Source organism: Salvia hispanica, chromosome 1, assembly GCF_023119035.1.
Source record: "Salvia hispanica cultivar TCC Black 2014 chromosome 1, UniMelb_Shisp_WGS_1.0, whole genome shotgun sequence".
Taxonomy (NCBI): Eukaryota; Viridiplantae; Streptophyta; class Magnoliopsida; order Lamiales; family Lamiaceae; genus Salvia; species Salvia hispanica.
Window position 1 is genome coordinate 4,988,976 of NC_062965.1, and position 68,352 is coordinate 5,057,327.

General features: G+C 35.9%; 12 protein-coding genes across 16 annotated transcripts; 7 read left to right on the forward strand and 5 right to left on the reverse strand.

Annotated features, from left to right (window-relative positions):
• Positions 1-55: 55 nt before the first annotated feature.
• Positions 56-691, reverse strand: LOC125200921. Its single transcript, XM_048098754.1, has one exon. The coding sequence runs from the start codon at positions 689-691 to the stop codon at positions 311-313; it is 381 nt and encodes a 126-aa protein (XP_047954711.1). The 3' UTR covers positions 56-310.
• On the forward strand, positions 654-7,873 carry LOC125200920 (dol-P-Man:Man(7)GlcNAc(2)-PP-Dol alpha-1,6-mannosyltransferase-like). The gene is made up of 21 exons (XM_048098753.1): positions 654-786; positions 920-985; positions 1,057-1,142; positions 1,300-1,341; positions 1,414-1,459; positions 1,654-1,740; positions 1,876-1,931; positions 2,300-2,417; positions 3,122-3,180; positions 3,607-3,678; positions 4,162-4,225; positions 4,321-4,424; positions 4,554-4,625; positions 4,857-4,943; positions 5,026-5,093; positions 5,213-5,281; positions 5,348-5,430; positions 5,760-5,859; positions 6,272-6,337; positions 6,490-6,583; positions 6,654-7,873. The coding sequence occupies exons 2-21, from the start codon at positions 952-954 to the stop codon at positions 6,729-6,731; spliced, it is 1,485 nt and encodes a 494-aa protein (XP_047954710.1). The 5' UTR covers positions 654-786; positions 920-951; the 3' UTR covers positions 6,732-7,873.
• A 9,353-nt stretch (positions 7,874-17,226) lies between these two features.
• On the forward strand, positions 17,227-19,777 carry LOC125201847 (pentatricopeptide repeat-containing protein At1g02150-like). The gene is made up of 2 exons (XM_048100112.1): positions 17,227-17,732; positions 18,332-19,777. The coding sequence occupies exons 1-2, from the start codon at positions 17,316-17,318 to the stop codon at positions 19,574-19,576; spliced, it is 1,662 nt and encodes a 553-aa protein (XP_047956069.1). The 5' UTR covers positions 17,227-17,315; the 3' UTR covers positions 19,577-19,777.
• Positions 19,778-22,256: 2,479 nt separating this feature from the next.
• On the reverse strand, positions 22,257-23,568 carry LOC125215285 (cyclin-U4-1-like). The gene is made up of 2 exons (XM_048116662.1): positions 23,210-23,568; positions 22,257-22,735 (listed from the first exon to the last, which is right to left on the reverse strand). The coding sequence occupies exons 1-2, from the start codon at positions 23,533-23,535 to the stop codon at positions 22,444-22,446; spliced, it is 618 nt and encodes a 205-aa protein (XP_047972619.1). The 5' UTR covers positions 23,536-23,568; the 3' UTR covers positions 22,257-22,443.
• A 7,086-nt stretch (positions 23,569-30,654) lies between these two features.
• On the forward strand, positions 30,655-31,861 carry LOC125214193 (trihelix transcription factor ASIL1-like). Its single transcript, XM_048115108.1, has one exon. It carries the CDS (start codon positions 30,944-30,946, stop codon positions 31,772-31,774), a length of 831 nt encoding a protein of 276 aa, XP_047971065.1. The 5' UTR covers positions 30,655-30,943; the 3' UTR covers positions 31,775-31,861.
• Positions 31,862-31,973: 112 nt separating this feature from the next.
• Positions 31,974-37,055, reverse strand: LOC125214179 (nucleolin-like). Of its 2 annotated transcripts, none has more exons than XM_048115095.1 (12): positions 36,668-37,055; positions 35,022-35,572; positions 34,850-34,939; positions 34,520-34,759; positions 33,966-34,187; positions 33,597-33,888; positions 33,199-33,518; positions 32,985-33,094; positions 32,812-32,897; positions 32,612-32,688; positions 32,423-32,516; positions 31,974-32,220 (listed from the first exon to the last, which is right to left on the reverse strand). In XM_048115095.1, the coding sequence occupies exons 1-11, from the start codon at positions 36,888-36,890 to the stop codon at positions 32,424-32,426; spliced, it is 2,304 nt and encodes a 767-aa protein (XP_047971052.1). In that variant the 5' UTR covers positions 36,891-37,055; the 3' UTR covers positions 31,974-32,220; position 32,423. The 2 variants fall into 2 exon arrangements, with proteins under 2 accessions (XP_047971052.1, XP_047971043.1); XM_048115086.1 differs by having other exon boundaries at positions 32,794-32,897; positions 36,668-37,054.
• A 1,444-nt stretch (positions 37,056-38,499) lies between these two features.
• Positions 38,500-41,427, forward strand: LOC125215836 (putative nuclease HARBI1). Its single transcript, XM_048117407.1, has 5 exons — positions 38,500-38,649; positions 39,059-39,602; positions 39,723-39,948; positions 40,624-41,076; positions 41,165-41,427. The coding sequence occupies exons 2-5, from the start codon at positions 39,387-39,389 to the stop codon at positions 41,167-41,169; spliced, it is 900 nt and encodes a 299-aa protein (XP_047973364.1). The 5' UTR covers positions 38,500-38,649; positions 39,059-39,386; the 3' UTR covers positions 41,170-41,427.
• A 1,398-nt stretch (positions 41,428-42,825) lies between these two features.
• Positions 42,826-43,842, forward strand: LOC125197032. The gene is made up of 2 exons (XM_048095759.1): positions 42,826-43,172; positions 43,251-43,842. Exons 1-2 carry the CDS (start codon positions 43,002-43,004, stop codon positions 43,461-43,463), a joined length of 384 nt encoding a protein of 127 aa, XP_047951716.1. The 5' UTR covers positions 42,826-43,001; the 3' UTR covers positions 43,464-43,842.
• A 952-nt stretch (positions 43,843-44,794) lies between these two features.
• On the reverse strand, positions 44,795-46,027 carry LOC125185456. Its single transcript, XM_048081990.1, has 4 exons — positions 45,973-46,027; positions 45,522-45,874; positions 45,129-45,393; positions 44,795-45,039 (listed from the first exon to the last, which is right to left on the reverse strand). The coding sequence occupies exons 1-4, from the start codon at positions 46,025-46,027 to the stop codon at positions 44,795-44,797; spliced, it is 918 nt and encodes a 305-aa protein (XP_047937947.1).
• Positions 46,028-52,311: 6,284 nt separating this feature from the next.
• LOC125201357 (casein kinase II subunit beta-1-like) lies at positions 52,312-56,453 on the forward strand. Of its 4 annotated transcripts, none has more exons than XR_007172882.1 (6): positions 52,313-52,718; positions 53,760-53,978; positions 54,732-54,841; positions 54,930-55,095; positions 55,722-55,972; positions 56,349-56,453. XR_007172882.1 is itself a non-coding variant. In XM_048099432.1 (6 exons), exons 2-6 carry the CDS (start codon positions 52,478-52,480, stop codon positions 55,850-55,852), a joined length of 867 nt encoding a protein of 288 aa, XP_047955389.1. In that variant the 5' UTR covers positions 52,315-52,382; positions 52,471-52,477; the 3' UTR covers positions 55,853-56,232. The 4 variants fall into 4 exon arrangements, 2 of the variants coding, with proteins under 2 accessions (XP_047955390.1, XP_047955389.1); XR_007172881.1 differs by lacking the exon at positions 56,349-56,453 and adding an exon at positions 56,151-56,232; XM_048099432.1 differs by lacking the exon at positions 56,349-56,453 and having other exon boundaries at positions 52,315-52,382; positions 52,471-52,718; positions 55,722-56,232.
• Positions 56,454-61,842: 5,389 nt separating this feature from the next.
• Positions 61,843-65,245, forward strand: LOC125200965. The gene is made up of 3 exons (XM_048098819.1): positions 61,843-63,203; positions 64,236-64,497; positions 64,642-65,245. Exons 1-3 carry the CDS (start codon positions 62,158-62,160, stop codon positions 64,819-64,821), a joined length of 1,488 nt encoding a protein of 495 aa, XP_047954776.1. The 5' UTR covers positions 61,843-62,157; the 3' UTR covers positions 64,822-65,245.
• A 668-nt stretch (positions 65,246-65,913) lies between these two features.
• On the reverse strand, positions 65,914-67,287 carry LOC125213484 (60S ribosomal protein L37a-1). The gene is made up of 5 exons (XM_048114060.1): positions 67,165-67,287; positions 66,765-66,804; positions 66,408-66,496; positions 66,225-66,307; positions 65,914-66,141 (listed from the first exon to the last, which is right to left on the reverse strand). Exons 1-5 carry the CDS (start codon positions 67,165-67,167, stop codon positions 66,078-66,080), a joined length of 279 nt encoding a protein of 92 aa, XP_047970017.1. The 5' UTR covers positions 67,168-67,287; the 3' UTR covers positions 65,914-66,077.
• Positions 67,288-68,352: the final 1,065 nt, after the last annotated feature.

The window sequence follows — 68,352 nt, forward strand, 5'->3', positions numbered from 1 at the left end:
TTATCAAATATAGCAAAAATGATAGTATGTGACTACATTCTGAAATACTAGCTAATTGAGACATTTCAATCGAGTTGTGGATTCATTGATAAACCGAAATGCAAAACATATGCAATTGATTTCTGAATTCTGATGATGATTTCTATCAACGTAGTTAGCATCACTATTTGCTCAATCCATCAATCTGAATTTGAGCAGTTATTAAACACCAGCTCAAAATTGCAATTGCAACTGTATGAACAAACAATACTATCTCTCAAATCCAACACTGAATCAAACAAATTCGTCTGCGTAGATGATCCAATCGCAATCATCGGCCGAGGAAAACCAAATCCTCGGCGCCGTTGACGGTGATTCCATTCCGCTTCACCGATTCGAAGAAGGGCCCCAGCAGCCTGCGGTAGTGGATAGGCCTTGAGAGCTCCTCGCCTACGTCGATTCCGACGCTCGACACGCCCTTCTCTTGGAGGCGGATCCCGATCTTATCACCGATTCGCGATGCGGTCTTCGAGTCCCAGTAGATGCTCGACCGTGGGAACCGGTTCAATTTCGCTCTGTAGGCTTTGATGAACTCTTCCTCGCTCGATGAGGCCATGGCTACGATCGACTTCGAGCTGCTGCACGTCACCTGCGCCGTGATTTTCCGGCAGGACAGAACTAATTGGAGGAGGTGCGTGCCCTGGGCCGCCATTTCCGCCGGCACGGCGGTGCCAATTTGGGGTTTCGAGAATTAGGAAATTCGTTGCTCAAAAAAACCTTCTCTCTCAAAAAAAAAGAGAAAAAAATGTTGGTAGTTTTTTTATGAAATGAAATTAAAATTGATGGAATATTACAATTCAATGCAAAATTAGAGTTTGAATTGGAATATTATCAAACTTTTGGGGCAAAATTGAAAATTGCGTCTCTACTTCTTCTTCAGGTCTCTGGGTTTTGCGCTCTACAGAAGACGAAATGGCGCAAAGTTCCAATTCAATGCAAGTTTATGGTAAATTCGGTAAATTTTCAGCTGTACGTTTCAGTTTAACCGATCAGCTCACCCAAACTCTTTGCAATAAGGTTACGATCTGTTGCTGGGGCTAATTGCTGCGTTTTACGTGTTCATGGCGCCTTACACTAAGGTTGAAGAAAGCTTCAACGTTCAGGTATGTCGTAATTCTCCAATAATTGCTTGATTTTCGGTTTTTTTTTTGCATCAGTTTTTTTGTTATTGGGAAAAATATTGTAGTAATTCGCCTTGACAAAATCTGCCTTGATGAACAATAAGAAAAACCGATGAATTGACTTGTGCTGTGTTGTTAGGCAATGCACGACATTCTGTACCACCAGCATCATATAGAAAAGGTAAAAATTAGATATTTTGACCAGTTAGGAATTTTTGGGCTACTTTTTCATTTTATCTGTGTTCTATCTCAGTATGATCATTTGGAATTTCCTGGAGTAGTCCCTCGTACATTTATTGGTAAGTTTTTTTATGCTATTGCTTGCTATGACAATTGGTTTAGATATAGTTTTGCACAATATTTTGTCACAATTTATAACGGATCATATCATAGGTTATGTGTGAAGCCTAATTGTTGTACTTTGATAGTATTACAGGATCTTAGGAACCACTAAATTGGTCAGAATTTTCCAACATTATTTCTTTTCTTGCAGGCTCCATTCTCGTATCAACTCTAGCTTCTCCATTTGTGCTAGCTGCTAGTTTATTGCAGTTTCCAAAGCTATACAGTCTTTATGCAGGTGATACTTGAACCATGGAACCTTTATTATTTTTATGCTTTCTATTAGTCTTCAGTTCCTCTGCCAAGATACTTTGTTTATATGCTATTATATGGTGTTTATCCAATTTCATATGCCTTACATTGTTCTGTCCAGTTCGTTTGGTGTTAGGCTTCATCATATTGTCTTCGTTGCGTTTCTTTCGTATTCAGGTATTTATACTTTAAAGTATCTTCCATTCACTCTTTTACTTTTTTTGCTTGTTCTCTTATGTAGAGGTCTGAGTAAATCATGTATTTAGGACATTATGGGTTTGCTAATATAACACCCTTGTAAAATGATTACCAAACAAGGTTTCTAACATCAAAACTCGTAATGCTGGAAAAAAAATCTTTAACAACTGATTATATTTGTCTCTTTCTGGTTGTGAAAAGCTTTTGCTCATTTTCTTTTAGAGAGCTGCATCTTTTTTTCATTCCCTTCCTTCTACGGTCTCTGAATCTTTGAAATCATGTTTGAGATGGAATCCTTGGGTGTCAATTTATAATGAGCAATGCAAACCTACTACATACTTGTGCAGATCAGGAAGAACTTTGGATCTCAAGTGGAAGCTTTTTTTGTAATATTGACTGCAATTCAGTTTCACATGCTGTTCTACTGCTCACGCCCCCTTCCTAACATCTTGGCATTTGGCTTAGGTATTGTCACCTGCACTAGGTCTATTTTGATTTACTCTATTTTCTTGCTCTTGCTAACATCACTGTCCAACGTTCTATGTCTAGACTAACCAAAAATGAGATTTTATGTTGTTGAAGAGGGTCGCACTTCACTGTGTTATATTTTGGTTTATGGCAGCAGAGTCATTCATACTTAGATATTTAGATAAATAGCTGAGATGGTTGAAGGATGTGAATATGGTGATATCTTTGATCTTTGTTTGAATTACGATCAATATGGCATTAATTTTTTTAAGGAATTCTTGTTATAAGCAACTAACAGCATTCAAAAAAGATTTGTGCAAATCTCGTCTCGAACTGCAAGTTTATGTTTCCAAGAGCTCACAGCCAAACAAACTCTACAGATTTCTCATTAAATGCAAAATGCGTTCGCAATAGACATTCACTGTTGTTTAAGTAAACAGAATGTGCTCCGTACAATTTCATGAATTAAATGCATTTCAAATCTAAATCAGGACATCAGCTGCTAATACAGATTATTGTGAATTTCTCATTTTTTCTCCATGTCATATGTTCTTTTCACACACCAACATGTAGGTCTTCCATTATATTGTGCTCTTTCAGATAAGGTGTTTCAACATTGTTTTGTAACTTAGCATGTATTGGTTATAAATATTTCATTGTGTGTGCTGATTTAGCCCTAATTTGTTGTTTGTACTTTGTAGTAAACTTGGCATATGGGTATTGGTTTCAGAAAAGGTTTTATGCAGCATTGAATTCTTTGGTATGTTTTCCCAACTGCTAATTAAAATCTTTGCTGAGATTGTAATACTGGATTTTATTTAATTTATAGTATGTCGAACTAATGTATTGTTGTTATGGACCATGGTAGTAGCTCCAAGTTTTTATTTATATGATTTCCTTGTCCTTCAGTTCTTGTTTCTGGTTAATCAATCAAATCAGACTTCATGTTGCATCCCTTTGATTAGTTCCATTTACTATATTTTTCTGGCATCAATATAATTAGTTGCCTCAATTCCAAATATATTAAGTGGTTAAACCAATTTAATTTGATTTTTTTATAATCATTTAGGCAACAATCTCTGAAGCCTTAAGCCTACAATCACGATTTTTTTGGTTTTGTGAGCGATAAAAGATGTGTCAACTTTTATCATATTCTGATTCATGAAGGTATGTTTTCCATGGTCAGGTTTTTGCCACCATCGTTTTTAGATGTGACATCCTGCTACTTGTTTCACCACTGGGGCTTGAACTTTTGCTGGTATGTGGTATGGCTATGATTAATAATAACGATTTTAGTTGTTCGTTTTCTCTATTTTGCTTCTTCCGTTTCCTGATCTCTATCTCTCTCCCCCACATAAAGTAAATGCAAGCATGCTGTAGAATTTTTTCCACTATATGTTCCATTTTTGTCATCAATATGAATCTTCATATTGATCAGGTGTATATTCTGCCTTATTAAGTTAAAACTTACATTATGTGAAGATTCTATTGTTTCCATCGCAAAAACTAAATTACTTCATACTTCAGTGATTCTGAGACTTTATCTTGGAATTGTACTATATTTTTATGACTTCAGGTTTTATTAGGAGTTTGTTTAGATAGCATAATGCGTTATTTTTTAATCACAAGAAGAATGTGATACCTTAGTGTCTTTGCCTATTTGCTCGGGATGCTATGTGCTAGCCAGATGATCTTTTCATGTTTCCAGCCTCTAACTATGCCTTGAATTAATCAACTACAGTCTAGATCTATTTCATTGCGGAAAGCTGTAATATCGTGCTTGATAGCTGCTTGCTCTTTCATAGGTTTGTTAGCTAACCCCGTCTATTGTCTCTACATAATTCATGTCTTTACTTATCTGTATGTCAACAATGTCAACTTTTATAATATTGGGTTGCAGGATTGACAGTGATGGTTGATTCAGTCATGTGGAGGAGGATATTATGGCCTGAGCTGGAAGTTTTTTGGTTTAATTCAGTGTTGAATCGAAGTTCTGAATGGGGTGTATCCTTTTATTAAAGGCAACCATTCCTTATGTTTGTTGCTTGACTTCTTAATTTTTTGATAACTTCCTATAGACAAACGTTCTTAATGTCTGTTTGGCTTCTATTTTTTTCCCATAACTTCCTCTAGACTCATGCGTTTCACTGGTACTTCACATCTGCTCTTCCCCGCTCGTTGCTGGTGGCGTATCCACTGTCTGTGGTGAGCATTAAGTATTTATTTATCAAAAAATCTAAATCCTCTGTGATGTCTCATGTGATTGGTATCATCTGAAGTTGACCAAGGCGGCAGTTGAGGAATTTTGATTCTGTCAAAAAATTGAGCTCTAGTGTATAAGCTGCTAGAAAGAGGCGACAGTCCTGCCCAACTTTATAAATCCTAATCTTATAAGTATTTTCTTTTGCCTGATTTGATGGACACATTTTGCTGCAGCTAGGTTTATTTCTTGACAGAAGGATTCGGATGTATGTTATTCCTGTTTTATCTTTTGTTACGCTCTACTCGAAACTTCCACACAAGGTAATGCCTCCTTTGAATCAGCTTTATTTGACTTCATGTCAGCCTGTTGTACAGTTTCTGTTATTTGGATTTCCTGTTACAGGAACTCCGATTCATTATTAGCTCTCTTCCTATCTTCAACCTATCTGCTGCAATTGCTGCTAGCAGAATGTATGCAACTATTCCCACAAATTACTTCTGTTAAATAAATATCACAATTGTCAATTGTTGACTAGTTGATCCAGTCAAGTTTTTCTTCTTCGTTTTTTCCTAATAATAAATTTCTCCAGCTACAACAATCGGAAAAAGAGTTTATGGAAATATCTTAACATTGCCATGCTGGGTCTGTTCCTGATCAGGTTAAGCCAAGTAACTTTTTCAACTGTTGATAACTTTCATGTCTCTGCTGACATCTTATTATGTAGTCTAGGGTGTACGACCTTAATGTTTATGGCATCATATGAGAACTATCCTAGCGGCCATGCCCTAAAAGTTTTGCATAAGATGGGTAAGCTCTTTCTTCTCCCCTCGCGTGCACACACCACCCAGCTCATAGAAATTGACTACATTTAACTTTAATCTTACAAGAATTATTTGAAGTGTGATTAATTATTTTGACCATTTGCATTGTTAGCTTAAATTAGCATTTGTTTTCTCTCACGTTCAATGTGTAGTTTTGTGTGTTGGTGCCCTGTTATTTTGATTTCTTGCATGCGTGTGTTGAAACTGAAAATGTGTTTGATTTTCTTGTTAGCTATTTCAGTAACTTTAGACATCAAATACAAGTATTCACTCTAAACTGCAATAAGTCATGAGGATCATGTATTGGTTTAACAGGGCATTTGGAACACAATTCAAATGAACTCTGGGTTCACATCGACACGTTCTCAGCAATGAATGGAATCTCACGCTTCTGTGAAAATCATGCTCCGTGGCGGTATGATTGAGGATCTCTTTTCCAAATATTATTGAGGATCTCTTTTCCAAATATTTATATCTTAGTGAAATTGTTGCGGCAGAAATTTTGAAGATGAGTTTCTATACAAACTTCCTCTTTCTCTCTCACCCATAAACAACCCTGGCACCACACAGAAAATCATCTTTTTTTTTAATTTTCTGCTTTCAGATGCAAGTTAATTTGCTAGCTTGCTTTTCCTTTCCCATAAAACCATTACATGACATGGTTGTCATCGTGTATGTTCTATATGTTTGTTCATCTTACATAATGGTCTTATGGAGAGAATCTAGAGCCGAAACTATGTTCGTCACAGAGATTTCTCCTTTTAACTCCTTTCACATTTTTTTTATGGTCTTCTCCCATTTCATCATACAACTGTTCTTTGGTTTAGGTACTCTAAAGAAGAAGGGATTCCTCTTCAAGAATTTCAGCGAAGAAATTTTACCTACCTTTTAAGGTGACTTTCGTATTTGTCAATATGGTTTAGCAGCATTGAAATCTTTTATCCTGAGATAATAGATAACATCAGACAAAGGATTTTTATTATACTTAGAGCTTAACACAGTGTTCTCTTCGATTTTTCATCAAATAATCCCGAGCATTTTGCAGCGAGCATGCTCAGAGAAATGGTTACAAGTGTCTACTTAGCACAACTGGGTTTTCTGGGACTCGTCTTCATGCTGGATTTCCTCCCATATTGCTGGTAGGTGTAGAAGATCTATTTCTTTCTTTTGTTTGAATACATCTACCTATGGTTTCTCTATCTTCTCCAGGTTAAAAAACCGAAGGTTTTTGTACATGGAAACACGAATAACAACGAAATAATTCACAGAAGCTGGCCAGGATGCTGATTTTCAGATCCTTGAGGTAAATTCTCAGGTTGTTGTAAGAAAGATAGACAAATTGACTGGGAAACTTCCGCTGCTACACTACCTTAAAACGACGAAAAATCGTCACAATTTTTTTAGAAATTCATACATGTCTTCATTTCTGTAATTTAGAGATAGAAGTCCTTATTGCTTATTGCTACACTTTAATGCGACCTCTTCCTTTCATGATGTAGCTAATTGTGTGTGCTTGATATTCAACCATGTTAGTTTAATACTCATTTTTTGTGGAAATTTTTTCATATTCCATTAATGAGTAATGACAAGTCTATCGTTGACTTGGACTAAGACATACGTTGCCTAAAAAGTCTCCTATACTCCTCAGTCCTCACCGCATATGAAAGCCTAATCCCATCCACCTTCACACCCCAATTCAATTTCCTTTTCTATTTCTACTTTATTTCCTCTTAAACATGGCTAATTATGGCGCCACCACACAGAGGCCATCCACCACTCCTCCACCTCCGCCTGCCGAGAACGACGATGTATCAAAAGATTCGTCGAAAAAGAAGATCTATACCATAGCCTTTTCGTGCCCTTTCGACATACCTTCAAGCCCAGAATCAGCTGCGATTAGGGTAGCGAGAAACCTCGAAAGCTTCAGCTTGTACTACGTGACGTTCATGTGGACGGTGCTCTTCATCGCCCTCATCCCACGTCGTAATGTCTCGATCGTGTTTCTTGTTGCCACCACCGAAGTGGAGTTCATCTACTCCCTTCTGTTGCGGGCTCTCCCTGGTTCCGTCCTCCTGCACCGGATCATCGACAAGCGGATCGTGTTTTTTATTCTCTTCGTGCTCGTGCTTACCGACGCTGCTCTTCATCTCTTGATTGTCCTCGCTTCCACCGTCCCCCTCGTAATACTTCATGCAGCGTTGAGCAATAGAGATGCTCCGATCGAGGAGGAGGACGGAGAGATGGCGCGCCTAGTCGAAGAAAAGCTCGGCGGCAGCGGCGGTGCTGATGCTCAGCCGGATATTTTGGTCTGAAATATTGTGCTTCTTTGGTTGAGTTTTCCTACTAGTTGAGTCGTTGACTGTAACGGTGGCGCATGTTGCGCATGTACTACTATTAAGTTATGAGTATTGGAGTATAAATTTCTTGAATTAATGAATTATAAATTTATCAAATTACGTCTTTCGTCGAATTACTAAACCTATATCACCCTTAAAGGATGACTATCAATTATGATACACTCCATTAAAATGCCAATAAACACAATTATGATTGTAGTAGCAGTACTATTCTATCTTTGTAGACTTGTTTTTAAATTTGTAAATAATTTTATCAAATTGATCTTCAACAGAAAGAGATGGGGTTATTCTTTCTTGTTTTAGAGGTGTGGATGAGGGTTATACTTTAGAAAAAGTTTGACGTCTCTTATTGGATAGCTTTATGCTACAAATGTTTTAAGGATAAAAAAAATCTTTATTTTAATTAAAGAACTAAAATGAGCAAAATGTGTATAATTTTTAAATTCAGCGGACGAAGTCTTTGCAGATAATTTTTATAGAAAAATGTTTTGGGGACATAATGTCTAAGACATAATGAGGTTAAAGTAGTAATTTTATTTTACATTTAATTTTAAATTAAATTTAAATTTTGTATATGTACTTTGTTGCCCCAGCATTCATATATGGAAGTAGTATTAATTAAGATCTTGATAAGGTTAATTTGATTATTTGTAAAATATAGAGTTCTTAACTAAATTTAGTGTATCAAGAAAAATTAAATTATATTTCAAAATATAAATAACTTTAAATTATTTTTTTTTACATAATTGTTAATGCTAGTATTGACCATAATTAATATTTACTTTTCTTTATTAAATATTGAAATTTTACTATATCATGTAGCAACAAATTTGGAGTATGCAATTTTGATTTTAATACTAATTGAGTATGTAATTTTGATGTAAAATTTTTTAAAATTTTAATATTAATTCTTTACATTTCATTTTTACTATTATTTCTAGAATTACAACTCAACAAAAAAAAAATCGCATGTTCTTAACTAATACTCCTATATTTAACATTTTAAAGCTATATATTTAAAATCTTCTCATTTTCTTATATTAAAATTACTAACTAAAAAGGGATATTATTAATGGAGCTTACGATTCTTAATTTTCTTAATTCTTAATATAATTAGTTGATGTACGATATATTAAATAATCTAAAATGAGAAAAGTTGATTCATCCAATTATTTTCGTATTAAAAAATATAATAATTTTTTTATTTTTGAAACATTATAAAGTTAATTTTCTAAGCATAATTTTATAGAGTCGAAGTCTAACTAGTACTTGTCAATCAAAATATAAAAAGAATATGTAACACCCACCCTTTTTGAACCATAGTCCAGCAATATCACCTTGTAATGGTTGTTATTTCTTGTTTGTTCGAGTTTTAAAATGTGTACGATCTCGATAATCATAAAGAAGACGTTTAATAGTTTTGCTAAATAAAAGAAAATCTATGAGTTCGGTCAAGTAGAATTTTGCAAAGTCCTAAGCTATTACAATTTAAATATCGAGAATATAGCAAAAGAGGAGACGCGCCCCGAGCCTCGGTGGTTGTGCACATCCCGGACCCCCACCTTCATTTCGTACTCCTATCGCTTGTTACATCGCACACTTCCGGAACCTACAAAAGATAGATAAATATTAGTCGCATCACCATCACATCTGTCAAATCAAGACAAGACTTTTGACGAAATCACATCACATCAAACACGATTACCAAACGACGGCACACGTTTTCCAAATGACGGTTGTACTTGTTAGCCGTCATTTTGGATGACGAGACATAAGATTCTTTCCAAAAATGGTAGTGTAAATGATAGATGTGATAACTTACCCCAAATGATAAAAAGTCCCTACACTTTGGACAATACTTTTCCTTCATGAATCAAGCTATTAACCATGCATTTCCATGCACCTATTTTCTCTATAAATACTACGCCCACTCCACTCTTTAATCTTTGGATCCACCACAAAATCTCCAAATAAATTATCTCAATGTGAGGTTTAACGAGAGTGCTAGAGGAAGATCCAAATTTCATCTCCACCTTTCTTTCCTCTTTTCTCCAAGTTAATTATCTTTCCAAAACTTCTTTTACTTTGTAGCTTTTGTCATTCCACATTCAAAGCATGGACATCTAGAGTTTAACATGCCCAACACCATCACATTGTTGAATGCCATCAACTTAGGAAACACCAATGCTTATGATCAATTAGTTTATGAACAAAACTTTCTTATCTTAGTAACCAAGAATCCAACATCTTTCTCTTTTTAGCTTAATCAATCAAGAAAAGCATGAAAGTATGGACTTTTGATAACCACGAATATAATGTTGAGCTTGAGAACGAAGACTTAGCTTTTAAGGGTACAAAGAAATGCATCGGGCTGGCCAAACGGCGCCGCTGCTGCCTCTGTCGGTGCAGCCACCGCTGCTGTTGCTGTCACTCGGCTCCCGTCTCCGGCAGCCACCCACACCCGCGCAGCTGCTGCGCTCGGCAGCCACACGCGACTGGGCACCGCTGCAAGCCGGCGGTTGAGATCGAGAGAGAAGAAGAGTTGAAATCATGGGAGAGAGAGAGCTCAACCAGAGCAGGCGTTGGTCGCGCCGGCGGCTAGTGTGTAGACGGATAGAAGAGTGTCCGAGAACTTCGGCATATAGAGAGGGAGAGCGTGAGACCGAGAGAGAGAGAGAATGACAAGGGTGGCGGTCAGGAAGAGAGATTGAAGGAGATGAGACAGAGAGAAAGATATGAATTGGGCCTTTGTTCTATTTAATCTACTGGGTCATAAGAATAATTTAAGTAATTAGGATTAGTTTTGGGTCTAACAATTGTTTAAATAGATTGGGCCCGTAGAAGAGGTGGGCCACTCTAATCTTACTAAGAATGAGACTTAAAAAATTTTCGGGGACACAAAAGATCGAAGGAAGATAGAGACGACGTCCAACGTTCACGGAATTTAATTAAGACTTCCCGAAATAATTAATTTCAAAGAAATGCTATTAATTAAATTTTCCGATTTAATTAATATGCAAGTTTTCGGAATTTTTTTCTAAGAGTGAACAAAGGATAAAAGGATTAATTAGGGGCATGCATTCATATTAAAGTATAAGAATTTCTTAAGTCTCATTAGTACGTTATTTGTTTTCAAAAGGCTTTTTTTTTCGCAAGTTAATGGCGGTGTGAGAAAAACTCAAGTTAAGGAACTTTAAGCGGACGAGGTGGGCTTTCAACCTATGTATTAATATGGCTTTGTGAATTATGTTTCAAGTCTATTTTAAAGTGATAATGATGTTATGTGTGAGCTTTACTATCCTACATTTTTTTTATGCGGATGAATTTGTCAAAAGCTACGAAGGATTTATGAAATGATGTTTATTTAAATCGCACTTTCTTTTCTTTCAAAAGATTGTCCATGCCATAAATGTTTTTGTTTTGTCGAGATGCCTATCTGTTTGGCTATGCCAAAATGAATGAATGAATGGAATGATTACGAACTCCAATAGGATTGGAAATTCCTATTCGAGTAGTGTGCACAAAAGGAATGGACCGTGAGTCATCGAGAGGGTTGGCCGGTCAATGTGTCGGGGAAGGTGACATCCTTCCCGTCACTTAAGGAATGTACATATATGGCAGATTGATGGAAAGAACTTAGACTATGGTCGAACTTTAAGCTTACAAATAACTTAGTAAGATCGGGCCTTTTAAGACAAAACCGAGTGTTACTGTGATGACATGGCAATAAATCTTTTATGTATATGTGTATCTTTTGGAAAAGTGTTCACTGAGTACTCTCGTACTCAGCCCTGCATGTATTTCTAAATGTGCAGGTTGAGCCGTGGATGATGTGGTGCTGAGTGAGATTGGTGATTTCAGTATCTTTGTAGGACCCTCGAAGACATGTCTCCATGCATATTGTCGCGTTCAAACCTTCTTCCGTTGTGCATTTTATTCTTGTCTTGTGATAGACTTATCAATGCGAACTATGATAGGAACGTGAAGTACAAGTTGATGAACTTTTTTTTTAGTTTGTATGACCATGTAAATCCCTTTTGAAATCCTAATATCTTTTGAAATAAAATGGTTGTTTGGTTCACGATTTGTTTTCCCTTTTTATATCCCTCTTATTTTCCCTTTATTCTCATAATTTCCGATCTTTGCTACTCTTAGCAAAGTGCGGTCATCACAGAGTGGTATCAGAGCCAGGTTCTTTTCTGTTCTTAACTCGAGAGTCATTCTTCGAAAATAATCTAGACTTGTTTCGCTAGACTAACTAATTGGCCGACCAAAAACTCAGCATCCCAACTTCATCACGCTCGACAAGGAAAAGGTAACTTGTTCTTTTCAAAATAGAAAGTGGAAAGTGTGAGTTGTTTTGAGAAAACAATGAATGTAGATTGTGTAAGTTGTTTTACGAAAAATGAAATGAAGGCTAAAAAGTGTGAGTTGTTTCGAGATTTTATGTGACGTATTTCTTGTTGAGGAAAGTATAACTCTTCTTAGAAACAAATGTTGTGACTTGTCTTTCGGAAAATAATTTCAAAAGTTAAGTAGAGTATAAATCTTGTTTTTGGGAATGCCTTGTTTATTTTTCAACGTTTCTTTAGACCTGCCTCCGAGAGATGCTCAATTAAGAGAAAACTAGACTTTCTCTCAAAGAACGTAGAATGATTTAAGGTGGACTTCCCTTTTTGAACATAGTTCGAACTTAAAAAGACATGTATGATTTTATCATTGTTTTCCGGAGCGATGGAAACAATGAGAATAACATAACAATGAGTGGTTTGACTCATAGAAGAAACAAACAAGATAAAAGAAGAATGTTTTTATTGCGTTTAGCTTGAAATAATCTTTTCCTCTCAAATGTTCTACACAATATGGACAATTAAGTCGCTATTGTTTTAACTCTATAAATGAATGAGACCAAATAATACACCGTATCAGTCAAGCATATCCGATGCTTGACCGCGACAGAAGTTTATGAGAAATATCAACATAACTTTGGACATAGCGCCACACAAGTACTAAACTAAGGTTGTTATGAATCTAAGACCTCTTAGATTTCTAATTACACGTAGAATGTCATGAGAATCCGATTGGTGAACAATGATGGACTTGAGACGAGTTTGAGGCGGGACTATCTCATCTGCCTGTCGAGGATTGACGTAGACCATCAGCCGAAGGTATATAATAATAACCGCACGTACGACCCCAAAGATCTCTTTTATATTCTACGATTTCCAACTTTTTGCCCGGGAATGATTGATGGGACGTACCAAGAACACTATGAAGATATGGTTATCAACCGAAGTTATCAGACACGACTATAATATGAACTCAGTCTGGGGACCTAAAAAGACGAATGAGTGGCATCCCCCTCCCAAAAAAAAAAAGAAAAACCTTTTGTATTACTCTACCAAAAAGACGAATGAGTGGCATCGCCTTGTAAATGGCAAAGACTACTTTCCTCACCAGTACTTACTTGGAGCCCATAAAATTTTCCTCTTTCTCACTAAAATCATGATTGACTCACACCTTGAAAATAGTGTGCTGCCAAATTTCTTCATTACTACGTCAAGAAATTGCTTACTTTCAGTACGCATAAGTGCATGCCTTCTACTCATATTTTCAAGGATCGTGGATTGACTATAGTCTTCACTGATTCTTCGCCTATAAGGACAATATCATTACTTCTTGAGTTTCTGTCACCGAATCTCTTCCCAAAACTACAAAAATTTATGATGTTTGGAGCAAGCATGTCCCTTATTCAAATGACTTTCAAAATGGTATATTGTCCGAGAATCTCTCATTAACATATTTGTTTCTCAACATGAGATTTGACCTGCTCTTTTTCTGGAAATGAGCATTTTGTTTGGCAAGTTCATTTCACGTGTTGCCCTGTTCAAATTATTCCGCAAAATAAAGTCTAGCATGGATTATGCTTTCTCCCTTGACGACTTGAATAGCTTTTAAACCTTGAGAATTTATCAACATGATTTCTTGATTTCATATCATGGTACTATTGACGAATGATCATCGTTGTTCATGGCAGTTGCCTACTTCAAATTTTTTTTATGTGATTGAGCATCACAAGCCTTATCATATTTGAGTCGTCATTTAGTGATGCAGCGATTCTTTCCTATCCTGCTTTCCAAATTTATTCCATTTGGCAATCTCTCCGAGAAGAAGTTTTGAGCTCTATAAGTATAACTTAAACCATTGATATTATGTTTTTCTCTTAGAGTGGAAATGATGAGTCCAATTGAACCGAATAACAGCGAAATAATTCACAGAAGCTGGCCAGGATGCTGATTTACAGATCCTTGAGGTAAATTCTCAGGTTGTTGTAAGAAACATAGACCAAGTGACTGGGAAGCTTCCGCTGCTACAATACTTTAATGAGACCTCTTCCTTTCATGATGTAGCTAATTGTGTGTGCTTGATATTCAACCATGTTAGTTTAATACTCATTTTTTGTGGAAATTTTTTCATATTCCATTAATGAGTAATGACAAGTCTATCGTTGACTTGGACTAAGACATACGTTGCCTAAAAAGTCTCCTATACTCCTCACTATATATGAAAGCCTAATCCACCTTCACTCCCCAATTCAATTTCATTTTCTGTTTCTGCTTTATTTCCTCTCAAACATGGCTAACTATGGCGCCACAGCACAGAGGCCATCCACCAATCCTCCACCTCCGCCTGCCGAGAACGACGACGGATCAAAAGATCCGTCGAAAAAGAAGATCTATACCATAGCCTTTTCGTGCCCTTTCGACATACCTTCAAGCCCAGAATCAGCTGCGATTAGGGTAGCGAGAAACCTCGAAAGCTTCAGTTTGTACTACGTGACATTCATCTGGACCGTGCTCTTCATCGCCCTCATCCCACGTCGTAATGTCTCGATCGTGTTTCTTGTCGCCGCCACCGAAGTGGCGTTTCTCTACTCCCTTCTGTTGCGGGCTCTCCCTGGTTCCGTCCTCCTGCACCGGATCATCGACAAGCGGATTGTGTTTTTTTTTCTCTTCGTGGCGGCAGCGGTGGCGCTCGTGCTTACCGACGCTGCTCTTCATCTCTTGATTGTCCTCGCTTCCACCGTCCCCCTCGTAATACTTCATGCAGCGTTGAGCAAGAGAGATGCTCCGGTCGAGGAGGAGGACGGAGAGATGGCGCGCCTAGTTGAAGAAAAGCTCGGTGGCGGCGGCAGCGGCGGTGCTGATGCTCAACCGGATAATATGGTCTGAAATATTTGTGCTTCTTTGGTTGAGTTTTCCTACTAGTTGAGTCGTTGACTGTAACAGTGGCGCATGTACTAAATTTCTTGAATTAATGAATTATAATTTTATCAAATTACGTCTTTCGTCGAATTACTAAACAATCGTCTTTAAAGGATGAGCATCAAATATGATACACACTCCATTAAAAGGCCAATAAACACAATTATGATTGTAGTACTATTCTATCTTTGTAGACTTGTTTTTAAATTTGTAACTAATTTATCAAATTGATCATCAACAGAAAGAGATGGGGTTATTCTTTTTTGTTTTTGAGGTGTGGATGGGGGTTATTCTTTCGAAAAAGTTTGACGTCTCTTATTGGATAGCTTTATGCTACAAATTTAAAGTGGAGTTATAAGGATAAAAAAATATTTATTTTAATTAAGGAACTAAAATGAGCAAAATGTGTATAATTTTTAAATTCAGCAGACCAAGTCTTTGCAGCTAATTTTTGCATTGAGTTAAATTCATGTATTCACTTGACTCGGTCCACTCATCTTGGTCGTGTCACACTCAATTTATCTCGTGATATCAATGCAAGGATATATTTAGACAAAAGATATTCCTAAAGAAAATAACTATAATATGATAAGAAAATAATAATATGATAAGTTACTGCAACATATGACCAATTAAATAGTTGGACCAGTTGTCTCATCCATCGACGTGCCTATAAATCAACACGAGAATAGTCACTGGACCTACCGTCCTTGGTAATTATTAAAAGAAAGAAGAAGATAAGTTTGAGTTATAGTACAACTTATATTTGCCTGATTAATTTAAAAAATCCTTATTCTATAAAATTTGGTGGGTTTGTATTGAAATAAAGTACTTTTGTGGCAAATTTCGAAATAAAGAATAGTAACGAGGTCAAGAAAAAAAAATAGGAAAGATAAAGAGATAATAAAGTAGATGATTGAGATAAAGTAAGAACAATTAGATTTTTTTTTTAGTATAAAAGGGAAATGACTTAACTTTGTTGAGTCGTCCCAAAAAGAAATACGACTCAACTTAGTTAAGACGGAGTTCATCAATAATAATTATGTTCATCAAATACGTTTTTCGTCGAATTACTAAACCTTTATCACCTTTATAGGATGGCCATCAAATATGATACACATCATTAAAAGGCCAATAAACATAATTACACAATTATGATTGTAGTCCTATTCTATCTTTGTAGACTTGTTTTTAAATTTGTAATTAATTTTATCAAATTGATCTTCAACAGAAAGAGATGGGGTTATTCTTTTTTGTTTTTGAGGTGTGGATGGGGGTTATTCTTTAGAAAGAGTTTGACGTCTCATATATGCTACAAGCCTACAAATGTGCTAGTGGAGTTATAAGGATAAAAAAATCTTTATTTTAATTAAGGAACTAAAATGAGCAAAATGTATTAATTTTTAAATTCAGCAGACCAAGTCTTTGCAGCTAATTTTTAAATTGAGTTAAATTCCTGAATTCACTTGACTCGGTCGAGGATATATTTAGACAAAAGATATTCCAAAACAAATATAATATGATTATAGTTTTGGAAAAAAATTTCTAGAGAAAATGATTATAATATGATAATTTCCTATGAAGTGACTCCAACTTATGACCAATAAAATCATTGGATTAGTTGTCTCATTCATTTATGTGCCTATAAATTAGCGCGGGAATAGTCACTGGACTCGTTGCTGAATACTCTTGTTAATTGAAAAAAAAACAAAGATAAGTTTGAGTTATAGTACCGTTTCATGTTAATAGAGTCATTTTTCTATTTTGGAAAGTTCCAAGTTAATTCAGTCATTTCTATTTTTGGTAAAAAAGTAATTCTCTCTTTTACTTTATTCTTTCTTAATCTCTTTTATTTTATTATCTCTTACTTTTTCACCATACATTTAACACAATATTTTTAAACTTTGTGCCAAAAAGAAATGCACCTATTAACAAGTAACGGAGTGAGTACGACTTATATTGCTTGATTAATTGAAAAAAAATCCTTTTATGGTTATAAAATTTGGTGGGTTCATATTGAAATATACACTTTTGTCAGTTTGTGGCAAATTTGGAAATAAAGGAAAGTAACGAGGTCAAGGAAGAAAAAACCACTTTATGATCTTATCTTAAAAAACAACTTAAAAAGGACAAAAAACGAAAAATCTGTAAAATCCCAAAATCCCAAATTACAGAGGCGCGCCATTTCCACTCTCACACTCTCACCATAAACCCTAAATTCCAAAATCCTAACTTTCCACTGCAGAATCATGCTACTCCAACCCACTGCCCAAATTCTTCCCCCAAATTATCACCACAAGAATTCTAATCATTTGCAGATTTCGAGCTCGCTCTCATTGTCGTCTGGCCTTCAAAATTCTGCTTTTTTTCATAAACAGCCTAATTTATCCATCGCTTTTAAAACCCTCAACAATCCAGCGTTTGTCACGTGCTCGTCGGCACCGCAGCCTTACAGCTATGGAACTGTTGATTACGAAAACAGGCCGATGGTGAAATGGAACGCTGTATTCAAGAAGATATCGTTGTTGGACAACTCGGTTTTGGATGTGGGCGCTGCTTCCGTGTTGAATCAGACGGAAAATGAGGGGAAGAATCTATCCAAATGGGAGCTCTCCAGAGTGGTGAAGGAGCTCAGGAAGTTCAGGCGCTTCAGATTGGCTCTTCAGGTAGAGATTCAGCTCAATCGTTTGGTTGTTCATTATCTGTATTGGAGTTTTTGTTGCATAAATTAGTGAGTTTTTTAATTGGATTAACCTCTCTATTGCTGTTAAAATTGATGGATTGTTGTATTCATGTTTGATTTGCAACTGTTGGCAACCTATTGGAGTTTAATTTAAAGAATTAAGTGGTTTAGCTGAAAGTTTGTTATTGTGAAATTGTTAGGACTTTGTTGATGTGAATCTTTGGGAGCTTTGAGGATAATAAGCTTGATGATAATTGATAAGATAGGGCTGCAAATGTGCTTAACGATATCATCGTTTTTGTGATATTTCAGTATGCTCACGTTTTATTCTCTTCCATGTTGCAAGATTAGGGATAGTTGGACCTAGGTGACATATTATGAGGACTGAGATCAAGTAATTAGTGGGCTTATTCAAAAATGAAAAACTAATCCGGGATGATGACTTTGACTTCACTTCCGTTTTAAATTCTTATTTACTCGTATTGTTTTGATGGGTGTTAGATATTAATATAACTTTGGCTTGTGTAGCTGTATCATTAATGTGTCTGCTATTCTTTAATTGTAATGTTGTGTACGTTGCAGGTTTATGAATGGATGAATAATAGAGCAGAAAGATTCCGAATAACCACAAGTGATACAGCTATTCAGCTAGATTTGATTGCTAAAGTGCATGGGATTTCAAGGGCTGAGCAATATTTTCAGAAGCTCCCGGATGATTTGAAAGATAAGAGAATATACGGGTCCCTTTTGAATGCTTATGTCCGTGCTAGAATGAGAGAACAAGCTGAATCTCTGATGGCTGAAATCAAGAATAGAGGATATGCTAGTCATCCACTTCCATATAATGTGATGATGACTCTCTATATGAGTTTTAAAGAATACGAAAAGATTGAGCCTCTGATATCCGAAATGAAGGAGAAGGGAATAGCATTAGATTTGTACACGTACAACATTTGGATTTCATCCTGTGGTTCTTTGGGATCCCTGGAGAAAATGGAACAAGTTTTTAATCGTATGCAGCTGGATACCACCATCAATCCCAATTGGACTACTTATAGCACAATGGCCACAATGTATATCAAGTATGGGCAGTTCGAGAAGGCTGTAGACTGTTTGAAGAAGATTGAAAGTAGAATGACTGGTCGGGATCGTATGCCATATCACTATCTCATGAGTCTGTATGGAAGCACTGGAAATAAAGAGGATGTCTACCGAGTTTGGAACGGCTACAAGGCTTCATTTGTCAATATTCCAAATGTGGGCTACCATACTATGATCTCTGCTCTAATCAGAATGGACGACATTGTGGGTGCTGAGGAGTTATACGATGAATGGCTTGGAGTGAAATCAGTATATGACCCTAGAGTGGGAAATCTTCTCTTGAGTTCATATGTCAGAAAAGGGCTTTTCCAGAAGGCAGAGACCCTTTTCGACCAGATAATTGAGGCGGGAGGAAAGCCTAATTCTATGACTTGGGAGATCGTCTCAGAAATCCACATCCAAAATTCAAGGATTCCTGAGGCTTTATCTTGCTTTCAGAATGCTGCTTCAACTGAAGGCTCGAAAAACTGGAGGCCAAAACTGACCAATGTCTCTGCCATTCTTGATTATTCCGAGAAAAATGGTGACAATGCAACAAAGAATGCCTTGATAGAGGTCCTGAGACAAGTAGGCTCCCTTGAAGATGAAGCCTATATGTCGAGTTTAGCATCACTGCGTGATCCATCGACTAATGACAGAGATTCATCAACAGAGGATAGAGCGGATAGTCATGATGACGAAGATGCAGATTTTGCACTTCTAAACCAACTCCAAGGAAGCTTGTGAGGGCCTCTCTCTCATCTCTTTCGGAATAGTTTAGCATGCGCAAGGGAGTTACGCCGCATTTCAATTATGGTGTTGGTAAATTTATAAGTAGTAAATATTGGGATTTAATTATGTAATAGCTACTGCTTCTTTCAGTATCAAGAGTGAATTTTGAACTTCCTCACAGCAATTGAACTTAGTAATTGAAGTTGTGGTTAAACATGTCTTGCTTGCTTGTTGAATGTTATCAATTGGGGACCAGCTGGATTATTAGATTTTTTAATCTTCTCAATTAGTATAGTAGTATTATATTAACAAAATTATTTTCTTTATTTACTTAAGGGGAAGAGTTTTTCTTTGTGTTCTCAGTACCATTTGAGAAATCAATGAATTTGTGTAATACTACTATCAAACCATTTATTTATAACGTGCTATATAATATTATTTATCATAAAGAATTTCATATTTTAGTGATATAATTATAATTCTATATTCATTGTGGAGTATAATACACTTAGACAAGAAACCAGAAAATATCAAATGCAAAGTGACGAACGTGCTAAGCAACATTCTTCACGAAAAGGTTATGTTTGTAAATATCAATCTAGCATGCATAAATTGTCAAAATCAAGAAAAAGTACAGACCAGGACCAAGAGAAATTGTAATCTCTGTATATTTTTATTTATATAATAAGTGCCTACCTACAACTTGCCTAACCATAATTGGACTCCCATGATTTAGGAGCTTTGACATTTTTTAGCCCAAAAGGCCATATAACAACAATACTACTATAATCTATTAAACAGTTTAATAAAATCAGAGATTAATAAAATCCTAGCTACTTTACATGTATAAGAAATGAGCGAAATTATTTTTACTGTTTAATTGGTAAAATATTTCACCCTCAACTAATAGATCGATGATTCGAGTTATTATGGCCAATATTAATACTGTAGGCTACCACCTCCATCTTCTAAAGCTACCAACATTTAAAATCATAAAATGAATCACATATGAAGAAGTAGAATATAGGTGCCTTAGCTTCTCTCTTGTCACAATCCATCTTTCAAGTTGGCACATGCCCTTGCAAATATATATGTCTATATGACTATATGTAATACTATAATTTAATACATGTACTTGTATGATTGCACATGTATTATGTTCCCTTCCCACATTCACATACAACTGTCAACTTCACATATCCTCTTATCAAATTCCATCACTTTTTCACCATTTTGCCCCCTCTCCATTACCAACTTTTTCACATCTCATATTCTTCTTCAACAAACTACTAGTAGTACATAATTATTTTTCTTTGATGTAAATAGAATTGAAATCAAACAAGTACTGTGTACATTTTTTCGTAGGACAAAATCATACATTAAAATCAAACAAACACATACTTTTGCCAATAGTACATGGAACTAGGACATCATATTAATGCAAGGAAGAACATTGTACAAATTCAATTTTATTGCGCAAATTTCTTCATCCGAATACATCAATTGAGATTTTGTTAGAGTCTTCATAAAATTACATTTATTTTGATATGTGAAAAAAAATTAAAATCAAGAGAGTTATGGTAAAATTTAAATTTTTTAATATAGTTAGAGATATTTAAAGATTGTCATATGTCATTGAAAATGGCATGTGTCATTATAAATTCAAAAAATCTACACTATTATAATGATGCATCGAGTTCATATAAAGCTTTAAAAATATTAATTTCGTAATTTACCCTTACTACATAAAATATATCTTATAAATCTTCTATATGATGTAATCTAGATAGTTGATCACCATAATCTAAGGGTCTCTAGTTTGGCATTAGTTTTGATATGAGATTAGATTATATATTTGTTTTATACTTTTATTCCCTATATATAATAACTCTATATTTATCATAATCAAATCTAATAAGCCTAACTGAGCCAACTGGAAATAATAAACGGTTAATAATAATTTGAGAATTGTATTTTAATAGTAATTAGCACACTGGAATCAGATTTCAAGTTCTTTTAAACCAGGCCTACGTGACTCGTGATGAAATTACGTGATATTTTTTCATGAAATAATTTATCCTTGTTGGACGTTTTTCCTTAATTTTTTTTCCTCACTATACCAAATCATAGTAGTACTTCCTTAATTAATAATGATTAGTCAAAGTTTTACCAAAATATTATCTTTTCTTAATTAATTTGAATTAAGTCAAATATGTTAGTTAGCTTATCTCCATCACAACAACAATCGTATTCAATTATTTCCATCACCCAAACAAAATATTTCAATCTTGCATACAACAAAAGTTTCATCATATACATAGCAAAACATCAAAATCGGCAAAAAATCACAATCCTCCAAAGAAAACATCAAAATCAAAATCGGCAAAATCATAATCCTCCAAAGATACCATCAAAATCTCAAACAAAACACTTCACAAAATAATTTTGTAGCAATGAAATGTAAATAGCATTTAAAATTGGTCAATAAGTACAAACAAATTGAAATATTTTATACAAAGATGGTAAAGTTTCACCATTTAAATGAGTTTCAAAAGATATAGTAAATTATTTGGAAAAGAATATAAAATTGGTGAACTCTAGCCCATCACCCTTTGGAGTGTCAAAGTTTGTTGGGAAAATTGAAGTACACAAGAAACATCAATTGAGCTAAATTAGCAACAATGTGAACAAGAAAGAAGAAACAACCCAACTGTACATTCCAATGGACTAATAACCAAAATATTCCCAAAAACATCCACTTTCACAACAAGATAACAGTGACAACATAACCAAATACAGTGAAATGGGCATTCAATGGCAGCACAAAAATGACTTGATTAAAACTATAACTAATCTCTACCCTAAGCTACAGTAATTAAACCTTAAACAGCAAGCTGCTGTTGTTGCTGTTGATGGGATGCTTCATCTTCATTAAAACACAAATGGAGTAGCTTTGATGACCTTGCGGTATACAGAGACGATTCGTCGGCAATGCTGAGCTGAGGCTGAGGCTGCATCATCATCTCCCTCTGGAGGTAGGAGCAATATGTGTGGAAAGTTGATGGAGTTACATTCAAATGGAACCCCAATCCAAACAGGAAATCCAGTTCTAGGAAGTTCATCTCTGTTGTGCTGATCCCTCCCACTTTAGCATAATATGCATTGTTGTAATACCTGAAAAGCCCCATGAAATGTGAGAGATCAGAGTTGGATTGGATCATCAATTAATCACATCAGTTTATTAGCTTTCAGTTATGAATGTTGGATTTAGACACCTCACCACTCTGTATTTTTGTGGCTCCCAATCTTTCAAGATCACCAAAAATAGGAGTAATTAATTGGATTGGTTTTTAAATTAGGAAATTATGATGATGGATGTGGTAGCTGGACCTAAGTTGTTATCACACGGATTAAGGCCACAGGTTGTTGAGAATTGAGATAATCAACAAATCAAGTAATTAATTAGAAAGCAAAAGCTTAACCACAAGCAATCATAATTCATAAACAATCCCCTCATGATTAACAGAACACAGATTTCAATTTCCAATTCAAAATTCCACAATTCTAAATCGTTTCCACTTTCAACGAAAATTAGAAGAAAAACAGGAGATGATGATCCAAAATTAGGGCAAAAGAGGAATTACTGACATGTCGTCCATGAATTTGGCGGAGAGCATGACGCTGGTGATGAGCAATCGGTGGACGTTGAAGGAATTGAGGGGGAGGCGCTGCGTGAAGCGATCGAGGTAGACGTAGGCGACAATGTAGCAGGAGGAGCTGCAGTTGGCGTACTTGAAGATCCTGTGGAGATAGGTCTCGATCGAAATCGTCGGCCGCGTGAGGCCGTGGAAGACCGAGATCTTCTGCGCGTCGAGCGAAGGATTGAGATCGTTCGACTCCGCCGCGCGCTGAAGGAGAGATGAGAGGAAACTGATCAGCTTCGGCATCACATTGGAGCTCTCTAGCTCCGCCATCTCCTCTCTCTCTCTCTCTTCTCTCTTCTCTGTTTGAGATGGTGATGTTACAGAGATACACACACATTATAACTATATACCTTTTTTTTATTTGTTTTTATATATTTTTATATTAAAAAATTAAATAAAAAGATCAGCACCAACAACCTGTAGCCTGGTCGTTATTTGGCTGGTAACGTGCAATTACCGAATTACCCTTTGGGATGTTTGTTTTCATAATGATAAAGTGTAGTGTGATTCTTCGACTTTTAAAATTTTCAAGATTTAATTAAATTTAGTTAAACAAAGAAGATATTCAGAATCTTTGAAAAAATAATTTATTCATCAACTTTTCTTAGGTAATTTTTCCAAATTTAAAGATTCTTATAAGTTATAAGTGTTTGATAATACAATTGTTAATGTAATATTAGTAATTTAGTATGCTATAATTTAATAAATTATTAAAATCTCAATGTAATTTTAAATCTATGAATCATATTCTATAATGATATAATAAATATCTGTTTGTTTTCATATGTGATAATTCTTTGACTCTTAAAAATTTCAAGATTTAATTTAGTTTAGTTATATACAAAGAATTTATTCAGAATCTTTGAAAAAAATTAGTCAACAATTTTTCTTAGGTGTATTTTTTCCAAACTTAAAGATTCTTATATAAGTATTTAATACAATTGTTAATGTTAATATTAGTATGCTATAAATTAATAAATTATTAATAAAATCTTAATGTAATTTTAAAATTATGCATCATACTGAATAATGGTAGTTATAAATATATGTAATATGATAGTAATCAGATTTACTATTGCATTGTTTAGTATGGTTAGTATTATATTATTAATAATATATTAAGAAAATCTTATTGTAATCATTCAAATTATAGATTCATAATAATAAAGTTAATAATATAAGACTATTATTATGGTCTCGATTAATAACTTATTAGCATATTCTAATACTATAATTTTAATTTTATTTATTTATTGTAACAGTAATTATAATTTTATCAATTAAAAATAATTGAAAGATATTTACTTCAATTATTATGGCCATTGTTTAATTTAGTTATTTGAATCTAATCGATTGATACTCCGTACAAGTTCGAATCTTATCGACTTTCTTTAATATTTTCTAAGACATAATGAATAATATATTGGAATCATAATCTTTAATGATAGTATTACTTTCTTAAAAACAAAAGGGTCCTTAGATTTTCTATTATGCTGCATAGATGCACCATTTCTCTACGATTATATAGCAAGGTTAGGCGTAGTTGTTATTGGATTTTTTGTTTTATATGTGTAGTTTAATTCTAGATTATTTTTGTTCACAATCAATGGCAAACTATATATCTTTTAATCAAAATCAGAAAAAAAAAATGTGAGAAAATCATTGAAAAATGACCAAAAATTGAAACCACCTAAGGTCTTGATGGTTCGATAACGGTTCCAACTTTATTAGAAATCGAGTTCTTAAATTGGCAGCATCCCTGAGCAAGCCCGACGAAGAAGATGATCTCTGTTTGAAATTTGAATAAATATGACAATTTTTTTTTCTATATGGCATCTATTACTACTATTTTGGGATGGCATTTCTATATCAAGTTGTACTACTATACTTATATACACTTCTCACAAAATTTCTTTCTTTTCATTAGATTGGGCGTTTTCCAAATTACTATGAATTTCGTTTAGAACACGAATATGGGAGGGTTAAATTTTGAACCTAACTTGTGGATACTATGGGTGTTCCACCACTTTTTGTTCATAGAAAAATAAAGAAAAAAGATTAATATTTAAAAAATGAAAGAATATTATAGTATTTTGAAAAGAAAAAAAGAGGGAAAATGGGATAACATGCAAACAGATCTTAATCATATGGTGAGCAAAAAAGTGGAATATACAGCAATATAAGCATATAGTAATCCATGTGATTAATTTGATTTTTGAATGAATGGGACAATGGGAGCTGGGTCCCACCACATCTCTTCATGTGTGATTATTCTTATTGATAAGAAGGTATTTAAATTACTTTTCACACTATTTATTCATTTACTCATCTCTTAGTTGGAGTAGTATTTTACAAGGAAATTGCTGGAAAAATATACTAGTAAATATACTAGTAAATTTTAGTTAAAATATCGATCTGTCTTGTAATTTTATAAGTTGGTCGATAAATCATAAATATAATAAAGTTTTGATTGGTTCGCAATTATTCCATTATAAATTTATTTGATGAAATTATAAATGATATGAAGCCAGTAAATTATATGTGGACTTCATCACCGACGAATTTGATTGAAAAATACCGACAATATATTACATATAAGCGACCGACAACTTATGGAATAATTGAGAATGTTTCATTTCAGTTTTACTATTTTTAATAATTGGACTCCACATTAATCTATTAAGTCATTAATCTAATCTCAAGTTACTTGATATATAAAAATAAGATTCATAATTTACTATTTTTCTCATTTTTTCTTACTTTTCTTTGTAAAAGTAAACAATTTCTTTTTAACACTTACATCAAAGATATGTGATCATTAATGAGGCTTGTATTAAGAACAATTTAAGAAAACTATTACTTGCTTTTAACCATAAACGTTGTAATTTAATAACATTAGTTTAGAAGGATGAGAGACATGAATATCGACTAATTGTCCCCAAAACTTACTTAATTGATAAATGTATCCATGTCAATATGATTTTGAGGATCAATAAAATTGGGAATCAGGATACCCAAATCATGAAAAAAAAGGAATAAAAAGATTCGAACAAAAATAATTTGTTGTATTTGTATCTATAAATTTCAATTGCTGCATTTTGTTTGCTTAATTAAGGTGGCGAAAGAAAGAGATTAATTGCATGATCTTTGCTAAATCATAATCTGCATTGTGATTAAAGAAGCAAATATCAATTAAGTTGATTTGGACCACTCACGAGTCACATGTTAGGTCACAAATTTTAGTGTTAAAACCAGACAGCTAAGCATAATAACATCCAATTGTCGGCACAATTGTAGAATCCTACATAAACATAAATTGTCGTTTCTTTTCATAATATTATAAATTTTCAAATAAAGAATCATTTAGTTATAAAAAATACTACTAATATTATTAGTATATACAAAATCGAGTTGAGACCAAATCTTTTGATTGATTTTTAAGTGTTGCTAGATTTGGCTAAAAGATTCTAAACTAAAATAATTTTGCGATTTTTAAAACCGAATAATGAAAATACAATTCAGTTTCGGTGGTTTTGTTTTAAATAGAAATTAGGTGGTTGAAACTTTCTTTTATTAAAATTAAAGCTTTGCCTCTTCATATATGTATATGATGAATTAATATGCTGAATAAATTAATATTGTAAATTTTAGGTGTATTTTTAATGGTGATCCCTAAAATTTAATAGCCAGGTGTGAATTTGCTTGAATCTTGATTAATAACATACTGGCAAAAGTACAGTTGTACCCTATGTCTTCTGTCACCACCACATCCCAAGTATTTTTTAGTAATTGCAGCAAAAGGCCATCGCAGCGGCCCCCACATTTCGGCCTGACATCGAATGAGGGGGTTAAATCAGGATACGCAGTAGTCCGTTAAGGGGGAAAGTCTTAACCCACTGGCTGTCAGAAGTCCATCTCCCAAGACCTCATACTTGTGCCTGAGAGATGGAAGCAACTACACGACAGCAGTGGGATTAGAACCCAGGCTCCTTACAGCAAGATCTGTCCCTCCGTTGCCAACTGCGCTACGCCCCTGCGACCAAGTATCTTTTAGTAATGATATATTATCATGTGGTGTATCGCAATCAATAATAATTGTAAAAATATGATCTCTTCTATTTTTAATTTTGATTAGACACGCAACATAAGATTATCTGGATAAAAAAATGTATACCTCTCTAGTTTCTATTTTATTTTCTTTTCACTTAACACTAATATTATTTTATTTTCTTTTCACTTAACACTAATATTGGATAAAAAATGTTTTGTTTTAAATGAGATAGATGATGTATTAAAATAGTTTTGTTGGAGCAAAACAATCTCCAGAAAGAAATGTTTCATTTTGATAAGAAAGGATGAAGTATCATGCAATGGGAATTCTCCACACCTAGTTTTCTCTCCTCGAATACACACACAGATCTATTGCTTTTAGAACTTTTGTGGTTATGGTTTACTAGTTACAGTAGTATATTTTATTACTTTATTCTTTTTATTATAGTTAAATCATTTTTATAGGAGTAGTTTAATTGTAGTTGTTATATTTTTTATAGTACAAATCAAGACATTTTAGTCGTTCTTCATGTTTACTCTCCTTTCAATTATCTATTTCATTTCTTATTGTATACTCTCTTTTCAATTATCTATTTATCTTCTCTCCTATTTTTTTCTATCTTATATTTTATTTTTTCTATACGTTATTTAATCCTTGTGTCCACGAGAAAACATCTCAATTCTTTTTAATTTCTTTACTTATATACTAACTTAACTCATTATACATAACATTATTTAATCCTTGTTTCCAAGAGAAAACATCTCAATTCTTTCTAGTTTTTACACCTATATACTAAGTTGAGTCGTATTCCTTTTTGGGATGACCCAACTAAGTTGAGTCATTTCTTTTTTTGACAAAAAACAAAAGATCCAGTTAGTCTTACTTTATGTCATCAACTACTTTAGTAACTTTATTCTTCTCTCCTATTTTTCAATGCAATTTCTTAATCTTCGTGCTCAAGCTTGACTCAACTTAGTTGGGATAGAGAGAGTATATGTTATATCAATCTCTAAAGCAAATTTAAAAGATCCATGTGACAAAAAAATTAATACTAGACTACATCCTTTGCTATTGCTCAATATTATGTCTAAGTAACATGCCAAAATGTTTACATCCTAACCCTAGTCTATTCACCAAATTCAACATATTCAACTTTCCTCATATACTTTGTTGCATGTATACTTTCATAAGTTTGAATAATTATTCTCCTATGATAAAAGTTCTCTCAATGAAATTCAAATATCACAAGCATATTATAAAAGTTCTCTCAGTCCGGATTAATATATTATCCCGAATCCGAGAAACACTTAGTATACTCACGGCTCGAGTTTATCTTGGAAAAACAAAAGGCATTTTACATTCTTGAATCGATAACTATCTTTCGATTAACCCTTGCTCTATCTCTCTAGACCAAAGAAATGTAGCACAAAATTATTCATATGTTGTCCATTGACTTACACCCTTGAAATTGATCTTAGACCCTGACTCATCCTCTGTGAATAAACTTTTTTGAGATACCATTAGGTTCTAAAATTGTAACTCAAGATATTTAGAAAAGCACAAAAATAAATTGGTGGTAGGGGGAGCCTAGTAGATTAAAATAATGGAGGGTCCCTTTAAATTTGCATTTATTATGAGCAAAACATGTTATAGGCATTGTCAATTGTCTGATAATTGGATGGACCTATCACTGATATTATAACATTGTCCTTTTTTTTTTGTTACAACTTATGCTTCCATAAGTTTTTTATTTGAGTTTTTGTCACGACTCACCCGGCCATGAATCCATAGTTTAGAAACAAAAATCTATAAATAATCCTACAGCTCATGTGGTCCTATGAACGTGTTGTGCAACAGTATTAAATTAATTGCTTTAATTTGTATTCGAGTCGCAGGAAAAGACAGGCAACAAAGTATTAAGTAAATTATGGAGTAATTGGCAGTCGTGGTGACGATTTAGGGAAACCATTTGGGTAGGTTTTTCATACTGCTATTTGGTGTCATTTAGTATAGTGATTGTATGTCAATATTTGGTGTCAATTAGTATATTAATCTTATTATTTAGTTATTCGGCTTATTATTTTTCAGTTGAGATTCTCCATGTAAGTATAGTATCTCAAAAGAAAAATAAAAACTTGCGTATTTATAATTAATAAATTAAGTTATATTCGACATCCTTTTCATTTTGAAATTCTGAATATGACTAAAAAATAGTTGTAGTTACTAGTAGTAGTTTATTATTTCATGAGAGAAAAATATAGTTTGTACTTTATACCATGATCCTAAATCGGTCTTCTATTACTACTATTATTCATGATAGGGTGATCTGATAATACTCGGACCATCTTCAACGATACACTAAAACCTAAAATGGGATAGATAATTAGCTTCAATAGTACTTCAAAACCAATTCCATCTTTAGTTTTTGGAAAAAAAAAAATCTATCCTTAGGTTTACATAAAACTCAAATCCCTATGTTTTTCAAATTTTGTGAGTAAAAAAAACATAATATAGAGAATATTCTTTTAAGTTTGAGTTTAATGTAAACAGTTGGAATAAAATCATATTTTATGTGATATTTAAACTAAAATGGGTTTGAGTTTCGTGTAAATAGTTGGAAATGCTAATAAGCTCGCGCTTAATTAAACTGCATTCTGAGTGGGACAGATCCGAAAATCGAAATCAAGTGGGTTGGGCTGGTTGGCACAGGTGCAATTCTTGTCTATTATTTCATCCTATTTTTAATTTGATCTAAAATGTGAATATGTTTAGAGGTTTGTGTTAAAATGACAATTCCTCTTAAAATGACATTGTGACACCGCTTATACAGCAATATTATAAACGCTACACAGCAATATTACAAACACTACACAGCAATCTATAGATTGCTGTATAGTGTGTCGGATATTGTTGGACAAGAAATATTGTGGTTAAAGACCAAAGCATATTGTTGACCGTCTTTTTCCAGATTTTTTTTGCCACGTGATGCCTTATTATTCGTCCACGTGTACAAATGATTGGCTAGGAATGATGGTATGGTGTTATTTTAAGGGGTGGTGGCACCCTAACATGGCCCCATGTTTAGATACATATTGAACAAACATTCTCACATAACATCATGTTCCTCCAAGTTAGATACGTATTTGGCTATTTTGAAATAAGATTAAATTACAAGTCTCTACATCCATTTTGCTGTGGAATTATTTTGTGTCGATCCATTTTTGTATTTTGAATTTCCATAGTGTATCTATTTTTAATTTAACGCAACCGCAGTCCGACTTTGAAAAAAAAGGTTTAATTAGAAAATGGAGAAACGTACATAATCACGCGGCCGCCCTAATGGTCAGAGGCACCGCCGCGTGTGGCGGCGGCCTCGATTTTGAATTGAATGAAAATTCCCCCACCCGCCCACGCGCCCTCCCTTGTTTCACGCAGCCACCTCCTCACGCGGTGGCCTCTCATCCGCCTGCCGCCCCGCCACTTTAACAACAACCCTACCCCACCCCCTTCACATTCCCCCTCCCTTCTCTCTCCACCGCTCCTTCCCCCAATTTCCCCCAATTCAATTCAATTCAATTCAATTTCCCCCAATTCAATTCCCCCTTCTCCGATCTCAATTTCCCTCCCATGGCTACGATCATCTCCCCCTCCTCCCCGGACAACGACATCCCCACCGCGACGCTCGCCCTCCCCTCCGTCTCCATCGCCGCCGCCGCCCCCCGCCGCCTCCCCCCGCCGTGCTGGACGCCCGAGGAGACCGTCGCCCTCATCGAAGCCTACAAGGACAAGTGGTACTCCCTCCGCCGCGGCAACCTCCGCGGCAACCACTGGCAGGAGGTCGCCGACGACGTCGCCTCCCGCTCCCCCGCCCTCCCCGCCAAGACCTCCGTCCAGTGCCGCCACAAGATGGAGAAGCTCCGCAAGCGCTACCGCGCCGAGATCCAGAGATCCGCCGCCCGCAGATCCGCCTCCTCCTGGGCCCACTTCCACCAGATGCACTCCATGGAGAAGGGCACCGACAACCCCTCCCCCCCTCCCTCCTCCCCTTCCTCCTCCTCCGAAGACGACCACAACCACACCAAGAGCAACAGCGTCAAGCGAATCAACGATCTCTACAACCGCCACACCAATCAGAACGGAGCAGCGGCAGCAGCAGCGACGCCTGGGGTTCGGATCAAGATGCCTGGCTCTTCAGCCAAGGCGTACGGACAAATTCCAAACCCTAACCCTAGAGTAATCCCCAATTCGAGCGGTAAATCGCTGGTGGAAGCGATTCAGGCGCTGGGGGAAGGGTTTATGAGGATAGAGAAGATGAAGATGGATATGGCGCAGCAGATTGAGGAGATGCGTATGGAGATGGAGCTCAAGAGAACGGAGATGATACTCGATTCGCAGCAGAGAATCGTCGACGCATTTGCTCGCTCCATCAAGAAGCCCAAGAATCACCACTATGCCTAAACCCAATTTGTAATTTTATTTTCTATTTGTGTTACTTTTTTTAGCAAAAATGGATTCCTCATTATAATACAAGTTCAAATTTCTCAACACCAAATAGTAACTGGTAAATTATAGTAATTCAGCAATAAACTACCTTGGACAAAGGCCACTAGTATTTACATTCTACTACTCAATAATAGTAATAATAAAAAAGAGCGAGTTGGAAAACACATTATTATAAATAAGACATGCTGAAGATGTCTCTATTATAGTTCTGAATCCTTACAGCATTAGATACAATAAACATGATCACACAAACCCAAACCAGGTCTTTAAGCACCTAATTGCTCTAACAATGTACCATGAAGCCTTTTTCCATTTCCAAATAATGCTTCAACTTGATGGTGAGGACTGATTTCAAACTTCACACCATCCACATCCTACAGCTGCATATTCCCATTTCTTCACTGTCATACACAAGTTAAAGGTGATCACATTGCTCCAATTCTCTCGAGTGCAAACTTAGGCAAGATGATGCTTCATGTATCATTATGAATATCAAAACTTTATACAGCCTTACCAGAACAATCTAATTTATCAGCAAGATAGCATGGTACAAAAGATATCAATATGCATGAATGTTACTGACAAGACAACATGGATGCATACCTTAATAGTATGACCCAGACCCACTACTCCCCATGTAGCTGCTACCACCTATGCTGCGTCCGGGATAGACGGATGAGTAAGAGCTGCCACCAACCTACAATATATATATACACAAGCACACTTCACAATTAGTACATCACAGAGAATGTCAAACAATCACACAATTAGACTTGACACTTGAAAACATACATCACTTCCTCGTGACATGTAATCACCACCAAAGTTTGATGAGTACATCCGACCAACATCACTACCACCATAAGGTCCTGCAAGGAGAAAAGCGTAAATACTATATTCGTTTAACCATTCAGAACTATAGCTTTACAGAAATAATAGAAAATGTCTCTTTGTACTAAACCATGAATGCACACCTCCACTATAACCCATACCCTGACGACTACTGTAAAGCCCATGGGAATCTTGACTAGACATAGAGCTTCGACTTCCCCCATATCCCATATTTGACCTTCCAAGCCTGCCATCCACAAATGAAGGGACATTAAAACAAGCGATTTTAAGAAAAGAAACCACTGAAGAATCAAATACTGTAACCAAAGCATACCTGTCACTGTAAGCATCAGTGTAGCGGGAAGCACTGCTGTCAAGATCATAGTCCAAACGAGCACGAGAGTGGCGCATTCCAGCCTCAGTATACCGGGGAGGGACGTCATCCTTCCAAGGACAAATCAATAGTCAATGACAGCATCAGATATCAAACAGAGTATGAGAAAAGTTAACCAAACATAACATCATAGAGAAGACGGTCCAGAAAATACCACTGCAGCGTACGGGCGTTTGGACCCTGACATGGAATCATACTCACGCCCACGCCCCTCGTGGTATGACGGAGGTGGCCTTTCATATCTTTCATTATACCCATCATCAACATAAGGTCTTCTTCCTGTAGATCGTGCTGCACCACCTCTAGGCATATCAAGGTAGCCGGATGGACGAGGAGGATAATCATCTCTATAAGGAGCACGTCTATCTGAAGTTGCTCTAGAGTTATAATCTATAACAGCAGCCCTACTTCTGGAGCTAAGCTCCTCCCTATGACCGTAATCCCTCTTCAGACCACTCTTGGGGTATGATGGAACTGTATACACAAGACAGTTAGGAGTTAGGACACTGCCAAAACATTAAATCACCTAACAAGTTAAAGTGCACAGCATACCAGGTGGCCTCCTATCATAGGACCTCGGCAAGGGAGCAACAGGCCTAGCCCTTTGAGGAACAGCCATAACTGGTCTCCTCTCTCTCATGGCAACAGGCCTTCTGTAACTACGGTCCACAACTGGACGGGGAGGAATTCTAGGGGCACGAGCAGGGATAGAACGTGGTAATGGGCGGCTCCAAGGGCTCCTAGCACTTCGGACAGACCCACGCGCAGGTCGAAAATCTCCTCTGGAAACATGTTTTCCTTTGCCTCTCTGAAGTGGTCTCGACAATCTAGCCCTGACTTTGGCCTGACAGAAAATGCTATTTAGCACAGCTTAACAGCACAAAACAGGAAATAAATGCAATATCATGATTTGAGAAGCACCTTGCTTGTGCCTTCACCCAATTCCTCGTTGTTGATGTTTTTAGCACAAGTTACTGCTGCATCATGGCTATCAAATGTAACGAACCCAAAATCCTTTCTCCTGGCAGATGGCATATTACGGGCAAGTTCAACTTTCTCAATCTCCCCATATTTTTTGAGAAGTTCTTTAACATGGTCCTCATCCCAAGAAGCAGAGAGACCATCCACAAACACAGTCTTAACCTAAAATCAGATGTGTTAATGTCATTAGAATATAAGAAATCTAATTTAGCAAAATAATAAAAATAACTGAAAACATAAACCTTATATATAAATTGAAATTCAAATGTTCATCATATGCATTCGTTCACAACTCAACAGTACATCTATGATTTATCAAACAGAAGTTGGAAAAGAAGCAGATTTGTATGAAATGAACGTTGAGCTAAACACCATAAGGTATCCAAGCTGCTTGGAGTACAGCTATAACCCATACTTAAGCCACACTTCCAGTGGTAAATGACAGCATTAGACCAATCCTTTGAATGAAGAACCAAACTAGTCAGGTTATGTACCTGGGCCATGATCTCATCACCAGGGTCAATGAAGGAATCTGCAAAGGAAACCTTAGCTGCCCTATCCACTCCAAACGAAACATCCCTCTTCTGAAGACGCTTATAAGCATCCATTGCGTCAGACCTTGAGGAGAACTCTAAGAAGGCAAAACCCCGATTCATTCCTACACTGTTACTATCTTCAACCAGCGTCAAATCCTCAACACTCTCAAGGCCATAATACTTTAACTTTTCTTTCAACTGGAAGCAAGTTACATAGCAGTCAGGATTAATTAAGAAACTACCTCAATCAAAATTTAACAGCTGATCAAAAGTGACCAGTTTACTTACAGCTTCCTTTGTCCATGTCCTGCATATGTTACCTAAAAACAGGGTATCACTGTCTTGGCTTGGTGTCACACCACACTGCTTGCCACAAACCTGGAATTCGGGTTGTCAATTACATGCGTGCAACATTATAGAGAAAAACAACTAGTTTTAGCATCCATGTTAGTATAAGTACCACTGGATTTTTTAGACTAGCACAAGCCAGTCTTGCTTGTTCCACTGTTGCAAAACGCAAGAATGCAAAACCTTTATTCTTCTTTGTTTGTGGATTCATCATAAGTCTGACTTCAGTGACCTCACCAACTTCACTGAAAACTTTCCTAAGATCAGCCTCAGTAGCATCCTTATCCAATCCACCGACAAATATTTCAAATTCCTTCCGCTTACGTCTCTCTTTGAATACTTCGTGATGTTCTTCTTCCTCAGCAGCATAACCCATGTCAGTTTGCTCTGGCCCAACATGCTCGTCATCCTCCTCATGTTCAAGTTCTTCATGAATACTATCCATTTCCTCCTCAACCAGATCACCCTCCTCTTCACCAACATCCAATTCTTCAGGATCTTTCCCCACTTCACCTAAATCTTCATGAGGATCTGGCTCATTTTCCTTTTCATCATAATCTACACCACTGTACTCTTCAGGTTCATATTCAGGATCATTATCCTCCAAGTCTAACCGCTCATCTTTCTCATACTCATCTATGGACTCTTTAGGATCTTCATCCTCTGCCGGATAAAACAGGAAAGTCGCATCATCCAAAGGAAAGTCAACTAATTTGAACCAAAAATGATGCATATATTATGCCCCAGCCATAATAGTTAGTAATGTTAGAACCATAGAAGATATCTTATGGTAATCATCAGCACAATAATCCTCCTTATACATATGTCGCATATAAAAATGCAAGAACCTTGATTCACTAATACTATATCATAGAGAGCTTTCGGATTTAATAGTCCATATCTAATGTTTTTATCCTTATACTGCTCTTCAGTCCGTAGATGTAGAAATAAACAACACCTAAAATATCAGCTGTCACAGAACTATACTCAGCCACTGCTTTCTTTCCAGAGCAAGAGTATGGAGCTGAGAGATCAAAAAAGGAGCATAGCATTTAGCTTTTGGTACAAAAGTGCATAAAATTCTTTAAGTTAAACTTATACTGATTAGGTCCATATGGTGGAAATTATTAATATCGTACATAGGAACTGACTATTAACTGATTTTACTTTGTAAAAATTGCCAGAAGGACGAATCTGATAGAAAGGATGGCACAAACTAAAAGTCTAAAAGGAACAACGAAATGGGTTGCATCTCAGTTTCTCCGTGCAACCTCCAATTTTTCTTTTGCCTGTGAGTTATTTCGAGTAATAATACAAATGAGTTGCATCAAAAGTTGCAAACCCTACTCAGAGATGTAAGTATTTAATACGCTGCGATCACAAGTACTGGATACATTTATCTATCCAGATTTAAGAGATAGGTGAAGCAAAGCAATCCGGCAATACTGCAAATTCTTATGGAGGAATGTGAAATACTTCATGACCCACCATATAAGTAACCATAACCTGCATCTACATGTTCACCCTCCCTTCATCCAAATATACAATAACTAATCAAATTCTTACACACTCTACCAGAAAGGTCTAATCTTTATGCTTTGCTTAATATCTATCCAAATGTTAGCATAATTGCACTACAATTTAACACTAAAATGCTAGAAAATCAAAGGAAACAAACTCATAACACCTTTTCAAACCTATAAAACGTGTAAAATCACAAAAAAAAACACAATAAAAACAAAATTCCAAAGGGCTTACTCGTTACAGAAGCCTCTACGGCCTCTAGCGCAACTTTCTCCTCCAGCTCCGTCTCCCTTCCTTCCTCCAGCAACTCAATCTTCTCCAATTTCACGTTTGGCTCCTCAGGCAGAGCCTGTGCCTTCGCATTCTCCGCCGCCGCAGCAGCAGCAGCCGCCCGACCCCGCAGAGCTCTCTTGCTCCCCGGCCCCGGCGGAGTTTTCTTCGTCGTTCTCGGTGGCATCCTTTCTCCGATCAGAATCGCGACAAATTGATCGCTAAAATACGGAAATCGAGAAGCGGAAATAAAAATTAATCGCGGTGAGGATCAATTGAGATTAAAAGGTAGTTGTATGAAGCGTATGCACAAAGCGAGAGAAGAGAAACCCTAGCAATCAGATTGAGCATTCAGAAAATCTAATTTCTGATACGTGATTATTTATACGGGGGGGGAATCCTCTGTATTCGCATACAGGCTGCGATTTACTATCAGATTTACTTGTCGTATCATTATTCGACAAGTGGACTTATTTGGTAACATTAGATTTTCGGATTTTTGCATTTGGATTTTAATTTTCAGATTTATAATATTGAATTTCTTATTTTATTATATGCGATTTTGGATTTTTTTGGGATTATATTGAATTTAATAGATCGCATATGGGACTACCAGATTCTGATTGTTGGACAATACAAATCGGATTAGATTTATTTTTCAAAAAATTCAGATTTTTATATATCGGATTGGATTGGACAAAATTTTGATCTAAATCTTAATGCTCAATAACTTTCTTGATGGTGTATTCATAACTTTTGAAACTAAATTTGAAATAGCGGAAACTTTTTTTGCAATTATTCAACAATTATTAAAATTAATTAATGCAGCAAAATAAATATGATATGATGACAAAACCACATTTATTTCATTCTTATATTGGTGTGTTTTAGATTATAATTTAATAATTATATGTTTCAAATTTTGTATAGCATCTGCCCATGTAGAACACAAATGGCCCCACCTATGGGGTCGACACTCTTTGCTATAACACAAAACTTTTACTTTTTGATGGATCATGATCTGTCTAATGAGTTTGAATTCGAATTTGTAATCTACACGAGAGTGTTGGTGTATCAAACTTACATAGCACAAAAGCTCTGAAGATGGGAAAAGAGTCCTAATTTGTTCATGCCTTTTGTACTTTAACTAAACAATAAAAAATATTCTTAATATGGGCTAAGCCCACTACTCAATAACTAACCTAATATTAATAAAATTGGTTAGGTTATTATTTTTAATTTTCTTATTTCGTTCGTCATCAATTTGCTCTTGGTCTCTTATGTAGTAAGTTTTTTCCATACTTTTTCTTTTTGAACTTTTATTTTTCTTTTTTTCCATTTTCACATTTTGATAAATATAAAATGATTTGTATTTCAATTTAATAAATCATAATCTGAAGTGTTTTGATATAATTTTAGGATATGTTCACCTAAACCCTAAAGATTTGAGGTAATATTTATGGGCATTTATTGGTATTTCAGTGTACAAGATATAATTATTGGCAGCCGTAGAGTCAATATTGGCCCACACTGTTCAGTGTAGGAATATGCTTAGGGTGTGTTTGATAGGCGTGAATACCAGGATAACTGACCATTTTCTGGTCAACACCCACGTTTGATAGCATTGTTTTTCGTTCTTTGTGGCCCTTGAAAATATGCCAGGCCCGACCAGGCCCAAGAAAATATACGCGAAGAATACAGAAACTTTTTCCGCTTTTTCTTCAGCGTTTATTTTCTGCATTGGAGTATGTGTCAGGAAATTGATCTTCATTGTCTAAATTACCCTCCATACAGTTCAAAATTTTAGGGCATCCTCCAAAATTTGAGAGGCAAGCGGCAATTTTTTCCACAATTGTTTATCAATATCTCCCGTCGACGAATCTCGGTGTGCCCAATCTTTGAATCAACAGATTCCTCTTCATCTGCCCTTCCACAATCATCATTCGGTGAGTGTCATCTTCGCCATTTATTTTTTATGCGCATTGGGCGATGTGTTTATTGCTACATCGTTGAGGTATTATTGAAATGCGATTAGGTCATTAAGTTTGGGCTTAGTTTCATTGTGTAATCTGTGTGTAATTGTCGGTTTTCGTAACCTTCTTGGTCCGGGTGGACTTGTATTTTTGTTGATACCGAAAATATAGCTACAATTTCATAATTTGTTGTGTAACATAATACCCACTTCTGTGTTGTATTCATTTTGTGGTTCGGTTTTAATTTCGAGTTTGTTGCCAATGTCTAATCGATTATACTAGTTTTCCGCATTATTTTATCATACACTCAGGGGGATTGATTTGGTTGGTGTTGTGTTTCGGTGTGAATGTCCGTCTAATTTCTGAGGTAAAATTTCAACAGGAGATTTCAATAGGTTCTGGAACAATGGCCAATGGGGATTTGTCCAATGAAGCTCTCGTTCTGTTGATTTTAGACATTATTCGTGTACATCGATTAAGGATTACTTGCTGCCTTCTAGCATATGGTCTACTAGGAGATGGAGACGAAGATTTGGGTGGTCGAAGGGTTAGGCGTAGGTTTTCTCATACAGAACGCATTCCCGCACAGGTGCATCGCCTCAATCGACTTTTGGGGCTAAATGACCAGGAATGTATTGACAGTCTTCGAATGGATAGGAATTGCTTTGGCCGACTATGTATACTACTACGTGAACGGGGTGGCTTAGTAGATGGAAAATAAATTATGGTCGAAGAACAAGTTGTCAGTACTTGCCCATCACAAGAAAAATCGCGTGGTTCGATTTGAATTTTGGCGTTCCGCGCAGACTGTATCACAGTATGTCCATGTTGTGCTCAAAGCTGTGATTATGTTGCATGAACTATTGTTGGCGAAGTCGGTACCAGTTGATGAGCACTGCCAGGACGCGAGGTGGAAGTGGTTTCCGGTGAGATATTCATTCTGACATTGTTATGCACATATTTTGCTGTCCAGCTTGTTTTTGTGCCCTCTATAAGAATTGTAAATCTTGTTTGATCTTTTGTTTGTGGTTGCTGAGATTTTGTAGGGTTGCTTAGGAGCATTGGATGGGACATATATCAACGTATTAGTTGATAGCGAAGATAAACCACGCTTCCGGAGTAGGAAGGGCCAGATTGCAACAAATACAATGGTAGTTTGTACTCGGGACATGCGTTTTGTTTACGTTATAGCCGGTTGGGGGGGATCTGCCGGAGACGCTAGAGAGTTACGTGACGCAGTGACACGTGAACATGGTTTAAAAGTACCTAGAGGTGAGTCGATTGTTTAGAGCATCCTCAGGGTTTATCCTTCACTGAATTCGGTTTTATGTTTTGCTTGGCTTAAGACAATGTTGTGCTAGTTTATCTACCTGAGAATTTGGCAGAAACCCCATGAATGTGTGTATGCTCTCTCTCTCGTAGTCACAGAATGGGTGAGAAACCTTGCTAAATTAACCCACCTTTCTTTCTTCCTTGAATTGGTTGAGGGATGATCTGTTTTTTTTTTTTTCCTGAAATCAACATTTTCTTTCTTAGTTTCGCTCTTTTTGCTATAAAATTTAGTACTAATTCTGTGGTGGTTCTTGAAGCTTTTGCATATCTAGGGCATGTGTGAAATATTTTGAATTAAAAGTTCTTTATTAGTAAAATTCCAGCTAGAAACTAACTAAATTTGGTGTTTTGATAAAGATGACAGTAATTAGAGGTATATTTTAGTCAATTCTTTTATGGACTTGGCAATTTAGCTAGTAGCTCTTCAGCTGTTGACTAAAATTTTGATATCTTTTGCTTTGCACATCTGCAATATGGTTACTTGTAGTTTTATTCTTTGTTTTGCCTAATAACTACTCTGACTATAATGAAAACTTTGAAAAGTTTCCTCGTTCCCATCTGATTGTTTGATGAAGATAGAGTCTTTCATTTATGTAATCGAATTGTTTGCTTTAGGCCAATATTACTTATGCGACAACGAGTATGCAAATAGTGAAGGATTCCTTACCCCGTTCAAAGGCGTCCGCTACCATCTCAAAGAATGGGGCCCTCATGCGGTGATGCCTCAGAATCCACGAGAAATGTACAACATGCGTCACACTAAAGCGAGAAATGTGATAGAGCGTGCGTTTGCCATTGTGAAGATGAGATGGGGTATATTGCGAAGCGTGTCTTACTACCCAATCAACACACAGGTGGAGCTGATCCTATCTTGCTTTCTCCTTCACAACTTTATACGAGGCCAGATGGCAGTGGATCCAATAGAGCTAGAGTTAGATGGTCATCACATCGACATGGGTTTGCAAGAGGAGCTGCCAGAGGAAAATGTTTATGTCGACACGGTTGAGGCAACGCCGGCGTGGAATAATAAACGTGATCAACTAGTTGAAGCTATGTGGCTTCACGAAGGTACTAAAGTGCAATCTTTTCATCTACGTATGCGTACTTGTCTCAAGTGATCGTTGGTTTTCAATATGACTTGTTTGCTTCATTTCAGGTTGAAGCCAAACTCCTTGTGATAAAACAACTACTACAAATGGATTCAATGTCGAAGCTGATGAAGAAGATGTATTTGAATTCTATGTTCGTGTTGTAATTGAATTCAGATTATGCAATTGTTGTGGTTTGGTGTTTGTTTATCAAATTATCTGGTATTGCAGCGTATGTAAGTATAACAATGTCATGTGACAATTTAGATTTTTTTCAGTAGTTTTAACTAAAGTACTTTGATTAGTTTGGCCGGTGCCGCCTTCTAGATTCGGTTATAGTGTTCTTTTTTTTTATTTAAGCATCAAATTTTCAATTGTTTAAATTAATTCTAATGTATTTACATGCATACATTTTCAATGCAAACGTAATGGTGGAAAATGAGTAGTACTATTAAAGAAGATTTTAGCTTAATTTTTCCTACTTGATTGCGTTTTTTCTACTTGATTATGTTTAAGTCACTGATATTTGTTTAGGAATAAATTAATATTTATTCTTCTATCTTTAAAGACGTTTTAAGAATCAAGCAATACTATTTAAAGTTTTACTATTATTTTATTTGTATAATACTCCCTCCGTCCTATTGAAGATGATCCACTTTTCATTCTACTTTGTCGCAACTAAGATGACTCGTTACTAATATATTGTATTAATCAATTTATTTATTATTTTTTTGCCTTTAAGTATTACTACTAATTTTAAAAATATACCTCACATTCAACTCTTATTTTATTGAAAAAAAGTAAGAGATAATAAAGTAAGACGGATGAAGAGAGAAAAAAGTAAAATGAAGAATTACATTTTGCCAAAAATAAAAAATGACTCAATGAACTTGGAACTTAGTAAAATAGAAAAATGACTCTATTAACATAGAACGGATGGAGTAAAATTCATTTATGTTACGGTACTAAAAGAATAACAATAGTGAAACTTAACAATGTAAAAATAACGTTGAAATCTACAAAAATTTAAACAAATTTTATTAAATCATGTGACAGGTATTCATTATAATCAATTTAACAATACTACAAATATTTTAAAATTTTATAACAAAAATTACAAAAATTACTCTGTCATTGCAGATACAGGGCCTGCAGAAGCGACGGCAATAAGAAACGTAATTGCATCTCTAGCTTTAATTAACGGTCAATACACAATTAACTCCTCAAAATCCCTCACAAATGGAAAACTCAAGCATAGAAAACAAGGAGGAAAACGTGGTGAAATAAAATTGATACGTACAAGACTTAAAATTTGATCATTTATTGCATGTAGTTGAGGGGATTGTCACTTACAGTTGGCATGATACACACACCATTGAAATATCAGACTGTGGAATGTACCATACATGAAAATATTAATGGAGAAAAGCCACACAAAGATACAATTCGAGCTTGAATTTGATGCGCTTTTTCCTGCACCTATTTTATTAAAGCATTGAATATGGCATGGGTGAACCTATGGTAGCTGTGGCTGAAGTGATTTATCAGCCAAGATGTAACACCATATCCACATCGTTTCAATCGGACAAGATCTCCTTTGTAATTAGTCAATTTCACATTAATGACCTATTTAATATCCATTTCATGTGTTGCAATATAGTAGTGTCAATGCATTTGTCTATATAATGAATGCATCCAAGTAATAACGTCCAACAAGACAACCCATTTCAAAAGCAAGAGGCAATGGCTCTAAATATCCCACCACAAAAATCCTTTCTCTACAAATCCAATTGGACTCATGCACTCGATGAAAGCTTACTCGAAAGCATCATTCGCTTGAAGCATGAACATGACATGACCGGTACTGTCGTTCTGTAGCCCTTCTTCGACATTGCCGCTGCCGATATGGCCTACGATCTCGGGGTGACCATGCCGTGGGAAGCTCTATACCGACTGCAGTTCCTAGAGAGTCGATATTTGTCATTCAAGGCTTTGGTGAAGGAGGACGGTGTAAGGTGGGACGAGCCAAACAACATCGGTGTGGCCACCGATGACACTTGGATGACTATTCTGAAGGTAATGTCAACAATCAATTCCTCCCCATCCATTTCTTGCTTTCATATGGAAGTTCTAATATTTTTCATTGGTATGTAGAAACACAAACTAGCTGGAGCCTACTATCGCCAATCCGAGCCAGCCTACTACCAATTATGCATCATGTTTGGGCCGAAGGAGGAGATGCAAGTACAGGAGAACGAGGTCATAGTAATCTCAGACACCACTATCCCATTGGTTGCAACCAATCCCGATCAGAGGTCGTGGCGACCCCGGATACAGTCCTTTCACCTGTTTGGCCCAATGAGCTGAAATCACGTCGTGAACTCTTCGATGATGATCAAAGCCATGGAACTCGCGAGTCATCCAATGAAAGGCATACTATGCCACCACCGCCACGCCCACGGAAAATTCAACGCCGCCCTCCGATGCCAAATGCATCCCCGTGCGGTAGTTCTTGTGCCTCCTCAAGCCTAGGTGGCTGGTGGAAGAACATGAATAATTGACATCTATCTGGAGTACCCTTGTTGTCACATGCATTAGTAGTATCCCTAGTAGTGCTTCATCGTTATCAAAGATGGAGATAATTTCCTTTTGTATCGTAGCAGCTTGATTGTATTAAGAACATGATGGGTGAGATGTAGATGCACTTGGCATGCAATCTCACGTTATTAATTTAAAAATTATGTTAGTTTAATATCTTGTCAACCACTACCTCCAACATTTTACCTCCAACATTTTATATTCCTTTTGTATCACAGACATATATCTTTCAATATACATCTGGTGAGTTTTTAATGAAGTTGGTTGAGCAAACCAACCCCACTTCAACGAATGACAACACTTGGAAGCCTAATAAATATACATACGTATCCAATCCGACTGTGGCTATAAATTGAAGCGAATAGAACGAGCTGTGCTCTTAGCTACCATTTTTCGAAGATTATAGCCAAACCTCTATATTTTCCTCCATTTCCATCACAATCCCTTTACATGGCGCCATATTTCTGCATACTTTATTTCCCTGTGGATAGCATAAATTGTTTGGTATTTGATCATAGTTGCATGTGAAATGTGATTATCACTCTAATATTTGTTTAATTTCTTAGATTATTCATTTGTTTTGCAGAAAATCCCCAACCGATTTGTTGCCGAACTGGAACAGCCTCTTCCTGCGAATTGTAGAATCCCCAATCGATTTGTTTAATTTCTTAGATTATACCCCTCGTCCACTACCCTCTCTGCGCTCTGTATCCCTCCGTTTCAGTAAAAAAGAAGCACAAAAACATCATAGATAATTCTTGGAGGATCGCATCGGCTAATCCCAGCGGTGGCTTGGCCTTAGCTATATCCATCCCTGCATCCTATGGTTTTGCATTGTGAACTGAATTTAAGACTCAGAAATTATACATCAGAATGCATTTCCATAACAGAGGCCCCCAAATATCATGACCATTACCTAAAGAAATAATTAAGGGGTCTTTACCTACTAAGGCCGAGAGTTTGCCCAAAAATATACAACAACAATAGTGCGTCAAAACTAATCGTCTAGATAATAGAGTTTGGCGATAATAATATATAAAAGCACTGAAGCAAGATGTAGATCACTTCTACACGATGCGCAAAACACGGATATGTTGCATTCAAAAGTGGTTGTGCTTCTCCAGCATACGCATCACGTATGTAAGACGCGATGCCTCATAAAGGCGCATGAACAACTCAACACGCTCCACCTTATTGATGATGATCTCGGAGGCATCAATTTGCTGCACAAGCGTCAGCTCCGGTATACCACTCAGAATGTCGATAACTTCCTTGCGTGCTTCGCTAATATCGAACTCAAACCCAATCTGATTGGTCAGTTTGTCAAGCCGGTCATTGGTGTCATCTTGCATTCGTCTAAGCATCTCAATCAAACCCACTGGGGGTTGGAGGCCTTCCTTTTTTATCCAGATTTTTTGGTTTGTAGTGAATCACCTATGCTCTGGTCGGTGCTTTCATCCGGGGTGGCAACCGGTCTCTGTTGAGGGCTCGGGTTGGCTGTTGAATAGTCACCAGCATCAACAGGGGATTCCAGCTGGACATCTTGCTGATAGGATTGTGTTCGCCCAGCATAATTGGCGTGTGCATCAAATGTGTCTTTTGCAACAGTCCCAACAGCCCGATCTTTTCCAAACAACACCTTCCAATCATCCCACAGAGGCCATGCCCGTTGTCGCATACCGCGTGCATTGGGATCACGCTGTACAGAAAAAACATAAAACAATCGACCATGTAGTTATATTCTCATGTAAAAAAGCAATTACCAACAATAAAAAACACAAATTCAATAGCAATTGATGAACTGTACATAGTTTGAGCTGATCCAACCTTAACAATCTGCTCCCATTGGTCGTCGTCACAATCAATTTTGAAATCTCTATTCAAGTTTAAACCCACACCACTTCGTCCAAGTATCGCACTCAGAGACGAGTAACTCTTCTTCCACTGACCAAGCTTTGAATTCATATGAGGAGCAACCCTCAACCCGCATCTTGGGAACTCCCGACTCAGAGCCTCTTCAATCCTCTGCAGATATCCCCCGCGAAACCCATTGTCACATTTCCAGCCATGTGCGACAAGATCCTTCAGAATGGACATAAGTATTTCTTCTTCGCGAGCAGTACAACTTCTTCTCGTGCGATCAACCCGGGGCCTTGGACCACGCCCTAGGCCACTGCTGCCTGAGGTTGAGAATGTGTATTATTTACAACAAATCTGTTGAACACATAAATGAATGTATTTACCATAAAATACTTCCAACGATGTTAAGTTTACTGACCTTGCGAACCTATGTTCATCTCGACGGAGTTCATTGGGTGGTAGTTGTCGGTCATGGTTCAAGAAACTGAAAAGAATAAACACACAGACAAACATTTTTTGAAGCCTATATGTAAAATGACAATGAGGTTAAAAAGCAGCAATCTAATTGCATATCGAAGCTAATAATCCAAGAAAACAACAATATTGGCCCCAAATATGAATTTAAATAATGGAAACACATGCGAAAAGTTAATGTCGAAAACTTTTTGTTGTCGATGCTACTTACAATAGATTTTTATAAATGTGGAGCAACACATAGCTTCAACATCAGAAACGAGCAACACATATCTTCAACATCAGAAACAAACTATTAAACTATTGAGTTCTCGTAGACCATAATGCCGATAATACGATTCGGTTTATGTCAAAAACAGATACTAATTGTAAGCATAATCAAACCCTCTACAAAATATAAAGCAGTCAATTACTGATTAATGGCTTACTTGGAAATCTTCTTCTTCAACTGAGATGCTCAACTATGAGAAGGGGGCTCGTAGATAATAGAACACCTCTATTGCTGGGGCGGGAAAAGGTGGGCGGGAGAACAAATGTTTTTGGATGATCCGATAAATACATCTTCGAATTTAGGGTTTCAGCAGGGACAGGGGTCGTAAATAAAATTCAAATCGAGGGCAAAAATGTCAAAACCAGTCTGAATTTGTAGGAGTATGGTCTGTGTATCAAATGGCAGACAAAAAAATGGGCTATAACATAGACCTATCAAACGTAAGATATTGGGCATATTATTTGCATTTTCTTGGTCAAAGTTTGATTCTTATGTATGCGGGCCGCCAACACTGTAAGCCTATCAAACACACCCTTAAATGAATTCATCCGAATCTGGTGGTATTTGTAACTATTCTCGAACCCATCTATTCCATTTGTACCCCTCTCATTTCGTTTCCCCCAAATTTGTTGGACATTTTAGTCAGCTCATAATGAACATAAAAATAATTACTTAAAACAAATTTGCCCAAATGTGAAATCATGGCTTATTTCTTCACTAAATATTTGCCTGGAGTTTGAATTATGTGAGCCCAACACCACTAAATCATCTCGTGTTTTATTTCTACCCATCCCATACCAAAGAAATTGAACAATGTAAACCCAAATAAATTGAACAATGTTAACCTAAAGATAGACACTCTATCCCATTCAAGATCGTTATATTTCCTTTTTTTTTGTTTATCTCAATCAAAATGTCCACCTTTTATTTCAGGAAACAACCCTCTCTCTTCTGTCTCTTCATTAAAATATTCAACTATTACATTTTTCTCTCTGCCTTATTACAACCATCCTCCACATAAGATCACGTGTTCAGTGGCGGAACCACACAGTGCCAAGCCCCCGCGTGCCCAGCACCAGACCTCAAATCACCCTTATACCGCCGTGCTCCGACCGATTTCCTCCCCAACGCCGCTGAGCGAGCCCTGACTCTGCCTCGGCTGTAAATCCTGAAATTGAAATTGGGGAAGAAGAAGAAGAAGAAGAAGAAGAAGAAGAAGAAGAAGAAGAAGAAGAAGAAGAAATTTGGGCTATTTATTTTACATTTTGGGCTACCTTTTTCTTTTGGGCCATTTAACTTAATAAACTAAATAGTAATAATATCAGCCCTAGCCCTAAGCCCTTACTCAATTAGCCCAAATTTTCTCACCCTGAGATTTTCAGACAACGCACGGCAGCTTGTCACCGCTGCTAGAGTTCTTGAGCGGTTCCGTTCAGCCGTGCCTTTCGTGATTCAAGATTTCAGGTAAGAATTGAATCAATTGATGGTCAACGAGCGATGTATATAGACTTGGTATGCAATTTAGGGCTTAGTGGCAGTGGCTTAGTGCAGCAGCTCATCTCATTTCTCTGATTTCAAGGCTCAATTTTCAATTCTCATGTTTAATGTTTTATTTGCCTAAAATGTAATTAAACTCTGTAGTAGTAGTCTCATGTTTCTATGTAATATTTTTTTGCCTCAATGCTTTTAAATTTAATTTGTGTACAGACTACAGATTGTAGTAGGAAACAAGAACCAGGAAAATTTATTTATATTATGATTTGTGCAAATAGTATGCTCGTATCTTTTGTATGAATATATATTATATAACACTAAGAAATCTTATTCTTATTGATTGTAGCTACGCATCGGTATTTTTCCAAAAGACCAAGGAACGATTCAACAACTACAAGTGTTTCATACGATTCAACAACTACAAGTGTTTCAACAACTCCGAATCCGATCATGAACCAAGAGAGAATTAATGTTGCAAGTGTTGAATCTAGTGCGGAAAACATAGATCGTGACCCGGGAAAGCGGAGACCTATTATTAAGTATGAAGTCCAAGATAGGGACCACATTCGAAAAGAATACATCTCGAAGGGACCTTTCCAACCAAAATGTCACGTCTTTAAGAAAAGCTCATTTGGTAAGGATAAAAGGAATTTCCAATGTAAATGATTTGAAAGACATGCTTGGTTGGAGTATAGTCTGGAGAAAGATGCAACATTTTGTTTTTTAGTGTTATCTTTTTAGGCCTATTAATGACAATCGGTTTGGCGATGATGTACTTTTGAGCACAAGGTGAAAAAATTCGAAGAAAAGGCTCTTGCTATTTTTAGAGAACATGAGGGCTCAGTTAATAGCACACATGATCAGACCAGAATACTTTTTGAAGGATTTAAAAATCAAAGACAAAGTGTTGAATATAATTTGATGAAATTTGATAAGGAAGACAAAGTCAATTATCAGATTCGTTTGACTGCTTCTTTAAATGTGATTCGAATATTATTGAAACAAGGGTTGACTTTTCGGGGACATGATGAATCATTGAAGTCTGAAAATAGGGGAAACTTTCTAGAGATACTTGATTGGTTGCGTAAGCAAAAACTTGAGGTAGCAGCGTTCGCAATAATCAGACGGTTAGTCCTTTAATCCAAAAGGAATTGACAAATTGTTGTGCTGTTGAAACTACAAAAGTTATTTTGGAAGATATTAAAAATCGTAATTTCTCTCTTTTGGTTGATGAAGCGCGCGATGCATCGATAAAAGAACAAATGGCTTTGGTTCTGAGGTATGTTAACAATGATGGAGAGATTGTAGAAAGATTCTTGGCCTTGGTTCATGTCATCGATACCACAACAAAATCTTTGAAGGAAGGGGTTGACTTAGTATTTGCTAAGCATGGTTTATCTTTATCACGATTAAGAGGTCAAGGTTATGATGGTGCATCAAATATGCTGGGTGAGTACAATGGTTTGAAATCACTTATATTGAATGAAAATCCATTTGTCAAGTACGTTCATTTTTTTGCCCATTAGCTTCAATTAGTGGTGGTAAATTTTACAAAAACACATGGTGTTGTAAGTGATTTTTTTACCATTGTCACTCTGATTGTCAACACATGTGGATCATCTTGTAACAGAAAGGACAAGCTACGGTAGCTTGAGCATGAAAAACTTGTCGAAGGTATAGAAAGTGGAGAAATTAAAAGTGGAAGGGGTTTAAATCAAGAGACGAGTTTAAAGTGACCAGGCGACACTCAATGGGGGTCACACTTCACTACTTTGCTTCGTTTAAAAAGCAAGTGGTCGTCGATAATTGAAGTGCTTGAAGATTATCCTGGTAATAGAGGTATATCAAAAACATTGGGCATGGGGATGGTGAGTTATAACTTTGTTTTTATTCTACACTTGATGATAGAGTTGCTTGGGACAACGAATGATTTGTCAACAATTCTACAACTTGGGGATCAAAATATCGTTCAAGCTACATCTTTGATTGATACAACCAAAAGGACTTTGCGAAATTTGAGAGAGAATGGATGGAATGAATTCTTGGGACATGTTGAAGAGTTTTATGTGACTAATTCCAATGACGTCATTAGTATGAATGATGTCATCAATCATCGTGTGCGTATGAAGCGGGATGGACGCGTTACTAATTATCATCATTACAAAGTGGAGATTTACTGTCAAGTAAGCTTCACATTTTATTTCTCAATTATGATTACAATTAATTATCATTTATCAATTAAATACTTAAGTCAATTTTTTGTATTGTTAGGTTCTTGATTTACTTACTCAAGAGACGGAGAATCGTTTCCCGGAAATGAATACAAAATTGCTTACTTGCATGAATTGCCTTAGTTCAAAAAACTCATTTGCTAGCTTCAATGTGGACAAGTTGGTTCGTCTTGCAGAACTTTATCCGGCTAACTTCTCATCTTATTGAATGTATGTTTCTTCCATATCAACTTAAAACTTATATCAATGATAAGTTGAGTTCTCCAACATTGAAGATTTGGAAAATTTAGCAAAGATGTTGGTTTCTACCTCAAGAGTACCGTTTGATTGAGTTGACACTGATCCTCCCGGTTGCAACAACTTTTGTCGACAGAGTATTTTCTTTCATGAAACTTATTAAGACATATTTGCACAATAGAATGAGAGACGAATGGATGAATGATATCATGGTGGTATATATTGAGAGGGGAATTTTCAAAAAAATTGGAAATGAGGCTATTCTTCGGCGATTTCAAGACATAGCGACTTGTTGAAAACAATTACCATTTAGTGTGTCGTAAAAGTTGAATAGACATTACATGTAAAATTAAATATTTTAATATATATATTGATAAGGCTCGTTCATTTATTGGTTTTGGGTGATATTATACACTAACCAGATTGATAATGTGCGAAAAAGTGGTGAATTTGAGTGTGCAGGAGCTAAAAAGTGTTGAAGCGGCAGAATGCAGGACCAAATTGGTATTGGGTCTATTCGTTAGGGCTAAATTATTTGAGAGGCCCATATCTTTATAGCTGGCCCAACTTTTGTGAGGCCCGTTACTTATCATGGATCGTCCGATTGCTGCCATATGGCACTCCACGAGGACGATGAATGTTGGCCGTTGGATCCAAGGTTGTGTTTGTTGTTGAGTTAAGTGTTTCACCTCCCTTCTCATGCATTCATTCAACTGATACTCTCTCTCTCTCTCTCTCTCTCTTCGGATACTCTCTCTGTCTTCTCTCTATAATTCTCTCCTTCTCTCTTCTGAAATCAACTCCAATCATCTTCTCCGGTCACTCCTATGTTTTATGCGAGTTCTGAGTGAGATTCTTCAACCTCTGTGTTGATGTGGTGGGATCTGGTGGAGAGCGAACGGTTAATGTTCTGATCTATCCATCCAGTGTAGATTTGTAAGTGTTTTATTGTGTGTTGAGAGATCTGTGACTTCTTGAGGCCTTGACAGTGGTTGTGAGGTGTATTGATCGGTGTCCTGTTGAAGATAGTCGATGCGAAGTAGCAATTGGTGGATCCCTAAGGTTTGGGGTTCGATTGGTCTCGTTGTGTTCCCTTGTAACTTGTTGGTGAAGATAGAGGAGATCTTTGGCCTTGAGAAGTTGCGTGTGCAACCTAAGCCACATCTTACGTCTTCTGACTTTGTTTCACTTTTGGTTTCCTATTCAAATCTGCGAGAATCTGATTTCTTGTGTTACTTACACATCTACTTAGCGTGCAGGTGAAGCGGGTAACGTTCTTGTATTTGGTCTGTGTTCTGGAGAGACTGACCATCCCGACTTACAATATAATTAAAGAGATCTCGGTAATTAGTTAATCCCGAATAATTTGATCTCTACAGCTATCTATATTAACAAATAACAAAACAATTATGCACTACACACGCTGCCTATAAAGTAGAATATGAAACCAATGTATGGTCACAGCATGGAAATATATGTAAAATACTTGTAATAACAAATCATAGGACAAATAGGAGTGACAGACATGTGAAATGAGCATGTATCTGTTCATAGCATATGAATTGTACTTAAATAGGAGTAGAGTATTTTTTTGTCCCGTGACCAAAATTATCATTTTAAATGAAAGAAATGTTAGGTCACAGTACTTTAAGCTATGTCGTGATTAGTTTTTCATTTTAGTCATTTAATTTAATAACTTTAACAGGGCATCATTAATTTTATAAATAAAAATCAAAACTCAATTTATTCCTTTAGTTTTTTTTTTAAAGTTAATAAGAAAATGGACTAATCTAATTTTGATTTTTTATGATATTTATAATATTACTAGTAACTTTTAAAATATCAATAGTAAAAATGAAAATAAAATCCAAACATAATATGGTCTAAACGAGAATGAAACTTAAACGAAATATGTAACATAACATTTCTCTTGTAAATAACCTTTAAAAGAATATACTCCATATTTTTTAGTATTATTTAAATGGATTAACACATTAGGAAAACAAATGAAAAAATTAAAGAAATGGATTAGAAAGCAAAAGAAATGAGAAGACCCATTTTCTCTTTATGCAATCGAAATTGAATGAAACCCTAGCTCCCGTCGTTTCCCCACACGCGACTGTACAAATCTAACAAATTTTCGCCTTTTTTCCATTTGCTCAGATACCCTTTGGAAAGTTGATAATTTTGGGGGATTCGATTTTTCCAGTTTTGATATGAACATGTACAGAGATCGAGGGGGCGGTGGCTCGTCCAAGGCCGGCGAGATGTTGGATCGGAAGCGAATCAACGATGCGCTCGACAAACATTTGGAGAAATCGTCGCCTTCCACATCCAGAAACAAGGGCTCAGCTGTCTCGGTGCCCTCCACCTCCGCCGCTGCCGGGAAGCACGTTGATCTCAGGGACAGCCGTTCTTCCTCCGCCCTCACCGCCAGCAAGAACAAGCTCTCCGAAGGTGCCTTTTTTATTTCCTATGTTTTTATTTTTGATCAGTTCGTGTTTAATTTAGAATCGTGAAATTTGGGTTGCTTTTAGCATTTGTATTTGTATTTGTGTGCGGTGTTTAATTGCCATGTATTGTAGTTCAACTTTTTGTTATTGTTTTTAATGATTGATTGGCACTGGAGATAAGTTTAGTAGCTTTGTGAATCGTAGAGCTCTCCATTGAAAGGGGAAAAGCTCGGATTAACCAATTTCAGCTGTTTGGCAGATCTGTTTGAGGTGCTACTGTTAGCTCCTTATGATGAGCTAAGGCATAAAAGTTTCAGCTTTTGATCAGTATATTGAATGTTTGTTTGAAAATATGTTCACATTCCTATGCTGTTTAAAATGATGGAAAAGGGACTTGTCAAACATCAATGCAGAGAGTGGGCTGCTGCTTTTGCAAGTTCAGGCACATAGATATTGCAAGATTATTTTTTTTTTCGTTATTGCTGTATTAAAAGGATGGTGGTGGTTTTGTTATGATTACACTGGATGATGAAGTCCTTTCGTATTGAAATTAAAAATGATATAGGTATTAGTTTAGAGAGTTGGATGATAGGTGGTGAGTGCAATACTTAGAATGATGATGATGATGATGATGATGATGATGAGTTATACTTTTAGGAGGATGGTGATTATGATCAGTAGAGTAACAATTTGAAAAAAAGTTGTATACATATCTAGTACGATGTTAGCCATGCTAAACCTTTGAGTTATGTACGATAATTGGATGCTGGCTTCATTGTTTTATGACTTAAAATATTGCTCTGATTGATGTAAAAGAGACCACACTTCTATCCCCTCATGTAAAGCATATAGCTTACACTGCACATTGGGCATGTAAACAATTATGAATTTCCGTTCTTGATTTTATGTTCTTTCAGTGGCATGTATTACAGTAAATATGTCTGCACATTTGTGTATGTACATTCTTTATCTTTTTCTAATAACATTTGCAGGCATACTTTTGTTATATACAAACTTGAGATTGAAATATTTGTTCATTTTTCAGAGGAATCTGAAACAGACAGTGAAGAGTCTGATGTCAGTGGTTCTGATGGGGAAGATACATCTTGGGTTTCATGGTTTTGCAACTTGCGTGGAAATGAGTTTTTTTGTGAAGTCGATGATGAATATATCCAAGATGATTTCAATCTATGTGGATTGAGCAATCAAGTCCCATATTATGATTATGCACTTGATCTAATACTGGATGTAGAGTCATCTCATGGTGAGCTTCTTATCATTTATTAGTAGATGTTAGTTGTGTTTATTGAGCTTTATTCTCTTTCAATAATTGGTCTTGAGCTTCATAGAATTTCTTTCTAGAATAGTACTCCTAACATTTCCTTATTTACATCTCAACCTGGCTTGGACTCTGTGATGCTTGAACGCTTTAATCATTCCAGAGTATGCTATAAAGTCTATGAAGTTAATGACAGATGGAGTTTTTCTTCAGCAAGTTGTAACTTCTTGAAGTTATTTTTCTCATTAGGTGTCCAGTTGAATTTCCACCACATTTTGGATATCGGACAATTCATCCGTTGTATAGTAAAACTTTGACATTTTATCTAATTTTTTCCCAGTGACAAAATGTTTATTACGATTGCCACTACTGATGAAAGTTTTCACTGGAATTTCATTATTTGATCCCTTCCTCTGGAAATCTAATAGTAGGTTTTTGTGATTGGCATTGAATGGTGTGATAAATTTAGAACTGTATATATTTGCTTTTGATAGTTCCAAAATGTGCTAGTATGTGTTTAGTGTTTATGTCTTCAACGAGTTGAGATAGCAAAGTGTAAAATGCTCTTGAAGTTTCATGTTCGCATAGCTCAAATTTGGACCATTGTTTGGAGTCCGATCATGATATCTTTGTTTTTTCTCTTCCTTTGTCTAGCTTTAAATTTCTCTTTCCACTTTTTTCTGCTTCGAGCTGGATATCCATTTCTGACAGCGTTTTTTCCATGATGGGCACATCTAGGTGATATGTTTACCGAGGAACAGAATGAGTTAGTTGAATCAGCTGCGGAAATGCTGTATGGCCTTATTCATGTCCGTTACATCTTGACAAGCAAGGGAATGGCTGCAATGGTAACATCATTTGATTCCTCATTTGTGTTGACCGCCTCTTTTATAATTAGTTATGTCATTTGACTCAATTAACTGGAACTTATTACAGTTAGAGAAGTATAAAAACTATGATTTTGGAAGATGCCCAAGAGTCTACTGCTGTGGACAGCCATGCCTTCCAGTTGGACAATCAGACATCCCACGCTCAAGTACTGTGAAGATTTACTGTCCAAAATGTGATGACATTTACTACCCTCGATCCAAATACCAAGGCAGTATCCTTACTTTGTACTTTTATTGCTTTATACATTTAATTTTGCACTTGACCCCCTGGTTCATTTGCATGAGCCTGCTGCTTCTTTCATTCCAACTTCACATATTCATGTGAGTTCTAGACTTGTTATTAGGGGTTAAGAGTTAGAGACAAGTTTAGTGTCACAAACTACTACCACGCAATTCACTTCTTATTCTATAACAGGAGCTTTAGATATTCCCCTTTCTCCCGATGATCAGGTGCTTTGCTAAGAATTAAATTATTGAAAACTTGCACATGGTCTACTAGCTTTAAGTGTAACATTATCTCCATGTTATATGGTTGCTAGTGAATCTGGGTAGGAATGCCCCTTATGAGTTGCTTAATCGAGAAATGAGACCCAACTCCAAGAAAAAGTAATAAACTAAAAGGTAAAAAGCAGTATCCAGCACCCTCTTATTTTGGAGAGAGAGTTTATGTATTGTTTGGAAGATTTGAAATCTTTTCTGGCCTATTCGGAGCACTCACCAGGAAATTAGAACCTCGCTTTGCGATGCATGCTACAAATAAGTAAATGGGAGTCGGTATTGATTGTCTTTACATGTTCTGTGTGCTTCGCTTTTGGAATGATTTCCCTGACTTCAACAGATATTGATGGGGCATATTTCGGAACCACATTCCCCCATCTGTTCTTGATGACGTACGGACACCTCAAGCCTCAGAAGCCAACACAGAACTACGTCCCTAGAGTTTTTGGCTTCAAGATGCACAAGCCTTGATAATCGAGTTCCGACAACATGCTACTGAGCTCTTAAATTCTTGTTCCAGCAAATGCTTTTCTCATCTGGGCTGCTGAGGCATACAGATGACGGATGGGTTGTACTTGTAACACAAACCAGGTAAAAATCACAGCAGCTATTGGTGTAACCAAAATTGCCTAGTTGATGGAGAAGCATTTCATGCATTCCCATCATGCAATTGTTGTTTAAATTCAGAGAGCATGTAAGCTTTTATCTTTTTATCTTTTTCCTTTTTTCTTTTTTTTGGTGAGAATTATCTAAATACTTCCTCATGTAGTCCTTTGCGCGTGTACGCTGCTTAATCAGCAGGACAAATTTATATGGGAGCAGCCTATCGAAATTTTTGGGGATTCGACGTATTTTTCGCTTTGTTTTATATCTCTAGTATATGCATGTTCCTTTTTCATTTCTGTTTGTTTGGTTTTTTATTTTTGATCTTACATTTTTTCTCAGTTTTTTTTCTTCATTCTTTTAGGCCCCCTTTGCAATAAATTGTGCAAAAGTAGAGTTTGTAATCACTTCCTTTCTGATATTTGCTCTTGAACAAACACACAGCATCTTGATCTTGTGTATTGTTTTACAAATATTGCTTTTTTATGTACTATGTGAAATTGTGAATCAGTGAAAAGTGGTTATAACATCAAGATTTATGAGTTGTAGAATACCACAAAAAATCTTTTATGCTGAGCTCTTTAATGTTACATCTAAACTTGCCACATGTAGTTTACTGTTCTTATTGCATAGGAATGAGATTTTATGATTATATCCAATACAAATCTTGTTGCATCTCATATTTGATTTGTTATTTGTGGTTTACTCCCTCCGTCCCAGATAATTCGTCCCAGTTTTCCATTTCGGTCCGTCCCACATAATTTGTCCCACTTCACTTTTATCATTTTTGGTAGTGGATCCCATATTCCACTAACTCATTCCTACTAACATTTTATTATAAAACTAATATATAAAGGTAGGACCCACATTTCACTAACTTTTTCAACCCACTTTCCATTGCAATTCTTAAAACCCGTGTCCGGTCAAAGTGACTCGAATTATCCGGGACGGAGGGAGTACTTCTCTATAAAAGACTCATTTTTGGTAGCAAAAAAACAACCTATTTACTTCTCTTGATTTGTAGTACTTTATTCTTTTTACATTTAACTAATTAAACAATATTTTCTTAAATTCCCTTCTCAAAAAAAATGTGTTATTTATAGTGTGATAGATGGAGTAATGTATCCATTGAACTATGGATAGTGGCCGTCCATTTCTCTCATCATTAAAAAGTTGTGTCTGAGAATAGAAAATGATATCTAAGGAGTATCTTTTGATTAAAATCTTTGCCACACCCCTCAAAACCATGAAATTGTAGGGTAGTACATGTAAAGGTTAGCCTTGTGTTACTAAATGACTAAAATTGGATAATTGAATAGACAAGTGGTGACAAAGGGACAAGACAAGAAGTGATGCATCTCTTCAGTCTTGTACTGAAATTTGAAAGGGTAATAATACCTACTTGCAATATTGAGCATTCCCATTCCAAATTTCTTCCCTTATTTTTTTGCCCTTGCTTGAGAAGAAAAGGAAAAGATTAAATAAAATAAATATAAAAGGATTATGATTTTCCAGAACCATCTCTAGAAACATTGGACCCACATGAATTATTATACTAAGTATTCCCTCCGTCCGCCATTAGGAGTCTCATTCATGGGTGGCACGAGTTTTAAGAAATGTTAATAAAAATGGGTGGAAAAATGTCAGTGGAATAGGGGTCCCACTTATATATATTAGTTTTAAATGAAATATGAGTGGAATGAATTAGTGGAAGGTGAGACCCTATTACCATTTATAGTAAGTGAACCAAAACTCTTATTTGCGGACAGACTAAAATGGAAAAACGAAACTCTTATTCACGGACGGAGAGTGTATTTATCAATAAGAATGAAAATTGAGCGTTTCAACTCATTTTTGGATTTGTAGTTGTGTAATGTATCTATTGGTTGGCCATTTTACCAATTCTAGATTATGGTGTTATTTTTGTTTTTTTTTAAAGTTAAAAATATTCACGGGATTTTTAGGCAAACAAACTAGTGCAATGAATCGAGAAAACATGCAAGTTGCATTATCACATCGAGTCATCGACTCTTATCTTTATTTAGTATTTTATTTTTAGTGATTTAACAATGAAGGTCAAATAAAATATCCACAAGTTAATGCCAAATACACTTCTCAAGTTAACATCACCTCTCGTGAGTTATGTATAGTCATGATAAGTAACAAAACAATATCCACCAAAAAAAATAAAGAAAAATGAACGAAGGGATAAATCAGTATGTGGATTAATTTAAGCCTCATTAGTCTTAATCAAAGTGTGTCTAATCTCAAGGTGCAATAAATAATTAAATAAGTCTATTTTTGCGGATTATTTATTCTTGTAAAGACGGCTTCTTAGTTTGCGGCTGTCATAATCTACCTGCTCCATTGAAAGAGATGTTTTAAAAAGAAAACTTTATCCCATTCTAAATTTGGACTCTTTTGCCTTTGATACATCTTGCATCTCTTCTCCGGCCAAATCTAATTTTAGACAATAAATTTTTGTAAATTTTTATAAAGAAATAAAAATTTTGGCGATGGTCTACCATGGGTGTATGTACTGATTTACTTTTAATAAATAAACATATGTCTAGTTGAACGTTAAGAATATTAGCAACAGGGACAAAAGAGTTAGGAGAAGTACGTCTCTGTATGCGCGTATTGAATTCCGCTTTAAGTAATGCATTGCCACACTTATTTTAAATTCTTAATTCATTTAAGTATATATAAATAACTGTATTTAATATATACACAAAAGACTTTTTTGGTCTTCTGATTAAAAACACACTATTCTTTATGAGGCATTTGGTGAAAAAAGTTTTAAGGTGGTCTTAGATGTTGACTAGAACCCACTCGTTTAATTATTTTTTATATTAGTTAATTTAATAAATTATTTGAATGTAATTGAAAATTGGTAATTAAAACTCCATAATGTGTATAATTGATCTTTTATTTTTTAGTAATGTAGTTAGACAAGTTTTTGAAAAGGGCAAAAAAATAAATTTTCCTTTATATTTTAAATTGTAGATTATATTTATTTTATGAAATCAATGGATGCTGAAGCTCCCCTCTATTCAACCTCTTCTATTCCCACATGTTTACGTTCTTAAACATTTTATAAACGAAAAAAAAATAATACTAGATGCTATCTAGATTATTGAATGACTTGGCATTTATAGGTCGGTCCTTTATGATGGACCAATCTACTAAAAATTTGATAGATGAGTTTGGTTTTAGATGTTAACCCTACCTAATTTATTTTAGCCTGAATTTTGGTTACTAGGTTATTCAATAATATTAATGTGATTGAAATAACTTTTGACTTATAACATTAAAGTTGATTTATAAAGATCAATATTTTCGGCATAGTTTCTTATAAGATTTATATTAAAAATAGAGTAAATATTCAATTTTGTTCAATCATTTAGCATTTTAGAAAAACACCCAAAGCTTAATATAATTGGAAAAAGTCAAGCATTTCAATTTTTACTTAAACAAGACCACAATAAAATTTTTAGATCGAGTTGCCTTTGGTACTCGAAACAGATATGACATATTATAACACTATTTGGTTCGAACTTTTTGCATATTCTTTCTGTATCATAAATATAAGTTACTATATTTCTTTTTTCGTACGTCTCATAGAAATAGTTCATTAAATATCTATTTATTACAAGGCTCATCACTACACAATTTTAATTATTTGTTCTCTTATTCTCTTACTTTATTAATTAAGTACATATATTAAAATTTGTGTCAATCATATTTCTATGAGACAATATTTCTATGAGACGGATGGAGTGATATTTTTGGCCAAATTTGAAACGTTAAGTATACTTAATTGCTGTGACCTAAATTTGTGACATTTTATTAAAATAAATACTACCTCGAAGTTTTATGAGAATAATTACCAAAATATTTTTTGGGAAGTGTCAATAAAATCTTATGAATGAAGGACAATCGAAGATATTTTCCAAAAGACCAAAAAGATGAAACCTTAAATTAAAATTTGGAAACGATCAAATCAATGCCTCTTCTAATATAAATTCCAACCAATACGACGAAATCAAAAACCAACCAAACCGTATTAAATTACTACTACGTATAAAGAAAATAATGAAAAAACATACTCATCGTCATCGAAAGATTTATGTATCTAATTTTAGCAAAGTTCAGTTAATATGATGTTTTTATCATTTGTGATGTCAGATTTCAGACATTAAAATGAAAACCAATGTCTGCGACCACTGATTTTACCTGCTAAAGTTAAATAAAGCCGCCCCTTCGATATTTCTCATTCAAACTACTTATTTTAGATTTTATTTTGTTATTATTGAGAAAAAAAATGCTTGTTTTAGCTTTCATATCTAACATTTTTTAGGGGTAAAATTAGAGCTCAGTTGAAGAATTCAGTTATTTAACCTTTTGATTGTATTTTTTAATACTCTTTTCGCCTATAATTAATAACTTTTTTTTTTCTGATTTTGATCATTTTTTTCTGAATAATTGGATCGATTAATATATTTTGTGAAAAATGTTTAGTAATTCGCAGACGATTCATTTGAATTTGTCTATATAATTTATGATATGAATCGGAATATTCACATCAAATTCAAGTCTCACAACTAGAACTCAAGACCAAAGTACTATATTTTCATTGAATATTAAAATCATAAATTAACTTAATCCAACTTAAATATATGTTTGTGTGATGAAATAATATCTATTTTTATATTATGATAGAGTAGCTCTAAGTATTCAAAGTCGGTATTAAATATGATGTTAGGGTGGGGGTGGGTCTACAAAAATTAGAGACAAGAAATTATAAGAATAATAATAATGACAACAGAAACATGGAAATGTGTGAAGCATTTCAATCATCTTCATTTACTATATCACTTATATTTTGCATTATTCACCAAATATTTTATATGTTAGCATTTTATATAATATCATAATCAAATTACATAGTATGTTTTGAGTTTTTGGCGGGCTTCGATGGTAATAATTGAGCGTGACCACAATAATTACAATGTCTTTCTCTACTAATATCTTTGTCCAAATCATAAATTGTCTTCTATTAAATCTTTTATAAACGTGTCAAAATTTCAAAGAAATCGATATTCTTGCCTTTCTTTTGTTGCTAATTCTTTTAATTCAAATGTCAAATAATTATAACTCTGATTGGACACGAATATGTTTACGTCATTTAATCAATTTCATAATCGTCTCTGAAATGATAATACAATTCAAGAATAATACTTTCGACGTGGATTAACAGAGAATATGATGCTTTTCACTAATTAATTTCGTTGACTAATTAGCACAATTAAGATATGACTAATCAGCCATTTTCAACCGGACGTGGGCATTTTCCCGAATTTGGTAATTGATTCTTGCATCACAAGTATTAATACTATAATCTAAGTCTAAGATAAGTGTTTTTCTATTTTATTATATAATTGAATTTAATACTAAAATAATAAGCATTAATGTAATCGGCTTCTTTCTAACCAATCAATGAGAGATTTTTTCTTATTCCTCAAGTTAAATCCGATTTGACGTGTTTAATTTTTTCCCCTATCCCCTCATTTCATGGTCATAATTCAAATTTGTGGAAACTTCTTCACATTAATTCAAACCTTCAAGTGGTGGACTTGCTAGATATAAATAAACTATTAATATTAATAAATATTTTGTAGTTGGATAATTAATAAATTAATCCCACCGCAAACGGAAATAGCACTTGAAAATAATAACCATTCGCTTCAAGAAGAGAGAGAAGAGCTCTTTATTAACCAAACAAATAAAATTTGATCACTCTTCCAAAAAGGGAAATAAAAAAATAAAAAGAAATTAATAACCATTTATAAAAAAAGGATTTTTGGTTTCTTCCTTTTGCGGCCGGTCGCCTCTGCTCTCAAATTCATCTCACCATTAACTCCTCGCACTCTCCGCTCCTTTCTTCTTCGTCTCTCTTCTTCTCTTCCTCACGCACACACGCACAATCCTCATTTCCATTTATAGATACAATATAAACACACGCCTCCCTATTTTCAAGAAACACAGCTGCTGAATTTCAACATCAATTATCGAGAAAGAGGGAGAAAGGTTTGAAATTGGAGAGAATTTTGGCTTCCCTTTTCGTTGAATTGAAGAAGGGGTTTGTGTTTTGGTGAAATTTTCCATATGTAATGCATCAGAAGAAATCTGAATTACAGATCGGAACAGAAAGCAGCGGCGTCTCTTCCGATTTCAACCCCACCCCACCCCTCCCCCCTTCCTCCCTCACCCAGAAACACAATCCGCCGCCTCCTTCCCCCAATCCCGCCCTCCAAATCCTCATCAACGACGACAATCAGCACCACGACCAGAATGACCCTTTTACCCCCAAGCCCACCCCCTTCAAGCGCCCCCATCTCCAGCACCACCAATTCTCCCGCTCCCTCACCAAGACCCCCACTCTCTCCACCGCCCTCCACCGCTACGGCGTCGACCCGCCTCCAAAATTCAGCCTTTTCCACAACCGCTCTCAGAAGTTCTTGACCCATTTCCACCACCACCTCCGCCACCTCCGCCGCCGCCTCCGCCTCCACCTCCGCCTCATCCTCCTCCTCAGCCTCCCCTTCTTCTACTTCCTCGTATCCCACCCTTCCCGCTCATTCATTCTTGATTTCCTATCCGCTTTCGCCTTCTCGGCCGTCCTCCTCTTTTCCCTCAATTTAGCTGTGCCGAGGCTCCCCACGATCAGGTTGTTCCTTGCCAAGTCCTTGCCGATTAAGATAAACGCGAAGGACCATGTGAGCCGGCCGCATTTGCCCGTGTTTTGGTCGATTGGTTCGAGGCAGAAGGCCGATAAGAAGGCGATTTCCGGGTGCTATGTGCAGGCATACACCAATGGGGATGTCTATGAGGGTGATTTTCACAAGGGGAAATGTAGTGGCAGTGGAGTGTATTACTATTACATGAGTGGGAGGTATGAAGGTGATTGGGTTGATGGCAAGTATGATGGCTATGGGGTTGAGACGTGGGCGAGGGGCAGCCGGTACAGAGGGCAGTACCGGCAGGGCCTTAGGCATGGTTTCGGAGTATATAGGTTTTACACTGGTGATGTTTATGCCGGGGAATGGTCTAGTGGGCAGAGCCATGGGTGCGGGGTTCATACCTGCGAGGATGGTAGCCGATATGTAGGCGAGTTTAAGTGGGGTGTTAAACATGGTCTTGGACACTATCATTTCAGGTGAGAATGATGGCATTTTGCTATGAATTTTATCACATTTACGTGTTGCATCATTGCTTATGTTTTCTTTTTATGATCATTCAATTTGGCATGGTTGGAACTATCTGTGTTTCTTAATATTGTTGCTAAGTGTTATGCACTTTAAACTGCATTACTTCTGGACTGAGTTTTATCTACATTTTGATGTGTTGTACTTGAATTGATATGATTTATGTTAAAGTAATTGCCAAAATCTGCTGCCTTTTGGAATTGCACAAATCAAGTAATATCTTTTAGCCAATTTCTCACTTCCACATTCTTCCCTTTCTCTTGTACCCGAGTGCATTTACTGACTTTTTTTGCTGATGATTTTGATAGAAAGAGAATGTAATGTGTGATGTGAACAAGGAGTTGGAAGAATTGGAATCATTTTGGTTTTATGTTCGGCATTTTTTTATGTGATTCCTAAATGAGAATTCCAAACTTGTATAAAAGTAGACTCATTAACAAAAGGCTATTCAGCTCCTTTGCATTTATGTTGCAATTTCCCAGCTATATTAAGGAAGATAAAGTTGAGGTTCTAGTTGGTTCTTTTCTTTACTTTGTCTTGTTCTGAAATAGCTGAAAAAGAATCTTGCACATTATTTGTTACCCTTTCCTTGTTGCCTTAACGTAGCATTTGTCTTTTAACTGATTGATCATACTTTTGAATGGCTAAGAAACATGAATTTGTCATGTGGAAACTGTGCTATGTTGAGCTGCTCATGTAAGGGTAGAGCCGTAGAGAGACTCACAGACTATGATAAGAACGGGACTCATTATAACTAACCCCTATGTTTATAGATACAAAGAATTTGTACCTAATGATGCACTTGTCTCTTACAAAGCTGAGCTTGCTAAGAGAGTGAATATCTGCATTTTTTAGCAGAATATCATGGTCTTCCATTGCAATGAGTTTTTATATGGATGTTAATTGTTTAGTAGCTCTTCTGGTCCTCAGTTTTCCTCATACATTTGAATTACTGTGTTTGACATTGGTGCTGCTGCTTGCAGGAATGGAGATAGATATGCTGGAGAGTATTTTGCAGACAAAATGCATGGATTTGGGTTCTACTATTTTGCAAACGGCCATCGTTATGAGGGTGCCTGGCATGAGGGGAAGAGGCAGGGGCTTGGAATGTACACTTTCAGAAGTGGTGAAACTCAGTCAGGCCACTGGCAAAATGGAATTCTTGACATTCCTAGCACACAGACCAATGTATATCCCGTTTCGCCTGTTGCTGTCAACCACTCTAAAGTGCTGAACGTTGTTCAGGTAAATTCTTTTATACTAGTATCAATTATGTCTTCACTTTCAATTATAATTGTGTCATTTGATTTCTCATTAGCCTGAAATATGACTTTTGTGTAATCTGAAGTAGTATTATCACATCTAATGAGTTTTCTATCCAACCACCAGGAAGCTCGACGAGCAGCAGAAAAGGCGTATGAGGTGAGCAAGGTGGACGAGAGAGTGAACAGGGCAGTAACAGCAGCTAACAGGGCAGCTAATGCAGCAAGAGTAGCAGCAGTCAAAGCTGTGCAAAAGCAAATGCATCACAAGAACAACAGCGATGACATCGCGATCCCCATCATGTAAGACTGGCCGGTCGCCACCAACTCCCAGCATAACGGATGACTTATATCAGAAAAAAAATAACAAAAAAGAAAAGACGGATGGTAAACTGACGACGCCTCCAATTTTACTATGTTCCCTCGTTCAAACATCATGTGTTTTTCTAAGTGAAAGCTGAATTTCGAGCAGCTTGTTGGCACTGCGGAGAATGGGATTACTCTCCCATGTTCATCTAGCTTCTTTTTTTCTCTTTTCATTTTCTTTTGTTCTTTTTTCTTTTTTTCTTTTTGGCTTCTGTAAAGTTCGAATAGGTATATATATGATTGAGGGCTGGTGCAAAGGGAAAACCCTTACTCAAGCAGCCCTGTATGTGGTGATGATGTAACAAATGAGAAAACTCGAGAGAGAATGTTGTAATATTTCTACTTCAAAAGTGTTGGCTTCACCATTTGCTTGTCTCTCAGTTAGATGGTTCTCTCTAGTAGCAGAATTTGTATTTAAGTGTTGCATTTGGTATGATGAAATGGTATAAGGTAGAGAATAATGGTGATCCTTGAGAAAAGAGGCAGTAATCAAATGAATGAAATGAAAATTGATGATTCCAAAAGAAAGCAGTGATTCTTAAGAAAGAGGTATTAAGCAAATGAATGACATGAAAGTAGAAATAGCTCAAAATTTATTTCCACCATTAGGTCTTATAGTAGCCCTTTTTATCTATTTTTCATAAACTCATTTCTTGGTTTGGAAATTCATGCCTTTCTGTTCTTTTATCAATTTCAATTCATCAACATTGCTCCCAGCACAATTTGTTTCTATTTTTCTTAGAACAGTCTTTTCTTGGTTAGGAATTCATTTCTCTGTTCTTACTCAATTTCAATGTGATATTCATCATCCCATCAAATCAATAATTCTTAGTTAGTGTATTCATCATTGTCAATAGTTCAACGTCTCATGATTTGAGGAATAGTCATAACACGACAGAAATGTTGAGTGAACTAAAATCTTCCAGTTTGATTAAGGAGGAATTGGCTTGGTTCAATGACAATTGACAGCGATCTCATGATGACATTTTAAGTTACTAATACCAGTAAACAAAGCTGAAAGTAAAAATCAAAATGACAGCTAAATTTCCAAGAATTTTAGCAAAAAAAGGAATTTAGAAGTGAAGTACATATAGGTGACTAAAAAAGCTCACCAAATCTTCAAAGTTTAGCTACTACTTCAATTGAAATTAACTCAAAGGGTGGGAAATATGAAAAAAAAAAAAACTTTCACTAAATTTAACTCTCAGTTGCCTCCCTCAACCTTCTGATGGTGCTCCTCACGGTCACAGCACTGGCAGTGCTGAAACACAGAACATAATACAGATTAGCAAATTGAAACAAATAACATAACATCGTTAAAGGCTCATCACCAAAGAATATTACTTCATGGTGTAAGCACCGCCTGCCTTCACTTTGCCACAGTCCTTGCATCCCCAAATGCCAACAGCCTGTCTCTTCACGGCGTACTGTCGTGGAACAAGATAAATTAGAAAATCCTCAAATCAACCAGAGCTGTGTAACATTTTGTCACTGAATAACATAACGCTTTGTCGCGTTGAATCATACCTTTCCGCAGAATTCGCAGAAGTACTTGCTGTGCTGGCTAACTTCCATCTTCTTGATCTGCTTCCTCAAACTAGCACCATACCGGGTGCCTGAAACGCAACGGACACGCATCAAAATATGTCCAAGCAATCAGAAATATAAAAGTTCAGCATCCTAGCTTGCATAAAAACACCTAAATTTTGAGGCAAATTATCATGACATACTAAATATCAACACATTCTTCAGTCCACATTATTCCGAATTAAAACAAATTGGTAAACAAACATCAATGCAAGACCACATTCATCACAGCAAAAACATACATTCTCACTCAAATAAAACAGAACTGCTAGGAAAAACAATAAGCCAATAACATACCGTATTTCCCGACGATCCCAACCTTCTTGGTTCTCTTGGCCTGTACATAGCAACGAATCCAATCAATAACACAGATAATGGATGAAAACAACCGGCAATCAGTTCACTGAGAATCACAAAGAACTAATCGAAAATCACATTTATCACTAACAAAAACTAATTACAAAATGCGAATTTTCATTTCATAGAAATAATTATTTTACATTGATCTCTGAAAACATGTAGCAGAAAACATCATGATAATAGATAATATGACGGAGAACGTCCTATCAAATATCAGATTCAATGTAACTCAGCTCAAACACAGAAAATAGGAAAAAACAGCAATTTTTTGCACCGAATACTCAACACATTGAGATAACACAAATTCACATCGGAGAGATAAACAGAGAAAACTTGCCATTTGAAATTGGTGAAACGGCCGGCTAGACGAGAGGAAAGCAAAAACCCTAGATTTAGCTGCGCGAAGAGAGAGAACGAAACACTAATTGGTGCTCTTATATGAAGACGATATATATTCTAAATTGCATTTTCCACCCCAAACTTTATGCTTTTTTTTTCCGGAAAACCCCTTAAAACTTCGATTTTCACCAATTTTGGGGTATTTTCACCCATTTTTATTGATTTCTCTTTTGAGTTTCCTAGTTTTTCATTATTTTCTGATTTTTAAAATTCCAAAAGAAAAATGATTAAACCCACATAACTGGTGTTGCATAAAATCGTCAAATATACTTTTAAAAAAAATCCTCAACCAATAATAATCGTTGAATGAAGATTCGAATTATCACTTGAGTTCACATTGAAAAGTCCAACAAGTTGTGTATAAATTTCCGCATAAATAGGGACTCTAACCTTGTGAAGAATCATCAACATCCACAACAAAGGACTCCGTACTCATCTCCACTTATATTTTCGCTCTCGAATCTCTACTTCTTACTTTGAGTATTTTATCCTTGCAGGGAATTTGTAATAAGCTACTTGTCTTATTGTACGGTGAAAATATTTGATACTCCCATCAATAGTATAGTGTTATATTTGGCTCTCTCCGGTGGTTTTTTACCTCTATTTGTGGAGGATTTTTCCACCTAAAACATTTAGTATCATTTTTATTGTCTTTATTATTTCTCATTATATTTTGTTGAATTTACACGCTTCTGCACTCTTGTACCCCTGCATATGTAAATGTATAAAAGTTAGCAAAAAGAGGTTAAAGATGAACGAAAATTTTCTATGATGAAAACCATAATTAGTTTTCTAGATGGATGAAATTTCTTATGAGGAGGCTTTAAAGATGCTAACTCCCTTATTACTCGGTGGTCTTTATTCACTATCCATTTATTTCTCTTGTCCTTATATTTAAATAGATTTATAAATTATTACTACGTGTGATTTATTGATAATAATGGTGGATCTATAGAATTGATTATGATAACCCGAAGAGTAAAGAAGGTCGTCTTTAGCGAATAGAGGTAGTATGGCGGTTGTCACTAGCAATGAATGACAGTGAAAGTGAACGAGGTTGGGTTGGGGTGGGAGTTGCCACGCCAATCGGCTAGGGATGTCAATGTAGTCTGGAACCCGTGGGCTA

Coding starts and splice junctions, on each gene's coding strand:
- LOC125200921 (XM_048098754.1), bottom strand. CDS start 691: ATGGCGGCCCAGGGCACGCACCTCCTCCAATTAGTTCTGTCCTGCCGG.
- LOC125200920 (XM_048098753.1), top strand. CDS start 952: ATGGCGCAAAGTTCCAATTCAATGCAAGTTTATG. Junction 1,342..1,413: donor ACCAGCATCATATAGAAAAG/GTAAAAATTAGA, acceptor GTTCTATCTCAG/TATGATCATTTGGAATTTCC. Junction 4,425..4,553: donor ATCGAAGTTCTGAATGGGGT/GTATCCTTTTAT, acceptor AACTTCCTCTAG/ACTCATGCGTTTCACTGGTA.
- LOC125201847 (XM_048100112.1), top strand. CDS start 17,316: ATGCTACTCCAACCCACTGCCCAAATTCTTCCCCCAAATTATCACCAC. Junction 17,733..18,331: donor GCTTCAGATTGGCTCTTCAG/GTAGAGATTCAG, acceptor TGTACGTTGCAG/GTTTATGAATGGATGAATAA.
- LOC125215285 (XM_048116662.1), bottom strand. CDS start 23,535: ATGGCGGAGCTAGAGAGCTCCAATGTGATGCCGAAGCTGATCAGTTTC. Junction 22,736..23,209: donor GCCAAATTCATGGACGACAT/GTCAGTAATTCC, acceptor GGGGCTTTTCAG/GTATTACAACAATGCATATT.
- LOC125214193 (XM_048115108.1), top strand. CDS start 30,944: ATGGCTACGATCATCTCCCCCTCCTCCCCGGACAACGACATCCCCACC.
- LOC125214179 (XM_048115086.1), bottom strand. CDS start 36,890: ATGCCACCGAGAACGACGAAGAAAACTCCGCCGGGGCCGGGGAGCAAG. Junction 33,889..33,965: donor TGGGTGAAGGCACAAGCAAG/GTGCTTCTCAAA, acceptor ATTTTCTGTCAG/GCCAAAGTCAGGGCTAGATT. Junction 33,095..33,198: donor AACGCCCGTACGCTGCAGTG/GTATTTTCTGGA, acceptor TGTCCTTGGAAG/GATGACGTCCCTCCCCGGTA.
- LOC125215836 (XM_048117407.1), top strand. CDS start 39,387: ATGGAAAATAAATTATGGTCGAAGAACAAGTTGTCAGTACTTGCCCAT. Junction 39,603..39,722: donor CGAGGTGGAAGTGGTTTCCG/GTGAGATATTCA, acceptor GAGATTTTGTAG/GGTTGCTTAGGAGCATTGGA. Junction 39,949..40,623: donor TGGTTTAAAAGTACCTAGAG/GTGAGTCGATTG, acceptor TGTTTGCTTTAG/GCCAATATTACTTATGCGAC.
- LOC125197032 (XM_048095759.1), top strand. CDS start 43,002: ATGGCCTACGATCTCGGGGTGACCATGCCGTGGGAAGCTCTATACCGA. Junction 43,173..43,250: donor CTTGGATGACTATTCTGAAG/GTAATGTCAACA, acceptor ATTGGTATGTAG/AAACACAAACTAGCTGGAGC.
- LOC125185456 (XM_048081990.1), bottom strand. CDS start 46,027: ATGACCGACAACTACCACCCAATGAACTCCGTCGAGATGAACATAGGT. Junction 45,875..45,972: donor GATGAACATAGGTTCGCAAG/GTCAGTAAACTT, acceptor TCTCAACCTCAG/GCAGCAGTGGCCTAGGGCGT. Junction 45,394..45,521: donor AATGGGAGCAGATTGTTAAG/GTTGGATCAGCT, acceptor TTTTCTGTACAG/CGTGATCCCAATGCACGCGG.
- LOC125201357 (XM_048099432.1), top strand. CDS start 52,478: ATGAACATGTACAGAGATCGAGGGGGCGGTGGCTCGTCCAAGGCCGGC. Junction 52,719..53,759: donor CAAGAACAAGCTCTCCGAAG/GTGCCTTTTTTA, acceptor TTCATTTTTCAG/AGGAATCTGAAACAGACAGT. Junction 54,842..54,929: donor GCAAGGGAATGGCTGCAATG/GTAACATCATTT, acceptor AACTTATTACAG/TTAGAGAAGTATAAAAACTA.
- LOC125200965 (XM_048098819.1), top strand. CDS start 62,158: ATGCATCAGAAGAAATCTGAATTACAGATCGGAACAGAAAGCAGCGGC. Junction 63,204..64,235: donor CTTGGACACTATCATTTCAG/GTGAGAATGATG, acceptor TGCTGCTTGCAG/GAATGGAGATAGATATGCTG. Junction 64,498..64,641: donor AAGTGCTGAACGTTGTTCAG/GTAAATTCTTTT, acceptor TCCAACCACCAG/GAAGCTCGACGAGCAGCAGA.
- LOC125213484 (XM_048114060.1), bottom strand. Junction 66,497..66,764: donor TGGGATCGTCGGGAAATACG/GTATGTTATTGG, acceptor GTTGCGTTTCAG/GCACCCGGTATGGTGCTAGT. Junction 66,142..66,224: donor GGCGGTGCTTACACCATGAA/GTAATATTCTTT, acceptor TCTGTGTTTCAG/CACTGCCAGTGCTGTGACCG.